The sequence below is a fragment of the Lutjanus erythropterus genome, chromosome 3 (assembly GCF_056507025.1).
Source record: "Lutjanus erythropterus isolate fLutEry1 chromosome 3, fLutEry1.hap2, whole genome shotgun sequence".
Lineage (NCBI taxonomy): Eukaryota > Metazoa > Chordata > Actinopteri > Lutjaniformes > Lutjanidae > Lutjanus > Lutjanus erythropterus.
The window spans coordinates 7,779,202-7,840,149 of NC_139319.1; the positions used below are offsets into that span (position 1 = coordinate 7,779,202).

General features: G+C 39.9%; 2 protein-coding genes across 2 annotated transcripts; both read right to left on the reverse strand.

Moving 5' to 3' along the window:
* Positions 1-33,564: 33,564 nt before the first annotated feature.
* LOC146329583 (beta-1,3-galactosyltransferase 2-like) lies at positions 33,565-38,918 on the reverse strand. The gene is made up of 2 exons (XM_084714850.1): positions 38,550-38,918; positions 33,565-34,602 (listed from the first exon to the last, which is right to left on the reverse strand). The coding sequence occupies exon 2, from the start codon at positions 34,595-34,597 to the stop codon at positions 33,617-33,619; it is 981 nt and encodes a 326-aa protein (XP_084570976.1). The 5' UTR covers positions 34,598-34,602; positions 38,550-38,918; the 3' UTR covers positions 33,565-33,616.
* Positions 38,919-47,069: 8,151 nt separating this feature from the next.
* On the reverse strand, positions 47,070-48,324 carry LOC146329584 (beta-1,3-galactosyltransferase 2-like). The gene has a single exon (XM_084712374.1). The coding sequence runs from the start codon at positions 48,188-48,190 to the stop codon at positions 47,393-47,395; it is 798 nt and encodes a 265-aa protein (XP_084568500.1). The 5' UTR covers positions 48,191-48,324; the 3' UTR covers positions 47,070-47,392.
* Between the last annotated feature and the right edge of the window lie 12,624 nt (positions 48,325-60,948).

The window sequence follows — 60,948 nt, forward strand, 5'->3', positions numbered from 1 at the left end:
TGAAACAAACTTGAATAAATATGATTTATGAAGAGGAAATGAACAAACAAGAGTTTGCGGCTCAACTTTTGAATCCATTTTTATGAGTTGCTTCCCCTATTACTGTTAATAATTTGTAAAAATTGAAGGGTGGGGGTCCCAAAGCCAAACATGATGTCCTCAAATGTCTTGTTTTGTCCAAAACTCAAAACGATTAATAGCAAAATTGTTGCAGATTAATTTAATAATCGATAAATAACCAATTAATTGTTTCAGCTCTGTCATTATGATCCTCAGAGAAACAAAGAAACAGAAGCAGTGCGACCAGAAATGACAGCAAAATGTCTCTCAGCATTTTTTTTTTTCTGTTCATTCAGATTCTGGCATCATGTTGGCTAAACTCTTTTCAAACAAATTTAGCTCAGCTTTAACCTACTGACCTTGACGTCTATCATCGATTTGTTCTAATTATGTCCATGTTTATCATATTACTTATTTATTTGAACAGTGTCCATGCACAAAAAAAACACTAACCTTATATAAAAACTGGAGTTATGTAACAGAGTTTTAGCAAACTGCTTTTTTTTTTCTGCCTATAAGCCCTGGGCAGATAAAACAATAAAGCAGTAAGAAAATTAGACATTAAACGAAGACATTAATCATCATTAACATCACTACAAATGTACAATTTTAAGCATTCGACAAACAGACGTGTTGCTGCACAGAAGCAGGGTTTTTTTCATGTCAACTGTACAACAAAAGGAGACTAACAGGGAACATGATACATGTGCACCTGAATGCAGACACACACATATAAGCACAAAACACATTCCCCTTTAACTTTCACCCGAGGGCAACTGTAGCTCAGTTATCTTTCACACGTCCTGACACACGAGCGTGGACTGCCGCGCACGCGTCCACGGAAACCAACACTGCCGGCTACCTTCTGTTCGTCAAACGGCGTCTCTCCCCACCTGTTGTACCTTCGACTCGTTCAGATCATCACAGATCCAGACCCCCACCCTTTGAAGTGCTTTGTGAGGCCCCTGCAGGCCCCAGGCCACCGTCTACTGCCAGTCTGTGTGTGTGTGTGTCAGTACAACCAGACCATGTGCCCTCAGGGAAAACAGGAGAGAGAGGGGCTCAGAAAAAGGGGCCTGTAAGGTGGGGTTCCCCTAATCAGCCACACCTCCCCCTCCCACACACACACACACACACACACACACACACCTTCGCCCGCCCTCAGGTGGTGGTATGACTGCTGTCAGAGGAAGGAGGCAGAGGGATGCGTTATCTTAAAGACCTCAGACAGATTAGGTGTCAAGCCAGAGTATAAAAGCTTTCTGTATATACAGTCTCTGCTTCTCACACAGCAAGAGGAATGTGTTTCATATACACGTTTGTTTTTAGAAAATGAATTCTCTACATGATTTGTTTTATTCAACTGCAGGTTTTAATTTGTTTTATTCAGTTGCACGTCTTGATGCAAACTAATGAAATAAAGTGCAAAAGATTTGACCATGTCCTCTTCCTTGAGCCCAAAACAAGACTTTAGACACGTGCTGGTTTGGCTTGACTCAGTTTGACTCAGTGTGTCAACTCAGCGCAGCGTGGATTTGCATCTCCATTACAACAGGGCTAGACAGTCAAAGGTGTGTCTTTTAATTAGTTGTGGATAAACACGTTTCATTTCCTCTAAATTTTTCACAATAAAAGTGCCCCTTTTGTTTTTTATCTGAAAGAAACGCAGGAGTCAAACTAAACTTCAAAGCACAGACATTCAGTTAGAAGCTGCAAAAGCACTGAGAGCTGAACACACAAAAACTCTGCTCTCCTGCACCAACATGAGTTGAGTCTCCAAACACACCCTCGTGTGAGGGGGAGAAGGAGGTCGTAATGGGTCGGTGAGACGTTACCGCAACCGGCTTGGAAGTGGGTCTGGACTGCTTTGGCCTGACTCTGGAGACGGTACATCTCAGGCGCTAGTCGGCACAGCTCAGCTCATTATAAGTGGTATGCCAAATGCAAATCAACACAGCAGGGTGCGACTGGGCGTGGCCAAAAGTGACAATGGAAAAGCCATAAATGTTGAAAGTAGGCCTCAGTGCTACACTGCCTTTTAGTTTTTGCACCATTTGCATGTATTTTTTTGAATATGCATGACAGTGAGAGTCATGCAAGTAGTGCACGTCTTGATTATTGTTGCACAAATGTAAAAAAAAAAGATTAAAACTGTTGAATGTAGATAAACTTTGATAAAAGGTTGGGTTTTTTCAGCATTATGTGTGATTTTTTTTTACATCAAAACAACTGCTTTTCTCTTCTGGTTGTAGTCAGCAGTTGTGTTCACACCACAGCATGTGTTTAAGATAAATCCAACTTACCACATCTGGTCTAAATATATATCCTGCAAAAGATGCGTGCTTCTTTTATGAACTGAGGAACAAACTTCTAATATCAGGTTATCAAAATGTTGATCTTTGTCATAATCTCAGCCTGGTGTTTCTGCATTAGGCAATCTGACCACAGACCTGCCGTCAGAGGCATCTTTCTGTCCTGGTGCCTCCTGGTACCACACAGGAATGTTACGAGGAGTCTATATGTGTCACGCTTTTTACCTTCCTACTGAACCACCGTGTTTATACAACACACCGCGAGGATGAGGGGGGAAGGTACTTAGAGACACGCTTCATGGGTTAGTAAAGGAGTAGCAACCCCTAAACCCTCCCCGGGGGTGGAGGAGGGGGGGTCGAGTTCTAGGAAAGTAGAGGTTCCCCTCTGCTGAGCATGTTAAGTCTGAGCCTGTTGTGGGCTTGAGTCTTGAATTCCTCTGGTGTCAGGAAACCTTGTAAAGGTGTAATGTGAGTCTTTTCATGTCGCTGAAAACAGAAACCAAAGTTAGCAAAATCTCAGCAATAACTGCCATCATTTAAATAATAATGTAATCAGCGAGTTTGTGTTTAAATTGCTTTAGGCAAGATTTGGATAAATGTATGTGAAGCTGCAACAGAAAAGAAACTGTAACCTAAACAGGGTTTGACAAATATTGATGCAATTTGCTGTAAGTGGCCAGTGTCAGTAGAATATACTCTGACTGACACCTCTACTGCTAAAGTCACTTGGCTATGGCTAAAATCCTCTAACATGGTTTTATATCACAGTAATGATAAATATCGCGATACAGTGACTTCAGTCAAGAAATGGTTTAAAATTACCGTACTGTACTTCATCACATCTGATTACTTTCTTCGTTCTCATCTTGGTTTGGTTAGGATGTGTCATGCTCTATAAATTTATAGCTTCACTCAACTGCTCGCTCTCGCTCTCTGTAGTGAAGCTTAAAAAAAAAATCATAGCTTCAGTAAAAATCAAATAAATGCCGGTGAAGCTTCAAAGCACAAAAAAAAAGTTTGCAAGGCAGCTGGATTTCTGAGATCACGTGAGAATCCAGCCCTGATTTACTACTTAGCCTAAAATTAGTGGTCAACTATTTTAATAATTGATTAATTGTTTCAATCATTTTGTCAAACGTGCTGGTTACAGCTTCTTAAATTTGAGGATTTGCTGCCTGTCGTTGCCATTTATGACAGTAAGTGCTCAGTCTTTGGGTTTTGGACGCTTGGTTGGACAAAACACACTAATTGAAGATGCTCTGGAATTTTTGGGGGGGACATTTTATAGATTAAACAGTAAATCACCCCCCAAACTCACAATTATTATTGATCATTAACAATAACTTGGAATGCAACTGATTAAAAAAAAGGATTTAAGTTGAATATTTGTGAAATAAAGGTTAGCAAACCCCTGTTAGTTTATTTCCTCTATATAAAGCATATTAGTTTTACTTTGTTTCATTCTACATTTCTCCTCTGTCATCCACGACCCCCCTGCAGTGGCTCTGCGCCCCTCAGGGGGCCTCGTCCTTCAGTTTGAGAACCACTGCTTTAAGCAATCATTAGTTGCAGCCCTACCCTGAATATATATATTAGAGATGCTAAGGAACAGCATATCACCAAAGCCTCCTTTATATCATTGCATGCTGACTGTCTTTGGGCTTTGGAGTGTTGGTTGGAGAAAACAAACAAATGAAAGATGTCACCTCAGGGTCTGAGGACATTTTGGGGCCTCAACAAGAGATTAATCACTGAGGAAAGTGTCCATATTTGCGCATCTAAAAAAGGTTAGTTCTACTGGATAATTTGGAAAAATGCATTTGCCAAATGCTTCAGGAAAAATGGAGCAACCGTGAAGGGAAATGAACCATCGTCAGCAGAAACCAGAGCAGCTTGTTACTGTAAATGGTTTCAGTATGGTCGCAGAGCTCCAGGTAGGCCTGTTCATGAGGAGGAAATCAGCCCGGAGCAGCGTAATGACTGAACCGAGCACAGTGATTTATCAACAGTCAGGAGGCTTGATGCTGAACGTCCGCTCCATCTGCGTGGTCGCCGCTTCCTTAAACGCTCCCAAATGAGCTGACAAGCTGCTCGGCCCACCCCACCTGCGGCCTGCATCTGCACAGCAGCAGGAGGAGGGAAAGTCCAAGATTTCTTCCACTTGTTTTTAAGTGCAGTTTGACTCTAACCGACGGAAACGACAGAAATAAAAAGCAAATGTTTTTAAGCATATCTGAAGTTGAAAAATGGTGTATTTGATAAAGAAAAAAAAACACAAAGTGATAGAGGAAATTCTTTTCTTCTTCTTTTGTTTAAAGCTGCTCTTTGTAGATTTTTTTCTTGATAGCCTCTTTCCCTAATTTTTTGTTGATAGTAAAATGAAACAATCGCTGTGACAACTGGTGCAGCTTCAGCTCATTCTCACGGCTTGGCTGTCTACTACAGTATCATTCTTGATGCTACCACCAGGTGGCACCAAAGTAAGAAATTTTCCACATGAACAAATTCTGCACATAGTGGCTTTAAATAATGTTGAACCAGCTTCTGCATCTTGTTCTTGTTTATTTCCATTATACTGTCCTCTGTGACATGCCTCTACTTTCAATAAGAGTGGATTTAGTGACGACTTAGCCCTGCTCCTTTTGATTATGTGATGTTATTGCTTCCTCTTCACGGTAATCACAAAACAGCTGATGGAAACGCTGACATATGATGTTTCTTTAGCCTTATTTTTTTTGGCAATTTGCTGAAAGTCTGAGTAATATTTGGAAGGAAACACTGAGGAAGACAGGGAGAAAAAAGGGCAATAAAAGAGAGGAAATCATGATAAAGACCTGATATAACCCACTGTCTTTAGGAATTACATTCATGTTAGCACATTATTCAGCGCCTGATTAACATTCGACGCAATGCAGGAAGTAATGTGACCTTTAGGGAAACATAAAGTAGGGATGGATGAGCGTATGGTTTGTCTGACGTTAATACTGGTTCCAACCGTGCAACTAGCGGTCCTTTAGTAGCTGACTCTGCCATGACTGCTCCAAGCTCAGAGGACAGGAGCACGAGGAGGAGGAGGTTTAATAAAGTTTTATTTAAGCTTTTAAACTTGGTTAGCTCCATGGCTAACTGAGCTAACTAGCTAACAGCAGCTACAGTTGTTAGCAGTTAGCGGTTACTTTAGCAACAAGTAAATCTATCTGTCCATCAAGAAGCGTAGACGGAAAACAAGACAAAATTTCCACCATAAAATATGATCAAGTTTCACCAAAATTAGCAAATAAAGTTTTAAAGTTGGATTTCCATACAACTATCAGAGAAATACTCCACTCTGGCAACATCTATCATTTTTCCCAACTTAATTTTTGTCTCATTTGTGGTCTGATAAATTTAAGTTGCCTCACCCTAATCATACGTTTTCCATACCCATGATCTTTCCCTGACTTTAACCACATTGTTGTGATGTGAATACTGTAGAAAGACATGTTTTAAAAACATTTGAATTGGACACTGAAAAACGATACCATGCGAATGTAACCTAGAGTCCAAAATCAATGTTGTGTCTGGTAATGGGGTTGGATATTGCAGGGATTTAAGCGAGAACGAGTGTGACACTCTGTTTTCCACATAAAAAGAGAAATCCGGAGAAAATATTAAGCTAACAGCAGAAAAACCGAGATGGAAAACAGATTGAACAGACACCAGAACAAGAGAGCAGAGGGGTGAGGCTGGAAACGAGCCTCTCTGCAGTGGTAAAAATGTCACATCTGCACATGTCAAACACAGACGGTCAAGACATGAGCTTCAGCGGGGAGGGAGAGAGAAAAACGTCAACACTCCTTTGAAAGTAGAGAAAGTTTAAAATAGCAACGTGTTTCAGGAAAAAAAGTGTCAGAAAATAACAACAGTTGTGTCATTGACTTTATATCCCTGTAAACATCCACCCAACCAGTGTTACAGTGACCGAAGTGTGACCCAGAGGGAGGGTGTGTGTGTGTGTGTGTGTGTGTGTGTGTGTGTGTGTGTGTGTGTGTGTGTGTGTGTGTACATCAGAGCACCACAGGGCACACTTAAACCCCACTAAGAGGAGGGGCTTTAAGTTGGTGTGGCTGATAACAACTAAAATCTCATCTATACACACACATACACACACACTATAGTCCATCCTCGTCACCTTGTACCTCTTAACTTCCTTCATGGGGTTATTAACTCCCTGATTGGAGAGCTTTCCTCCGGGTTTGCCTCTATTTAGTTGTCATGGTGGTATGACCCGAACACTTATTAGCTGACCCTTGGGATTAGTCCAAGCTGGAAACGGGGGGGAGGCAGGGTTAAGCCTTCACCTCGAGGTGCTCGCTGCAGCATCTCACAAAAACCTTAATTAAATTGCTGAGACACCGAGTCAGGAATGTTTGCTTTGCTCTCGCTCTCTCCCGGTACCTACTGCGGTCCGTCCCTCTTTACTCCACCTTTCTTTGCTTTTCCCATACTCATACTCCACGCTGGGTTTGTTTTTCTGCCTGCTCAGCGACCAGTATTAATCTGGAGAGCTGTTATTGTACTCAAACTCCTCGTGGAGCAGATTTCAATGTGCAAAGACGGCGGCTCATGGTTGGTATATCGCTGTTTCTCTGCACAGCTCAGCTGCACATTAGAAAACATACTGCTCACGCATTACCATTGTATAATGTAACATCACTTAGATGTACTTTCAATCTTCTTTTCTACATATAATGTCATCTGAAACATGATTTTCTAACTACACCATTCACCACTGTCAACAGCAATAAAAGATCTTATCTCTGAACAACGGCTGGATGTGCACACAAATATCACAGCTGCAGGCGAAACTCATTTTCATAACACGGATTTTCATTAAAAATTACTCTCTCAAGTATTTTTCAGATTAATCAATCAATTGTTTGTTCTTTAAAATGACAGAAAACTGTGAAAGATGCCCATCCCAGCTTCCCCGGGCCGAGTGACGCCTTCAGTTATCCTTGTTTTCCAAATTCAAAACCAGATGAACAACTATTCCTCACATTTGATTTGCTGAAACTGGCAAATATTTGGCATTTCATTCTTGATTAACCAATAGATTAATCATTTAATTGTCTAATAATTTCAGCAGCAATCACAATTTAGACTCTGCCTCTGTTGTAATAGGTACTTGTAGGGAAATAGAAGTACAGGGCTTCAACTCACTGTTATTTTTACGGCTGATTAATTTGGCAATAATTTTGTCAATCAATTAAGATAAAATGAGGCTGTAACTAACAATTATATAATTGATTAATCAGTGGATCATTTTCTTGATTAATCATTTAGTTGTCCATAAAATATCAGAAAATGGTGTAAAATGTTTATCACTGTTTCACAAAGTCTGTGGCGACATTGATTTGTCAACAACCCAAAGATATTCAGTTTACTGCACAGAGAACTTACAAAACCAGAAAATATTGACATCTGAGGAGCTCAAATCATAAAATTTTGACAAAGTATTAATCAATTAATCAATTAATGAAATATAATGATCACAAAATGAAAACCAAAGTTGCAGCTCTCATATAAAATGTCAGAAAACAGTACAAAAAAAAAAAGCCTATTTTCCAAAATAGTGTGACACTGTGACATTTTCAGGTACTTTTATTGACCAAAAGTCATATTGGGATTATTCTGACAGATGATTAGATTAAATTATGATCATTTTTGCATTGCAATTTTCATTTTCACTGGAATAAATCATGATGATGTGACATTTTTTGGGGTGTCTACCAAACTCACATCTGTACAGTGAGATTTGTAGACCAGGACATCTTTGTCACACATTTTTTCTTCAGCAAAAAGAAAAGTGCACCTTCTGTAATTTGGACATTGCACTTCCTATGAGTCTGATAATATTTACTGTAATTCTGCAGCCCTAATTAAATTTACAGATGCACAACAAAGGCAAGAAATCCTTGTGCTTTATGAGCTGAAAACAGAAGTTGATCAGTTTTAATCAATTTGCAAAATGTTTCTGCATTGATTTTCTCTCTCTTGGCTAATCAACTATTTCTTCAAGCCCCAAAAATAAAGTTTTACATCACAGTTCAACCACAATAAATAACTTTTACAGCATAAATAAAAGAGCGGAGTGTATACAGTACATAAAAGTGCACACAACAACACTTGCAGAGGCAAAACTGCACCATAAAGTAACCGCATTAAAGCCACTTTATGTCCCAGTGGGGACAACTTGATTTGTCTCTGGGGATCAGCAGCCAATCACACAGATTAAAGTCTCTCATCTGAGGTGAAAACAAACAGCCAGGAGTGAGAGAAACCATGCAGGGCCAGATAACGAACCATAATCCGATACATTGGACACAAACACGGTCTGGAGCGACGACAGCGATAAGAGTTAATCCTGTTTCCACGTCTCTCTGCGGGAAACACTCCTCTCAGTGTCTCTCTGTCCGTGCGCACCTCTGAGCGCGTCTGACCGGCAGATCCTGACCCGAGATAGAGACCCGTGCGCCGGGGAGAGGAATGCGAGTCACCGGCGGCCACAAGGGAAGCCTTTCACATGTGAAGCAAAGAAGCTGAGGCTGGATCGATTATCACAGCCTCTCTGAGTGTCAGAGTTTACAGAAAAACCGATTAACTGAGAGGTTTTAATCGATAACACAGCATCTGAGGAGACTTGAAACACGAGGGGGGTTTCTCTGACAGAAAAGGCAGCAAAAACTCACCTCACTGAGTTAATTTTCTATTCAGTCATGCACACTGCGCACAAAAACGCACTTCTGCATTTCACTGCGAGGTTAAAAAATCACGTTAGAGTGAGAGGAGCGCAGGAGATCTTACCTTGGTAAAGTAATCCACAGTCCGCGGGAATGCGCTTCCACTTCTCCAAACTTTTTATCCACTTTGTCAGCAGCGTGTCTCTCTGTGCGAAGCGAAAAAAAAAAAGACAACTGTCCGAAAACTTTTCCCTGCGGAGTTCGAGTCCGCACGGAGCTCCAACCTGAAGGTGTCTCACCGCAGCGCGCTCACTCCGCTCCGTCCGTCTGTCAGAGTTTGGAGAGAGACTCGGGTCCGCCGGCGTTCAGAGCGCACAGACTTTTCAACAATAGCGCTCATTGAAGTGGAGGAGGCAGGCACTTAAACAAGCTGCAGAAGTGGGAGGTACCGAGTGAAGCCGGAGCGCGCGGTCGTGCGCGTCCCCGAGGCGGGCTGCACCTGCAAAAAGTGTCTTCAGCAGCAGAGAAACAGTTTATCCTCCTCCTTCAGACAGATGTGAAGGACATGCAGCTGCAGATTACACAAACATCTACACAAATACAATTGATACGTTTATGTCATTTAATTAAAATACTATTACTGGTACTGTTACTATTATTACTGTGCTGTATTGATTTTGCAATCTTTAAATTTCCCTAAATCGGTTATACATTATATTTGTCTGTTTATAGATGGCGTGGTAGTCCATATAACGGTATTTAAAAGGCTGAGTACAAATACTTTTATGATACTGTTTGGAATTGCTTCAGTTGGCCAACTATTAAGTATTAAAAATGCCTTGTAATTCGAAATCAAGTTTTGACATTTATATTTTTAGGCCAGAGCCATACTGATTTTCCATCAGTTTCTTCATTTCATCCAGATTAAGTACAGTTCTCTGGGTGGAAACAGTTTCTCCTGCAGTGTACAGGTCTTTCTTCCTTTAAAGAGACTTGTTGTACTGTGACATGTAATATAATTTTCTTTTATTGGTATCTAAAAAAGTCTCAAAGGTTGTCAAAGTTATCCAGCTGTTTGTATGACTCATTCTAAAGTTTTGACTTGAATTGAGTTACTTAAAGGTGCAATATATCACTTTAAAATATACACAAATTAACTAAAATTATCAATGGACTGCGAGGAAAAAACAGTTCTGACTTTACGTCAAAGATGTCTGTGTGTTTTGTCCTTCAAGAGGTGACAGACCCCCACTGCCAATGCTCAACTATTCTTGCTCCTGTCTTCTTCACACCTGCCGTGTCTTCATTATCCCCGGAGTCAGAGTCCTGGCCAGAGCCGCTTTAATTCACCTGAGTACTGTATTCCCTGTCATCAAACTGGCCTCCGTCAATCTCAGAGCTCCACAGTTCTGATCTGTCCTCTGCACGTCTGCAAGCCTCACCAGCAGCGTTTCAGAAGCATTTCAGCGGCAGAGTGTTTTACCTGCCTGATTATGTTTACTTGCCCAGATTTTGTTGAATAAGTTGTCTTTTCTTGCTCTTTGTGCTTCTATCATGGATAAGCAGGCCACATGGTTAAATAGTTTCTTTTCTGTCTGTCTTTATGATCATGACTCTGCATGGGGTCTTTTATTTAGAAAATGAACTTTACTCTCTTTGCCTTTTCTGTGTCTGACTCCCTGCACAATTCAATCTGCTCTGTGCTAATTGACGCGGAGCGGAGGGCCGCTTCTGGGACGCACCGCAGTGCTTCTGGTGAAATCACAAGCATTGTGTAGAATGGCTGTGATCAGCTGCGGCTAACATGGCGCAGCCATAACGTAGTCGCGTCAGGTGGAATTTAGCCGTGACACTCCGAGCTCTCAGTCCAGACCAGCCAACAGCAGCTACAGTTAGCAGCAGTTAGCTGTTACTCTGTTGATATGCTGCCCCTGAATTGCTTGGAGCGTGGATTCAACAGATGACCAGTTCTTACATGGTTTATCTTTAAAGCTCTGGAGCAAATCTCCTTCGAGCTGCATCAACTGATTTCTTTTGGCCACTTTGGGGCAGTGTTTCAAACTGTAAACCCAACGCCTTATAGAGTTCATACGGCATACTTTTTAGTTAACAATTTACACATCAAATAGATAAGGACCAACATTAGCTTTTATTTAGCGATGTGTTTTTTCCCTTTCATTTGCTGTCTACCAACTCCTGAGGGAAATATCTGACTGTTTAGCTCCTAAATGCTCCACCACTATGATCACCAGCTAGCTGCTAACTTTGCCTACAGTAAATGTTTGTTTAGTGATGGGCTGAAACGATACACTGGGTTTATCAGAGCTTTTTTGCTGGAGATAACTACCTGCTAAATCTTTGTAGTCATGTGATATATTGTTAATATAAAACATTTATCAGAAGAGCTTTAGATTAGGTTTGTTTTGCCAGGTGAGAATACAGCTATTTAAAGTCAAATGGTACCAGATGAATGATGCCTGAAAATACAGTTGTCTGTTTCCCTCCAAGCTCACTGTAGAGAGATTTGTTAGAAGTGAGAATTCCTAATCAACTACAGGAAATGACCTTATAACACCAGGGTTTATGGGTATGAGGAGACGGATGTTGAGGGTTGAAAGCCAGCAGTTCCATTACACTTGGAAACCTGAGCAGACAGAGATGAAGCTTCATTCTTCTTCATTCGTAACCAACATCTGTGTTTAGGATAACAAGGAGAGGACCCAGTTTTGTGTAGAAACAAATTCAGTACACCAAATAATCTACTATCTACTAATCCTATTTACTGGTAAATAGCCACAACAACATTAAATCAACCAAATCCAGCAAACTTAATTAAATGTGAGGAAAATTTAGTTAATTCTGTAGGCCTGATCCTAAAAGGAACTAAAATAAGTATCTTTTTATTTCTCTGTGTTATTATAAAGTTTTAACAAGCCACAGGTTCAGTCTCCATAAAGAGTCAGACTGGGTTGAAATAACATTAACTGATGGCTCAACTTAAAATTGTGTTGCACCAAATATCCTCAAATTAAGAAAGATTACATCAAAACCTCTCTAGACCTCAGTTTAAATTTTAGTCCAAATCTAGATTAAATTAATTATTTTTCCTGCAAATTTCAGATGGCTTCATTTCTGAGATGAAGTGAACAACTGCCAGGTAGTCCTTAACTATGCTGGTGTCCATGTTCAATCTTCTATTATTGGACCATTTTGCTCCATTAATTCACCCAAGTTTTTCTCAAATGTGGAGAAATTCAAGCTTCTCTGCTGAGCTATCATAAGTTTTGTAACGTTTCAGTAACTTTTTAGCTAGCTAGCAAACATTTTTACATTTTGCTATACAGACCAGCTAAAAGTTAACAATTTCCCTCCCTCTTTGTCCTGAAAGTGCAAAATTGTATTCATTTATTCATTCAATCAGTCAGTCCTTTATTTTAATTTAGGTAAGCAAGCATTTCCATATTACTTAAACTCTTAATTAAATTCAATTCAATAAGCTTTATTGACATGAATGTTTTGTAAACAATATTGCCAGAGTGTTTACTCAGAACTAATCGTAGATTAAATTAATCTTTGTCAGTGCAGCTCATTCTCATGTTGTTCTAAAATTACTTGTGCATTTAACAGTTTTTAACTAACAAGCCACATACAATCATCAACATTCAGGAGAATGTACCATGCAAATCCTTTTCACCAGCTTTGCTCTTTTAAAAATGTCCATGCCGACTTTGTCACGAAAGTTCAGCCACCCAGCGCATTTCTTTTTATTTACAGTTCAGTCTTCAAGTTTGCAATTCCATTTTAAGCCTGTGTATTTATACACAGGCTTGGGAAAGTTCCTGCAGGTGCACCACTAACCAAATACTTCCGCTCATCACCTCAGCTGTAAATGAGCTGTGGACGGAGACACTAAATTCAACTGCCGGGCCGTGCTGTAACCTGAAACTCTCATCGTTTTCACCTGCACTCAGCCCCGCAAAATGGCTTTAACAGCATCACTGACAGTCAGGACTGGTCACTCTCTCTCACACACACTCACACACACACACACACACACACACACACACACACACACACACACTGATAGAGAAAGAACAAGATGAAGATAAGATGAGATAAATACAGTATTTGAATACATACTATGTGCAGCCACACCACCACATTCTCAGATGCCGACACACACACATAAACACTGTGACACATCTGAGAGTCTAAAATGAGATGGTCAGTTGGACAAGTCAGGACAAGCATGAGCACCGTCCAGATGAAATCTTGTTTCCATCTGTATGACTCACACAATAAAAACACAAAGGGAACGGGCTCACAGTTATTCAAAGGTCATGTGTCTGATTTTGTAGAAAATGCTTTAAAGGACCGGTGCGTAGGATTTAGTGGCCCACAGCTTTCAAATCACAGACAGTCTGCACACCCTCCACTTCAAAACGTGCAGGAGGATCTATGGTGGCGGTGAAACTTGCAAAAAATGTGAAAGGCTGAATCCAGAGCCAGCGTTTGGTTTGTCTGTTTTGGGCTACCGTGGCAATTCCATATGGCGTCCTCTGTTAGACATAAACAACTGACTCTGAGGTAACAAAGACACAATGATTTTAATTTTCAGGTGATTATACAATAATGAAAACTTACTCAGGAATTTCTTGTTGCATTTCTGCCATATTCTGCCAATAATATCCTTTCTTTTAAAACATACCTTTAAAAGATCTGTTTTAACAAAACTTAAACTGGACTTGAACCCAGAAGAACAAAGCCAGATCTTTTGCTCTGTCTGGACTGCAACATTATAAGAAATCAAATCAGCAAATTAAGTCATTTATAGCAATACTATCATGATTTATTGTGTGTTTATACCAGGAAGTTTATATCGAGAAGTACTTCTTTCCTTTCCTGAGAATCACAGAGAACCAGTCATGCAACAAACATCTCCCCCTTGGTAAGAAATACATTTGAAAAATTCAAAACCAGCGTCTGTTTACGAAAATAATGACCTGGGTTTTTTTTTTTTTTTTAATAATCCACAAACCTTGTTGTGAGTAGTTGTGGAGCTACCTTCTCTCTAACAGAAGGATCAATTCTTTTGCAGAAATAAAGCACTTCTTACATGGAACTGCTCACAACAATGATTTCTGCAAAGAGACATTGGAGTTAAGTTTTTCAAAAGTTTTTTTTTTTGTTGTTGTTGTTGTTGCTCTGAGCACCACAGGACTGGTGCCATTTTGTTTGAAAATTTCTATTAGGATTTTATTTGTCTCCTCTATGGTTAAGGTCTGGTTGTGGGCAACTGAAATGGACGTTTTGCCCCAACTGTGTGAAGTGAACTCCTGCACAACTCAAGTTTCTGTTACTATTATTAGTATTATTATATTATATACACACAACCTTATATAACCTCCATTTCTCATCTACTGTATGTAGCTGGTATCAGTGGCCTCAACTCCCTGAACTGCTGTGGGATCAAGCCCCATTAAAGAGCTGCTTTGTGTTGTGTGTGTGTGTGTGTGTGTGTGTGTGTGTGTGTGTGTGTGTGTGTGTGTGTGTGTGTGTGTGTGTGTTTGTGGGAGTGTGCTTGCAAGGTTGAGAAAGAGGAACAGATTTTGACGGGAGTGCGAGAAAACAAACACAACAACCTGGATCCTCCTCACTCGTGTTTGAGCTGCTGCTTTACAACGAATCACTAAAGTGGGATTTTCTCACGGGAAGAAATCAATACAACAGATTGATGGCCTTTGATTTCAGATTAGAGAGATTAATGGTTTCATTGACTGTATTTATTCATTTATATCATTCATATTTTCAAAGTATCAAACCCTTTACAAAAAAATCTGATAAATAAAAAAGAAATAAAAGGGTTGGTTGGAGATTTTTTTAATGCTATTTTTATGCTACTAAATTCAGTGTGGGCTTCTAGCCATGCCGTTGATCAGGTTGTCCACCTCTGTGGTCCAGATGAAAATATCTCAGCATCTACAGGATTACCATGAAATCTGGTACAGATGTTCATTATGAATCCCACTGACTTCCCGTGACTTTTCCTCTTGCGCCACCATCAGGTCAAAATTTTTCCAGTGGGGCAAGGCGCCCCTATAGCTCAGTTAGTAGAGCGTGTGCCTCGTGTACCGAGGCAACCTGTCCGCTGCAGCACCTGCCGGCTCAACTCCCACCTGCAGCCCATTCACTGGACGTCTTACCCTCTTTCCTGTCATATTTTCGCCTGTCACTCTCAAAAATAAAGGTAAAGCCCCCCAAAAAAATCTTTTAAAAAATGATCCAGTGCTTTGGTTTATGACAAAAAAAAGACACTTCTTCGCAGAAACTAAGTTAGTGTGGCAGACTTTGAGACAGGTCACCCAGCCAGACGAGCCTGACTGCTGGGATAAGAGCTAAGATAACTCAGCTAAGACCTGAGACGACGAGCCAGAGAGAGATGCATCATTGTTGACCCACTTTGATTCTGCATCAGCCCACATCATCCTTCTCAAACCCCCAGAGAACAAGTACAGATGCAGTGGTGTCTAACAAGTTTGACTGGAGGTAAAGTTACTGCTGCTAGTAAGCTAGTGTTAGGTAGCCAGACATGCTAACGTTTGCAGCTTATGTTAGAGCAGCTGAAGACAGAGTTTAATCCATTCACCACTCATGTGCTCTTTTGTTTCATGTTTTTCAGAGACTACTGAAAAGACGTCACCATGCAGACTCATGAAAAAGTTACAGTTGCTAAGCTATGATTGGACAGCAAAGGGTCAGTTAGCTTCCCTGTGTATTTAGTCTTGTGTCTTTCCCTTCTTAGTTGCCAGTTCATTTTTTTTATTTGCGTCCTTGTATAATATCCTGTGATTCCTCGTGGTTTTCAGACTGTCTTTGGATTTCTTGGACTTTGTTTGCACTTTTGGGTTTGTTTGCCTTTGAATTATTCTATGTAAGCTTTTATTTTTCTGCCTTTGTGTCTTAGTTCTGATATTAAAGCACTTTGAACTGCACCGGTCTGCCTTGTCTGCATTTTGGGTCCATTTATTTGTTGCTCCTGGATACCCGACTGGACAACAATGTGACAAAGACTTAAGAAAGTCTTAAGAACTGGTGCCATGGAGTTTGAAAAATGAGGGTATTTACTAAACTTATACTTGTACTTTCCATCCACTTCTACATCCATAAAAGTCCAAGATATTTCTAGCAGGACTTCACTGTCACCAGACAGTCGAAACTAATTGTACAGTACAAAGTGGTGTGTGGCTCCTGCAGCGTGAGCGTCGGAGGAGGGCTGCAGTCCGGTACGAAGTGGGAGTGTTTCAGCCTTGAGTGTTTATGTGATTCACACAGTCGGGGCTGGGGAAGGCTTGACCCTTCACAGACCTCCCCAACACAGCGGAAATGACTTCTGTCAGTGTAAGACCCTCGCTTTTCTCCTTCAGCCCCCCCACCCCAAACTCCCAAACTGCTCAACTTGTTGCTTTACAGGAATGTAAATAAGACAGAAAAACAAAGAGGGAGTGTTACACTTTATACGTGCGCGTGTACTGCAGGCTGCACGTGTTGATGTGTTTGCACGCGAGCCTGTCTGCATGCACTTGTCAAGATGCCTGTACAGTGAGTTTTACAGCATTGCAGACGATGGCAGAGCTCCTTTAATGAGGGCTGCTGTACAGGACTGCGTTTCAGGGAGAAACTGCTGTGGTGGAGAGGAAAACATGAAATAACACAAAGGAATTCAAGCCTGGAGTTACTCTCCCCAGGGGAGGCAGTCAGACTCGCTGTTTGGTCCGGAGCCAGGAGCACTAAAGGAAGACGAGAACAGTGTCCACGTCTTTTTTTATTCCCGTTTCCCTGTCTTTTTAACTGCTCTTTGTGTCTGCCTCGCTCAGCCTTGAGGGAAATTCCCAACAATGTGTCTAAGTATAATGATATTTTTCCTCTTTATTTTTTCTTTCTCCGTGTCTCTGTGTCATCTTACCTCTGTGTGTGTGTGTGTCTGTGCGTGTGTGTTGGTGTTCCTCTCAGACTCTGGTATATTAATAGAACTTTTCTCTGCTGATGATGAAGTTGCCACCTGCACCCTGACACAGCCACACACACAAATAACCAGGCAGTAAAGCTGGTAACATACACACCAGGCCACAGAGGGCACACACAGCGTGGTAATGTGTGTATACGTGCAGTATGGGAGTGGCAGCTCTCCAGTAATATTGCCTAGGGAGAACTTCAGGTCATGCAAAACAACCATTTCATTTCATTTCTCTCAGAAGTAGTAACAGTGGTATTAGAGCTGAAAAGCTTCTTTTTTTTTTAATGAATCCATAAAAGCCACACAGTGAGATTTATTCTATTTTTACATCTTTGTGTTTTTCCGCCACCCAAAACTTTTTTGATTCTTTCCATTCTAGTACTTCAGTTAAGAAAACTAAAGTGCTTTACAATTTGCCACGAGTTGTTTCACTAGTGGCAGATGAGCGAATCGAACAAGGTTACTTAAAAGAACTGATCTTCTCGTCACTTATCACAAATGTCAGTTTGAGACATAATTTATGTTGCTAAAATGAATCAATGATTTTTGTGTCGCTGAAATTCACATTTTCAGATCGTGACAAAAAATGACAGAACTGCAAAATTGCATTTTGTGGAAAACTTTTAACTCAAAGTCCAGCTGTGTTTTGTGGATCAAAAAAGTAAACCCGATCTTCAGTGGGCATGAGAATGACTAGATGATGACTGAATTTTCATTTTTGGGTGAACTATTCCTTTAAGTTATAGTTGGGGAAAGCTTGTGGTTAGATGGTACTCTAAATAAAGAAATAATAAAATAACAGGTCCTGTCACATGATTCAGATCACCTTTAACAATGTTTTATGAAAACAACGTTTAGTCAGGTGTTCTGAGCAAGAACTTTTACTTTGATTTTTCTGCACTGTTTTTTTTAAAGATTTTAAAGGACAGTGCTTGTCTGTAATGTGTTTTTTTTTTAATATAAATCTATGCAAATCACACTGTAACACAGAAGCCCTTGAAAAAAATGTGTTGCGCAGGCACACATTTTCCTCTGACCTCTTTTTCTTTTTTTTTCCTTGCCTCCTCTGTGGGGAGACCAGACTTCACCCTTAGCTACAGAGGGGTCCGTTGGGAAATCTGTGTCATTTTCATGAGCACTTCAGCGGGACAGATGCTTGCTGACGTTGAGGTCTGGGCCGTAACATTGAAGGAAACCCAACTGCTCCACTGTCCCTCTTCTTATCACTTACTGAGAGAGAGGAGTGATGCTTTGAGAGAGACAAAAAAGAAAAGCAGGAAAGAAAAGAGGCAAAGGGAGTGAGGATGGGAGGAAGAAGAGATGATAAAAATAAAGAGAGGGTGAGAAAAATCGGGAGAACATAGACAGACAGAAAGCAAAGAGGAAGACAGTGGGAAAGTGAAAAGAACAAAGGAAGAGAAGGTGAGATTTAATAATGGACAGTGAGCGAGAAGAAGGGAGGAAGAAAAACAGCAGGGAAGAGGAGGCGTGACAGCGGGAGGAGGAGGAGGAGGAGGAGGGAGGGGGATGACACAGCCATGGGAACCCATGTTTGGTCCACGCTCCAGACCCTGCAGTTGTTAGCCTCGTCAGTGTTGTTGTTTTGTTTTCACATGGCCTTCAACCTCGCAGCGTGGACCACAAACAGATGTTAATGACGTTTCTCACAGCAGTTTCTGCTCGGAGTCGTCAGCGCTGCTAATGAGCTGCGGTCAGACGCCATCGCAAAAGTTACAAAAACTGTAAGAAAACAGAAATAATACTGTAACTACATGAGAGGGAGCGCTGAATAAAAGTATAACATATGTCAACGCTAAAACATGCACACAATAATTTTTAATGATCAATTATACTTTCAACCCAGGAGGGATCTTTGTCAGATCAAATGTTTTTAAAATAGTTACCACACCCATATAAAAGTCATAGCTGATAGCTCATGCACCAACACGTGGGGTTTAATTCCATTAAACCTGTCTATGGTGATGATTATCTTAAAAACATATGATTAACTGCAACTAAACCTTGCAGTACAAGTATATTACGTTCTAATTACATATGGGTGGCACATTAAAGAAAAATCTATCATCGAGTGTCTCAGTGAGGAGCCAAATAACTTACGTAATTTTATGTAATTTTACTGCAGTAAAGTAGAGAGACTCCATTCTTCCAAAGGACATTCCTCCATCTGATGTTTACATGATGGACGCAGAGACAGTGTCTGACATTCGACTGATCTGGTGACTTTCAAGTTTATAGCACATGATTTGTCCATCATTTAAACCGAGACAATATTTTTTTAAAACACAGATGTGTGTGTAAAGTGTGGATCTCTGCCAGGCAACCTGAAAAGAATACTTGGATGTAATATGTAATATGAATATTACATGTAACTAGTTACATGTAAATGTGAGATATCACATTCACAAGAATGGCGCAGGCATGAGGTCACAATGACCTTGACCTTTGACTTTTGACCACCAAAATTTGATCAGTTCATTCTCGAGTCCAAGAGGTCGTTTGTGCCAAGTTGAAAGAAATTCCCTCAGGGAGTGGGATGACCCAAAAACATAACGGCCGTGGTTACGGCTGTCCCTGCATGTTGCCAGCATGCAAAAAAAAGATTTTTTAAGGTGTTTTCAAAAATTGTAACTCATAGAGGCCCTTCAACATACAGATGTGAATGTGCACCAAAATGATGCGCTAATGATGTTCCAGTACACAAGATAAGATGTGGACAAGAGGCTTCGGCAAGAGATTAATCTGATTGGGTGAAGTTAGCCTGTGCTAAATGCGATAGACAGATGGTTCATCCAATCACCTGCCAAGTGTTTCTTGAAAGTGCCTGCCCATTTCCAAACAGTTTCTAAGGATGACTTCCCAGATGGTTCTGTGTAACAAACTATCTGGCTGGTTACCACACTGAGTTACAGAAACCCTCCCAAAAATCTTCCTCTTTCCACAGCGAACCTTATGCTCACAAAGATCCTTTTCATGATTACTTGGCAATAGATGAGGCAAACCTTCACAGGATTGTAAAGTTAATAAATGAAATATATAAACACAATAAACAGTGAAACCATTCCAACACCTGAGGCACCAACACACAAGCATAAATCCACCTTTACTACCTCTACTGCTGCAGTTACTCTCACTGCTACTTACACTATTTCTACAACTGTTGTTACTTCTCTGCTGTTTCTGTAAAAACACCAAAACCGTGACTACAAATATTTTCACTACTGCTGCTAGAGTTACCTCTACCTTTAGACAACTGTTAATACTACCTTGCAGCAACAACTAGCCTGCTCTTAGTGCACATGTCACCACTTCTGCAACTACTTGATAATGATACACTGTCAAAAATAACTCAACGCAAATTCAGATTGCATAAGTTATGTGTGTGATAATGAATGCAAAGCACATTCAGGCCTAACTGAGTATTTTTTTATCATCTACAGCAGAGCAGCCTCAGCAGCTGTGTTTGTTTTAAGAGAGGAGAGGAGAGAAAGCTGGAGGAGGAGGAGGAGGAGGAGGACGTGTGCGCTACTATGTCCGCTTGTTTGATTCTGTATATATACAACATACGTCGACTTGTGACATGTTTGTGTGTGTGTTTTTGTTTGTGTCTGCGCGCGCGCGTCGAGGGAGTGGACCACAGCATGAGGCCTCCAGCAGCCGGGGGCCACCGGTGGTTCTCACAGCCCACAGAGTGACTCTCCGACAGGGATCGTGAGAACCGGAGTGGCAGGGGTGCTCGTGGTCGAGAGGAATTTGACAAAATGTAAAGAGAAGAAAAACACTGATGTCAACACCACAACACAGCGAGAGGAAGACATCCGATGAGGCTGCCACTATTCTCAGATCAAGGAAGGATGAAAGGAATCCATGTTGCAACAAACCTGTCACACCTACACACACATCTTTTCACTGCTTTCTAATAGACTCATTGTCAGTGGAGCAACAAAAGCATATAAACAGGAAAATGCACTTAAATGTTCCCATGAAGTGGCCAGTGCAGTGTTTATTTCTTACGTCTTCCCTTTAAAACAAGCAGCAAGGGACGGACTTGTTGCAGACATTGACTGTGTTTACAATTGCCAATAGCGCTGTACGTCACGCCGCCCGCCACACAGCTAAAGCAGTCCATAGATGCAATGCTAAAAGAGAGAGTGGTCCTTTTATCTGACTTCTCCTGGACTGAGAGCTCACAGCGAACACAGCTGAACCAGAATCAAAACAGCCTGCAGGACCAGCAGAGGCCAGTTCAATGACAGGGAAGAGACTGCAGTAGTGAGGTGGATTTCTTGCTGGGTTTGACTCCCAGAAACCCGGGGTTGAGTCACGGCTAACTGAGCTAACAGCAGTTAGTGGTTAGCTAACTTACTTTGGCAACAAGTACAGCTCACTTTTAACTTTGTACATGACTGTAACTAATGATTATTTTCACTATGGATTAATAATTCCATCAACGATTCTTTGGTTTGTAAATATTCTGAAAATAGTGAGAAATGCCATCACAATTACGCAGACGCCATAATGAAACCTTCACAATGTTGGTTTTGTCCAACTAACAGTTCAAACCTCAGAATTCTTACAAATTAATAAAAAAAAATGTGAGCTAGAACCGTTAAATGTTTTGCATGAAACATGACTTAAACAATTATCACTTTAGCTTGCAATTCATTTTCTGTCAATAGACTAATTGATTAACTAATCCAGAGATTCTCAGTGCTTCCTGTGGGCCACTGGTGGCCCTCAGAAACATTTTGTTTTCAATAGCCTATAAACAGTACTCAGCTGCAGTGTCAAACTGTACCCGCCTGACAAGAATCTGTCAGGTCAGGAATGACAGCTTGTTTCGGTGGACAACTCTGCAGTTGTAGTAGTGAGACAGAAAAGTCACCACAGAAAAAAAAAAATACTAGATTTTTGAGATGAAGGAGGCATTTCTGATCAGCTTTTACTTTGTTAGACATTGGGGGACAGATAAAATGATCTGTCTTATCTGTAAACAGCTGAATTCAATGCACAAATAAATTAATGTTCAATTGATCGATTAACAATCGATTCAGCTGCTGTATACTGCAAACTGTTGGGTACTTTAATTCATGACAAAACACTGTTTTATAAGATCTTTGTACGTATTTGTAAAGAGACATGTAACTGAAGATGTGAGATGAAGTCAAGTGGAGTAAAAGGTACAATATTTCCCTCTGAAGTGCAGTGGTGTAGAAGAAGAAGAAAGTGGCATGAAAAGACAATACTCAAGTAAAGTACAAGTACCTCAAATTTGTACTTGAGTAAATGTACTGTTACATTACATCACTGACAAAAGTATGGGATTCAAAAATGCATTCTCCTATGATTTTTCTCCACATGTTGCTCTCAGTCTCTCCTGTCTGCTGTGCAAGTCGATCAATTTTTTTGCCATCAGGAACCAGATTTTAACCAGAACTGGAACCATCGGGACCCTCGCCTCAGACCTGTCTTCCTTCTCTCATCTCTCTGCTCTCTTGCTCTCTCTGTTCATCATCTCCTCTCCCTCTTTCTCCCTCTGTCCTTCAGCTCAGTCTGCAGCTTCGCTCGTGTCGACGTGAGGCTGCAAGATGATTTATGGACTGATGAATGGAGAGAGATAGTATGAGACCCAGAGCGTGGCCTCTACCCTTCCACTGTCTGCTACCCTTAAATCACCACTGAGTCTGGCTTACTTTCACATTAATGGCTCGTTCGTGGCTCTGCATGTGTGTGTGTGTGTGTGTGTGTGTGTGTGTGTGTGTGTGTGACAAAGACAGAGAGACAGAAAGAACAAAACTAAATGCCATGGACATATGTTAAAGGACAAGTGCATAGGATTTAGTGGAATATAGAAGTGAGTTTGCAGATTGCAACAAAGTGAATGCCGATCGTGTCACCATGTGTACAAGAAACTACAGAGGCCACAAAACTTGTGAGGCTACTGTAGAAACATGGCGGTGCAACATGGCAGCCTCTGTAAAAGAGGACTCGTGTTCTCTGACAATATAAACGGTTCATTTTAAGGCAACAAAAACATTATTGATTATTATTGCCAGTTCTCCAGAGCAGGAGCAACTGTTAGAGATTGAAAAATGTGATGACCTCCATCATCCCACTGTTTAAGGTAAATACAGTTTTCAGCATGAAGTCTCATGGATCCTGGCAGGGAGGCACTGACCTCCATCACCAGTCTGTCTGGGATGTTGAATGACCTAATGTCCATTTTCTGCTCCAAAGCATCAAGAGATCCCTTGGAGAGAGAGAGAGAGAGAGAGAGAGAGAGAGAGAGAGAGAGAGAGAGAGAGAAAGCAAAACTGTTACGACACTATGGACGTGTGTTACTGAAGTCTGATGTTTTTGACTGAAGAAAGAGAGGACCTTTTCTGTTTTTCTCGAGTTTCATGGCCGTTGTAGTTTCTCCTACATGTTTGGAAGGAGAGGGTGAGGTGAGCACTTGATGCCACTAAATCCTGCACACAGGACCTGTAATATAAAAACACAGATTATAGGCCTAATGCAATAACATTTTCCTATTCTTATCTTAATTGTCTCATACTTTTTTTTTTTGTAGGGCTCATATGAAATGCTATCAGAATTACCCAGAGCCCAAAGCGACATTTTCACAATGTTGTGTTTGTTTTGTCCGACCAACAGTTCGGACCTCAAAGTTATTACAAATAAAGTTAAAAATGTAAATCCTCACAGTTGTTTAGCAATTTCGGCAAATGCTTGTAACTTCAGATAACTGTGTAAATGATCAACCTGTGTGTATTTGAGTGCATGACACTTGTTAATTAGCATAATTAACACCCCAATATTACCATATAAGGCTACGCTTCCTGCCCCATATGTCAGGAAGTGTTCATTCATGAAAATGCTATCAAAGAGTAAAAAGAGGAACTTTACGAGTTTCAAAATTGAAGTCCTGCTTTCAGAGCTCCATAAAGGAAAACCTTTCATTTTAACAGCATCAGCGGTGGAATTAAGGGCCTCACTAAAGCAAAGAAATGGGAAAAACAGCACCTGAGGCACATACTGTCACTGAAATAAAGAAGAAATGGTTCAATATGAAAATGGCTTAAAAAAAAAAAAATGTCTTGCCACTGCAAGCCAATCAGTGATTGGAACGGGAGAAGGGCTTGAGGCCGAGTCTGCATCACAGAGAGGACAAAACACGTGTCCTAATACAGCAGATGATTTTCACTATTAAGCATTAAAACTGAGGATGTTCCTGTGGACAGCAACTTCATAAACCTGCATGAGAAAATTCGTCCAGTTCCCCCATCAATAAATTAATGAGAACAGAATTTATGTGTAAATTTTAAATGATATTATAATTGAAAAATGAAGTCAAACAGGATAATATTGACAGAATTATGAAGTGTAATTTAGTTTTCAAACTAATGAAATATAAAATTATTAATGAAAAACTGATGTTTGGATAACGGCGGACTAACTGCACATAAGTACAACAGGCCTGGACCATTCGTTCGTATTTTCGAACGTAAGATTCACAAGAAAATTTAAAATACAAGAAAACTGATGACTGTGGCAACTTCTCCTAAATCATTCATATAAACCACTTAAAAATGAACCAATTCATTTCAGTCATGGTTTTTCCACGACGCCCATTAATAATCGATATTTTAGCTTTGAAGATGTTCATCCAAACAAATGCTTTGCTTCACTCAACCACTGTGATTATTTCTGCCTTTAGAGGAGCCACAGTGTATTTACAAGAAATCGGCTTTTATTGCCCCAATTATAACAGCAGTAAAATTAGCCGCTCTGGTGTTTTGAGTTTATGTAGAGACCTGGATTCTTGTTGGGACGTTGGTGTAGATGAAGACCCCTGTTCCAGTCTTCAGGGGATATATATGTGTGTGTGTGTTTGTGTGTGTCTGCCTATGGCCAAAACAGGACCAGCTGAAGTTTATGACCCTGCAGTGCTCTCTGTTTTCTCAGGGTGACAGAGAGGACAGCCGGTCTGCAGGGGGCTGACGAGGAGGAGGAGGAGGAGGAGGAGGAGGGGGCAGTTACATTACAGCAACACCTGGTCTGCAAGTACAACTGGAGAATACTGAGGGGGTGGATGGTAAACCTTCAGTGCAGTATGGGTAATTTTGGCTAGAATTTGGATTTAAGTTCAAAAGAAAATGGAGCTATAGGCCAAGGTTAACAAAAAATTATAATGAAACAAGAACATGTACCTGCCTTCCTGTGCTGCTGCTTATCTTAATTGTATCGGTCTTTCTTACTTTCTTTTTGCGCATCAAACTGGTTCTTATTAACATCTGTTCCAGCCCTGTAATACAGACGTTGCCTCCAAATCAGTGAGAAAATCCTTTGTTTTAAGAAATGGAAAGAAACATAAATAACAGCCCATATTCAACCTGCTGCACACATACACACAGAGATATATTACATACAATAAATATTACAGGAATCCATCAACTCAATCCCTGTCTGAGCACTTCAAAGGAAGAGAAGAAGATGAGCAATTTCCTCTGGAGCTGTGGGTGTGGGTGTGTGTGCGTGTACAAATTGGAGCGTCTGTGTTATCTCTGCGAGTTTTGTGTTTATACCTGAAATAGCAAGACAATAAATGACTAACATTAGTAATGAAGAGGCAGCAGACGCACACTCAAACAAACTGTCTGGTGGGTACAGACAGGAAGTGGAGGAGGAATATATATGTCTGAAAAGAAAACTTGGTGGCTCAGCAGAGGTATTAGGGATGAGTATCAAGAACTGGAACTGGTTCCTGACTGGTCAGCGCTGAACAAACTCTAGTTCTATCAGTATTCATGCGATGTTACGTAAACAGCTGTCAAGACAAAACTTTTAAAAGTGTGGGCTGCTTTAATAAATTTAATAAAAAAAAGCTGAATTAATTAATTTAGGAAACTTTTTTCTTTTCACTCGCTGCAATGACAGTTTAGCAAACTTGGTTCCTTGATCACCTTTCTACTTTCCTGTTTCCTGTACTTAGCTATGCTATATGCTAGGTTTATCTATGAAAACTAAATTTTAAAGATGGTTGCAAGGCCTGTATAACATCTTACGTTAGCTAAAGTTAGCAAAACACTAGCTAACTAGCTACCTTATCTACATCAATCATTAGCTAGCTAGTTAGCTGGAGTTTAGCTAACATTAGGTAACTTAAGATGTGACCCTAGAGACTCTTTAGTGCAGATGTCATGATTTGGTCGCAATGTTAGCTGGAGGCAAAACAAAGGAAAATCTGGAGGCAAACATGAATCACTCCAGAGCGGTGGGTCACATAACCAAGAGAAAAGTGTTTTCTTGTTGTGTTCTTGGCTGCCAGAATCAAAGTTAATGGCTCAAAATTTAAGGTTTATCGCACATCAGCTGCCATGGGTAAACGCAATAAGAAGAAAGCTGGGAGATGTCTGTGAACCACGACAAAATAAACAAAAACAACTCACAATATGTCAAGACAGGAAATATTCCCACACTTTTTTCCTTATTAAAGAGAAAAATACAACTGATCACCCTCTGAATTCAGGTTTCCCTCTTTTACTGAACTAAGACAAACTTTAATTGCCTTAACTATGTAAAACATGCTTCATTTAAACTCGACAGACAGAAAAACTGAATAAAACTCACCAAAACCCTCTTTTCCAGGCTTGCACACTGTTATAACAATCACCAACTCTGGCTTGGTTGAAATAAATCCTTAATTTACCGTGTTAGATGTGATGACAGTCTAGCTGTACAAGCTGATTTCCTCTCACTCGTCCTCTGGCTCAGTGGGTGTGTCCTGTGCGCCCGTCATTAAATTAGCTAAATAAAACCAAAAAACAACTTCTGATTGGCAGTTGCCGATATATTCATCCAATTAGCCAGCAAGAAAAGCTGGTCCGTTGAGTGAGTGTGTTCGGGTCGGCCAGTCTGGTTCACCCACAAAACTTACCAACTGTTAGCTAACATATTTAGGGAACTGTTTTTCCTCCACCTAGGCTCCACCCACACAAAAAGTCTTAATGTTTAGAAAAGGGGTCTTTATCCTGCTTTCACGAGAAAAAGGGAAAATTAACTGATGTACCAAGTTTACTCGACAGTTATAGGAGCACTGGGAAGAAAAGCAATAATAAAATAACTGATAAAATTTTTCATATTTTTCCATGTCATGTATTTATTTTTTGTACCAAATTATGGCGAGTAGTATCAGTAAAAGTATCAATAATCTGTACTGATAAGAAGAATCAATATCACTAAGCGGAAATAATTGTGGCTTTTTAGAATTCTGGGATGAATTATAAGTGCCCAACAATGGTGGTGATGGGTTTAGTCAGTTCCTGTTTTATTTTGGTAAGTCTTTGTTGTCTTTACTGCTTGTCTTTGTCTGTTTTCCCACCCATGTGATTTCCGATTGTTTTCACCTGCCCCTGGTTGTTTCCACCTGCACTTTATTAGCCATTTGTGTGTTTAGTGAGTGTGTGTTGTCACTTTCAGTTGTAGGATCATCTGCATCTATTTCCAGTCTTGCGTCTGTCCTAGTGTTCCTCACTGTTCCTCATGTTCCTGTTTTGTTCCTGGTTTTCTTTTGGATATTTTTTGTTGTTTTGTGGGCACTCTTTCATTTAGATTTATCTTTATATTTTATCTTCCCAGCTGCCCTTTGTTCTGTGTGAGTAAGTTTATTTCTTTTTGTTCATTCACTCCCGTCTCCTGTGTCTTTTGAAAACAACACAAGTGTGCTAAAACAAGGCACCAAACTCCAAACAGTGCATTCCAGGTGTAAAATAATACTCTTTTCACAGTGGATGGTGCCAACTGTGATTTAGGATCTTTGACGGCAACAAAACAATGAATAATGTGCGGATACGGGGTTTGGATTTTCAGCATCTGTGTGATGATTTATACGGGCTGCAGTCGGCAGGAAAAGGGAGAGCGGGGCCTTTGACTGTAGGGATCCTCCCTTATCTGACAGAAGGAGAACAGATCATAGACAGCTGGAGATGAATGAGAACACATGGGAGAGGATGAGACAGTCCATGACAGAGAGGAAGAGACAGAGAGCCAAGGTGACTGTCACTGTCTTCCATCTTTTCTGAGTTAAGGTGAGGAGAGACGGACCAAACTGTATGTTTGAGCCTGGTGTGCTCAGTCTTTTCCCATCTTAAATGATACACTGATTTTGTAGTGATTGACTCTGTTTTTCCAGCAACGCCAAGTATTTGCATCCCTTAGAGAAAAAGGCAATCACTTTATAATAAACTAGACAAAGTAGAGAGTACAGATCCTCTCCTAGAAACAGACGGTGAAGCACCTATTGCAATGTCACCACGACTGCCAGATGCAACCAGCGGAGATTTTCAAATGTCCGCCAACATTCCCCCGACATGCGCTGTCCCGGGCTGAAATAAGATTTCAAACCGAAGCAGTTGTTGATCATTTGCAGCCCCCCGGCAGCTGGTTAAGAAGAGTGAGAAGTCAGCTGTCGCATAAAACGGAGCAGTCAAAAAATAGAAATACCGCCTCGCAGTCGTATGACTGAACCAACCAGCCAAGTTTACATCCATGTTTTGTCCAGACTCAGATAATGTATTCAGGGAAGACTTTGAAGAAGTTCATGAGGGATTTACCACGATACTGACCTGTAGCTTTGCAGGAATTTAATAAAAGGTATTAAGTTTTGTTTTTCTGGCAAAATGGAAGTTCTCACTATACATGTGTGATTCCAGTGAATTGTTTCCAGTGAGAGACAAGAGGAGGACAGAGGACTGATAGAAAGCTGAAAACAGTGAAGTTAGCATATGAAATCTTGAGTTATGGCCAAGTATATGGTCACTGATGTCACCGTGACCTTCACCTTTGACCACCAAAATCTAATCAATTCGTCTTTGAGCCCAAGTGAACATTTGTGCGAAGTTTGAGGAAATTCCCTCGAGGCGTTTTTGAAATATTGTGTTCACAAAAATGGGATAATCTGAAAACAGAAGGCCTGTGACCATGGCCGTCGCCCACGTGGAGCCATAAAAAAGATATTTCACAAATGCTGGAAAAACATCTAGGCTGATCGGTCCAGTAGTATTCGAGACGAGCTTCAGGTCCACTGATCATGCACACACACACACACAGACACATGCAGACAATCATCAATCAAATCAATCAACATAAATGATCCCCTCCAGACTTACACCTGGATAACGAAAATCACAAACACACTGATAAAACAACATGCATGTCACATTTATTGACAATAAAAATTCAGTGCAGTGTACAGACACAGGTTTGCAGTGACACTTATGAAAAGTTAAAAACAATTTCTGAGGCAAAGTCTGTTTTCATATTAAAACTATTATTACAAAATATTGTCAACAACTAAGTCTGATAAAGCTACACAGCAGGAAATAAAGCAATTAAAAATAGCGGCACCATTACCAGATCCAACATTAAAGTTATACATGTATTAATTTATCAAATCATAAATCATAGATAAATAATATAAAATATATCGTTAAGTGCCACAGAGTCTGTGTAGTGCTGTGTTCTCCTGTGCCCAGGTTCTGCCCCTCCCCCCTTGCAGATTGCAGTGATTGGCATCAGGTGCAGCTGCTCTGCAATCAGGACCTGGTGCTTAAAAACCTGGAGAGTGCAGCCATTCAGGGCCAGTGGGCCATTCGTTGGACAATAGTCCACATATCAGTGGCAGAGGGCCATTCGGCAGACACAGTCTGCATTTCGGGGCCAGTGGGCCATTCAGCAGATGGAGGTCTGCATTTGGTTGTCTTTGTCTTTGTCCATGTGTCTTTGTCGGCCAGTTTGGCTAGCATGGACACTTGTTGTCTTGTATGTATTTGTTGTTTGATTTAGTAGTTTAAGTTAACCATTTTGTTATTTAATGTGTTAACTTCATTTTACATAATTTGTTAATAAACAAACCTTTTGTTTACATCTTTGTCTCAGTTTTCCTTCCTTCCTTTTCCCCCGGTTATACTTATTTAATGTTGGACCCCTCATCCCCTAGCCCAACTTGGGGTCGTAACAATATGTTAGAGCCATTTATGTATGTTCATGTGTATGGGTGTATATATGGAAATATGTGGACACTTGTCATGCACAGCAGGTGGTATGTGGAGTGTAGGAATGTATTAGTAGTAGTAGGAAGTAATCACTTCAGTAGATGCTGCTCATCGGTGAAACACACGTTTTTTTTACCATCAGGTGTGGCGTTGACGACAACTGAGCCTTTGTTTTGTACGCAAGTTATTGATGAATATAAGTACATGTAGATCAACTTACGCTTACTGTGATGGACCAGAAGATGTATAAATAAACACGTTAGAGTACTGCTGCATGGACACTTGTGAATGGGGATTTATTGACCCGTTGCACAAAGGAGACGCGTCAATCAGTCAAATACCAGTAAAGCAGCCCCTCATTGGCTTATAGATTTCTTTGTTTTGTCAAGTCAAGTCACTACAATAAATTTTCTGAAACTGACTATTTTGCATAATGAGTACTTTTATTTTTGGTTTTTTAAGTTTATTTGATGCTGTATTTCACCTGAGTAAATTTCTGAATTAATTAAATTCAAATTAAGTATCTCTACACTGTGGTGCGGCTATTTTTACTTGAGTAACTGATCTGAGTACCTGAGTAACCACTACTGAAAGTGCAGTCAATATAGTAAATATAAACACAGTAAAAACTGAAGCAGCATAAGTACGGTAACAGTGTGATTACATCTGTGTCAGTGTGAATTTACACATTATACATACAGGATCTAAAACATAAACTTTTTTAACATTTTTTAAAATTGTTTTTAAAACACATGGAAAACTTTCCCTGAGAAATCCTGAGAAGTTGATCCAGTGGATTTTATTTGGTGTTAGCCTGCCCCCTGCTGGTGGTAAACGAGTCTTGAATTACCAGCTGGGGCCACAGTCTTTTTTCTTCTTCTTTATCTGTTGTGCATGTGGACAGCACGGTGCTGCAGTGGTTAACACTGTCACCTTAAAGCAAAAAGGCTCTGAGGTTCTACCTGCCAGCCGGCTGGGGCCTCTCTGTGTGGAGCTTGTGTGTTACTGGGTTAACTGGTGACTCCATGTGTCAGCCCAGTGGGGAACTTGCGACCTGTCGAGGCTGTACTCCACCTCTCGCCCAATCTCAGCTGGGACTGGCTCCTACCCCCCGCAATCCTGCAAAAGATAAGATGTTACAGATAAAGGATGGATGTATATTATGTATTTGTAGACTCATATCAGTTATTACGGTTGGACAATACGAGGTCAAAGCAAAACATTGTACTAGACTGATAATAAGTTTTAGTTCACCCGCTTTTTATTTTAATATGGCATGAAAGTGTTGAAAGATGTTCATTATTGGTGTCGATATCATGTTAATATACACATGATAATATTGTGTAAATAATCTAAAACACACAATAAACAAAGTTGAAGAAGTATCTGACTGACAGCATTCACCCCCCCCCCACACACACAATTTACCATAGATATTGCAATAATATTTTTGTGAATCCTCTTTGCCACAAAAACTGTGTAGTGAAAATCTGATACTGTGACAGCCCGAATGTACATCAATCAATAACTGCAAGTTTGAAATGTATATCGGACTCACAGCTGACAAAATGAAGTAAACATAAAAACTGATTCTCTACATCACAATTTTATTCTGCATTTCTGTTATTATAATTTAGGACCCAGCAGATGTTTACAGCTCAGGAAGGCCTCAGAGCTCAGCTGCCTGACAGTAGGGCTGCAGCAGTATGAAAACTGACAGTTATACCGTAATCGTGTTATATTAAAAACCACCGCATTGTACCATATTGGTTATTTTGTGAAATAATGATGAAGTGTTTGTTCAATCAAAAAAGAAACTTATCATTCCTTTAAGGGTCATTGTAACTGATGATGAGAGGAAGAAGAAGAAGAAGAAGAAGAGTATACCATTTTTTCTAAAGCTTGGAAAATTCAGCAAGCTAGACCAAATAATGCACACATACAATGAGATAAGATTATTTGATGTTTGTAAGCCTGTTTGGGCAAGATACCACACTGATATCATAATACATCTATATCTGTGTCCATTTTTGTTGTTGGACACAACTATTTCGTTATATTTTCCAGTGTAACTTTATCATGGTCTATTTGAGAATTTCAACAGAACAGTCAGGTTTGTTCAAAGGGAATATTTGCACATCCAACTGTCAAACGCAGGTGTGTAAGAAAATGTCAACACAGTCTTGTGAAAAGAAAAGAAAATCCACATACAGACGACTCTATGCAATCTGTGACATTGTGCTCCACAGAGAAGAAAAGCTGTCTAAAAAAAAAAGTTTTCTTTCATCAGATGTGTATTTTCTGTAAATAATAAACTCCCACAGGAGAAAGAATGTACAACACTTGTGCACACAGAGTGGGTGAAGCATCATCTATTTAAGATAAGAGTTGAATAAACCGTTTGAAACATTCTCGACAAAGGTCCAGTGGGACTGAAACACTAATCTGAAAAATAAATTGTAACGCTGAGCATGAGCAGTGTGCAGGATTGTTTTTTTCTCTTTTCAGATAAACAGTCAGGAAAAAGTGTTTTGGAAATCTGCAGGGAAGTTTGCAAGTCACAGCTGCAGTCATGCCAGCATTAGTAGGAGCCAAAATCTCAGTGTAAATTGATGATCACAAAAAAAAAAAAAATTACAAAGATAATCTCTGCTTGAAGTCTCCTGTAGGTTTAACCATGGGGTTAAAGCAAAGATAAGGTTAATGAACACCTTTTTAGGTTACTGTTTTGCTAGTTTATCCAAGAGGTGACATAACGACCCAGTGTGAGCCAACAAGACCAAGCATGAGGCATTCAACACTCTGTGTGTCGCACTGCCCCCTGGTGAAATACCAAGTTTTGGGGGAGCCTCGTTAAACCGTGTACCATGAGACTGAGATATTTTTTACTTTCTGGTTACTGTGCCGTGAAAATCTCATATCGTTGCAACCACCACATTTTTTTGGTAATTTTTCCGCGTATCTCTGTCTTTCAAATCCTTGCTGGGTGGGGCTAAGACGCACAGGGAGGAAGAGAGTGGAGGAGACGAGGAGACTAATTTACCGAACGAAAAGCACTCTCTGAAGCGACCACAGACACACAGGAAACTGCTTTGAAAGAACCGGCCTTTAAAGGGAAAGTGGACACTTTATGTTGGACTGCTGCTGGGACGTTTTAAGTTGGAGCTTTGACCTTGATTTTGATTTGAAGAGTTATTTTTTGATATCCTGCAAAATGAAACTCAATCTTTGTTTGAACCTGATATTTTACATGTTTTCTTCCAGTTCCTTTGCCCTGCCCCACCCTTGCCTGCCCGGATAACCTCTCATGACATTACCGTATTTTAAATTATATAAGATATTTGTCTGATTCAGGTTGCTTAGAAACTTTTTCTAGTATCAATACAGAGGAAAAGGTTACCTCACCTCAAAATTCAGTTGTGGAAGATCTGATGAAGTTCAGCATTTAGTGTCTGGCTGTCTGCTCCTCTGCCAGTAACCTGTCATCTGTTGGATGCTCGTCGTCATCACGGCGATCACTTTTGAAAGGCTGCAGTCGCTCAGAGGATGTTGTGGGTCGACGATAAACATGTTTTTTTCAGGAGGATCGGTGGGGGAAATGCCCAGGCGCTTCAGGCACATACCCAGGTAGACGTCTTCGATGTACACAGGTTTAATCTGAGGAGAGACTCCCAGGATCTTCCCGGGCAGATCCAATGACATGACGTAGGACATGCCAAGAGGATACGGAGGATACTCCGACTCAGCGATAACATCCCTCGGCATGTAGAACTTGTTGAACGGGTTTCTTAAAACCGGGCTGTGCCACCACACCAAACCTGTCATGTAGTTTTGCTTGGCTGTGTTGGGATCCAGCAACAGTTTGACCAGATTCTGGACGTGGAGCAACACGTCTGAGTCAATCTTCATGACATAGGAGGCCTTGACACAGTGTGCAGCTAGCCACTCCAGCATCATCATAGTCTTGATGGTCAGGTTGTGGTAGCTGTCCTGGAAGTTGCTCTGGATCAGGTCGTGGTGCTGCAGGTTCTCCTGTTCGAGCTTCTCCTGCTGCTGCTCGGCGTCAGCTCCTCCGGGCAAGCCCACGACGAAGAGAGTCTCGACCACCTGCCCCAGCACCAGTTTCTCATTTCCCCACGTCTTTCGGATAGTGTCCCGAGCTGCCGTGTCACCAGGAGCGACCGGAACCATCAGGACCAGGAAAGGAGTCGTGCTCTTACATGTCGGTGTGTCATCCATGATGAATTTGTAGTTTCGTGGATAGGCCACATGATACGGCTCCGGATCCCCCCACTGTGCTGACACTCTTCGGAGTCCTAGAGCGCCCCAGCTCCTTGAAATCACATCAAAGTGGTAAACAAAGAAGATGATCCCTGCTCCCAGGATGAAAAAAAGTAGGTTTCTCCTCCAGCTCTTCATTAAAACTGCACAGAAAAAAAGACTCATGTTATCACATGATAGCAGTTTTCTCAGCAAATATAATTCAGATAAAACAGCAACATGTAATTCAATAATTTATCATATTATCAGACCTTTCCATAAGAGTGGGCTGCCGTCCAAACAGATGACTAACCATTTATATTGATTTTTGTTTCTAATAAAACAGATATTTATAGGTTCAATAAATGAACAAATGAAAAAACTGGAAAACATTGGTGGCAGCGACCAGACAATTGCAGCATAAAAAAAAAAAGTGCTGCATTTTCCACATATGCCACACAGATATGTATGGGTTTAATGAATGAGTGGTGTGAACACACCGAAATAGTAACAGGCCTACATCTTATGAGGCCTGTTTCAGTACAACACTGCAGAAGCATTTCAGTTGATGACCAACAAAGTATTTTACTCAGTCCTGTCCTGCACATGTAAACCTAACAGGGCAAACCTGACATGACTGATCCAAATGCCGAGCTCCCTTGGACCATTACAACAAAATACAATAAAAACACATTCTGAAAGGCAATAACTGGAGCAACAAGCGAGCTTACATACTCTCACGAAAATCCCACGGGAGCCTTATTTAGAATCACATCAAGTATGTGATATTTTGACTTGAGTTAGCGACTGCTAAAATGTGTCTTCTTTCAGTCAAATAAAGAACATATTTTCATATTTCTTTATCTCATTCTAACTGCGAAACGTGGCTAATTAATGAGACATATGCCAAAGTGTGCTGAGTCATTCATGGTCAGCCCGCTACATGACTGACCTGTACAAATATTCTCTTCCTGTTCAGACAACAGAGTGCAGCTCAGACACACAAATCATTTATCTTCTCAGCACAGACTCGAGGGGGGTGGCTCAACCACTTTAACGGGATCTCGCTGAGCTCACTCAATCCACTAGCACAGGTCCCCCGATCACACAGAACCACGCTGAGGAAGAGATACACATCATAATATCACTTACATTTCAAAGCCATGGGAAGCACTGCCATGTCATCATTTCCTCAGTTTGAAGTGAAGAACGTACAGTAACGTGTCACCATGCCGCCAATTCTAAGGAAGTGCTCGCTCTGTACAGTTGCTGGAGACCTCTTCTATTTACTTTCACTTTCTAATTTCATACTCGCTGCACATTCTCCATACCGCACACATTAAGAGACTCACAAGGGACAAACTACGCATCACCAGTACTCCACACACCACAGAAGCTCTTCAAACAGGAAACAGGAAATTATGGCAATTACTGTTTGTATTTTAAAGCAGTCCCACTGTGGTGCTGCCTGTGCCCTCCCACTTGACTGAATGACGAAGCATGAACATGCTTTAGGTTTAGACACAGATCGACAGGCGCGTAGAAGAAGACCGTGGGTCGACAATACAAAACAAAAATATGTAGCTTGATTGTTAATCCTCTTTTTGTAAGTCGCTTTGGATAAAGGCGTCTGCTAAATGCATAAATGTAAATGTAAATGTAAAAAGGCTCCCACACTCTCTCTTCTTATTAAATCTGATTGCAAGTGAAGAAGACCATGTGCAGGAATCTATTTGTTCTGTATCGTCAATTTACCAGCTCAAAATTAACTTTGCGGATGAATTTTTCTGCTAATCTATTTGGCTAACTGAATAATCAACTAATTATTTGAGCTCTAATCATATGGTTCTTCCACAGGTTGATGAAATTCTCTAAAACTCTTCAGATCATGTCAAAAATACCACAACCTCGATTCCAAAATAGTTAGCAGCTGTGTGCTTCAATAACAGGGTTAACCTGTGGCTTTACATCACTAGTGATGTAGCTCATTGGTTTCCAACTCGGGGTCCAGACCCCCCTTAGGAGGCGCCAGAAATCACAGGGGGTCCTCAAGACTTAGTCTGCTATGACGTCCACAAAATCAGATTTGCATATGTCAACTAAAATCACACTTTTAGGGCTCATATATCTTTTCCAAAATGAAATTCAAGCTCCTTTCAAGCAATCTTCATTTTCAAGTTTTTCCAGCACCTTACAGTTGGTAAATGACATATTTACATACAGAATGATTATTTCACTTCTTCATCACATTAAACACAAAGTTAATCAGTTTGAAATCTTGTCTTTTGCACTGTTTTTTTTTTTTTTTACACAACATACTAACTTTTTTTAAATTGCGTTTGTAGCAACAGCAACTTTTTATTGAAATCATGAACCGGTTACCCAAGATAATCCACAGAACTTGGGAGCAGTTTCATATTCTACTGTAGAATCTATAAGAACTATTTTTTTCCTGCAGTAAAAAGTTCCTACATGAAACGTCTTGCAACATGTTGTGTGGATCATCTTGAATAACCAGGTCATGATTTCTGAGACACTTCCTTCAAATGTATTTTTGAGCATAACAAGCTGGCTGTCATCTAACTGACCTTTTGCTAAGCCCCACCTCCAAACAGCAACTGTCCAGTCATATCTTAGCAACTGTAACTAGAGCTGTCAAGCTTTGTTTTTCTCTCCATGTTGAAGGTGTGCAGGAGGCTCTGAGAAGATACTCAGCATTTCATGAGTCTGGACAGTGATGTCTTATCTGTTGTCTCTCAAAAACATGAAACAAGAGAGCACACTTGTGGTGAATGGATTAAACTGTCTTCAGCTGCAAACATCAGCATCCAGCTAACTGAGACTAGCTTACTAGCTGAAGTAACTTTACCTCCAGACAAACTTGTTAGATCCCACTGCATCTGCATTTGTTCTGTGGGGGTTTGAGGAGGAGGATGTGGGCTGATGCAGAATCAAAGTGGGTTAATGATGATGCATTTCACTCTGATTCGCTGTCTCAGTCTAGGCTGTTAGCTTAGCTCCTATCCTGGCTATCTTCCACGACTGCAGTACGGCTCGTCTGGCTGGGTGACCTGTCTCCAAGTCCACTGCACTAATCTAGTCCCTACACTTCCTTTTCCAACGTTACAGATTGTATTTCTGTCATCATGTAAACATACCTGCCATATTTCACCATCCAACCAATGTTTGCTGAGATGTAAGCTAGCTTTAGCCTCAGTCTTTTAGCAGTAACATCATACCAAGTGTGCAGCTGTCAAGTAACTTGACATTTACTTTCACAGGGTTCTTATTTTAAAAACTGTCAGATGTCAACATTAAGATGGACTTTTCAGCTGAGTCAAAAAGTTAGCAGTAGCTTTCATCAGCCAGCTACATTTATAAAATCTGCTTGTGAGTTATTATTTTAGCCGGAAAAATCCACCGTCGTCAGCTGGAAATGAGAAGCTGCTTTTGTTTACGTCTTTAAGGATTCAAAGACCTGGTGTTTCAATAATTTACCCCCAGCTTTAATATTATATCTGGCACTGTAAACTGCATAAATGCAGCGCAAGAATGGGAAGTTTGGCAGGCTTAGCAACAGTAACTAAGGAGGGTGGGGCTTAGCAACGGGTCTATCCCATTATACTGGAGAGAAAGCAGACATCTCTACAGGTGATATCTCCATAACTCTGCAACTCACACTAAAACCATCTACATGGATAAATATCACTACAAGTTAGAGGGAAAAATATGTATTGTTTGATTTGGGGGTGAATTATCCCTTTAATGACAATCTTAGCTGCTGAAAAGATGTTTAAAATGTCACGTGTGTCAGGACACTGTGCTTCATATCGTCCTCAGTCTGTAACTGATCTTCATAACATTAATAATAAATGATGCTGCTCTAAATTATTCTATTTTAATCCCTCTAACATGACACACCCACCCCTAACCCCCTGTCCTGAATGTCACCTCCTCTCATCTGCTCACCACTGTCCGTCTCCAGTCAACAACAGTGGGATTTGTAGTTCATCCACTTCATCAGCAAACGAAGAACGCCGTTGCTACTTCCGCAGTTGTAACCGGAGCTTTTCATTACTGTATTTCCCACAACTGACCCGAGCACACTTACCGGGAAATGAAGCGGCGCCGACTGAAGAAAAGTTAAATATTGACTTTTATCCTCTGAGGTTTGAGCAGGATACGGTGTCTGACCGAAACACGGAAGTCACGATGTGTCCGACTTGTTTCACTATTTATTTTCTCGTCGTTACCTTCGCTTACCTCCCTACTTAAACACACACTTCCTGTCTCCGTTGTCTTTTATTTTCTTTGGTAAAACTCCCGGTCAGTGAACGTAATAACGCAGGTATGATCCTGGGCGGACCCTATGGGCTTCAGGGTGACGCTCACTGTGCAACATACCTTCACCTGACAGTGAACGCAACACTACAAATACCACCAGCCTCGCTTCCCTGTTGCTCCTGGTTCCAACACCAGCTAAATCTGCCAGTCTGAACATGACACACCCCCTAAACTGGTTCAAACATGAAGCATTCAGATTCTGGAGACAGATCATTCAAGTACTGGGATAACATGATTATTTAGAACCAAAATAATAAATCAATCGATTAATCCACTGGTTCTGGTGGAAATATTTAAAACTGTAATATTATTTTTAGTATGTTTTATTGTCATATCCAATATTACTTTTACTATTATTACCATCATAACTATCACGCACATTATTACATGTAATATCAAGTGCAATATTATGTTCATTATCATACAAAATAAATATATATATTTTCTCTAACGTTTTATATCAAGTTTTAATGCCAAGTGCAATTACTTTTCAATAGCATGGACAATATTATGTATATTATCATATGCAATAGTATTACTATCCTAATTATTATAATCTACATTAATACTTTTAATATCAAGTGCAAAGATATGATATAAACTTTTTATTACTTCTCGATGCAACTTTCTCTATTTCAATTTATGTCTATATGTATATATATCTTTCCTGTATTGAAAATTCACATTTTTGCATGCATTATGCACTGCTCTAGGGCTGCGACTAGTGATTATTCTCATTGTGGATTAATCTGTAGATTGTTTTCTCAATTAATCAGTTAGTTGTTTGGTCTATAAAGTGTCAGAAAATTATGAAAAATGTCTTGTTTTGTCCACAACCCAAAGATATTCAGTTTACTATCAGAGAAAATAAACAAGAGAATATTCGCATTCAAGAAGCTAGAAATCAGAGAATTTGACTGATTTTTATTTTTAAAAATGTCTCAAACCGATTAATCAATTGGCGATTTATTTCATAATCAATTCATAATCAATTAATTGTTGCAGCTCTACACTGCTCTGACAAAAGCATTCTGGAAATTACCAGGAAATTTACCAGTTCAGCACATTTTACCCATAATTAGTGCTAAATTACACAGTATAAAAGCATAATTTAGGGCCATGTAGGTTTTAAAGGATCATATTTCATTCATGGGTGGATCCAAGCTCATCAACTGATCCCTAACAAATAAAATAATAATAAAATGACACCCAACTTTAGTGTAATAGGCTGTTTTCACCACTAGATGTCAGACTGTGTTCAGTCTGAACCAGTTTATCATCGTCACCAGATATTAGATATATTAAACAGATCATACAAGTCAAATCAGGGTTTTTTTGTTTTTCACTTTTTCACCCAAAGCAAAATAAAAAAGCCCAAATATATTTCTCAGTAAATATTTATTTAAAAAGCAGATCACAGTTCAAAGGTAAAGATATGTTGTGGTGTGCACCTGGACTACAGTCCTCTGTGGGTTTGAGAATATTCAATAAAGGCATAAAGGAAAAGATTTGTTTGTCTCTACCAATTAATTACTTAAATTAGACTTAGGATTAGTTAAAACACCATAAGAGTTATGTTCAATAATGTTTTAATGCAGATACCTGTAAGGTGAATCAAGCCAACAAATGTTAAAACAGTCCGATATATTAATCTTAATCCCAGACACATTTACAGATTAGACCAAGGACTCTTCTTTTTCTCCTTCTTCTTCTTTTTCTTCTTATTTTTTGGGGCTTTTGCCTTTATTCTGACAGTAATAGCTGAAGATATGACAGTAAAGAGGATAGAGAGAGAGAGATGACATGCAGCAAATGAGCCACAGGCTGGAGTCGAACCTGCAGAGGACAAGCTTCAGTGCACGTGGCACACGCTCCATTAACTGACCTACAGAGGCGTACAGGACTAAGGATTCTTGATCAAAAAAAAAAGAAAAAGAAAAGAATAAATGAATTTGAAATGCAGCATCCTACGTGGAACAACACCCTCACTGTACTAAAAAATGAAACTGGTTTTCCCACGTAATTAAATTGTCATGGTAGAAAGGTAACACTATCTACACAAGGAAGTGGGGCCAAACAGGACACATCACACCTGAAACGCAACTCGATATCCTGCCCATGAATGTCTCAGACAACAGAGGTGAAACAGCACGCCACGATGAATAGATAAACCCGATGAAAAAGTCATGGTGAAACATGTTACACATGCTAAATAAAGACTTTGGGAACACTTGAATTTTTAATGAATTGCTTGGCCTTTTAATGCAAACACGTGACAAATACGCACATGCTGTGTTGCAGCAGCATAAATGCAACATGTATTAAATGTATTGGACATATATTGACATGGTAGTTTAAGGGATAGTTTGGATTATTTGAAGTTGGGTTGTATGACGTACTTAACCAAAGTCAGTGTACCTACAGTAGGTGTATTTGTCTGGACAGGTTCAGCAGCAAAATGTATTTTAGCCACCTTAAAAAGGCCTACCTAAAAAAAAAAATCAATATCACTTAAAGTGTATGCTATATTTAGAATATTTTCACTGCTTTACTCTTTCCTACACCAGAACTCCTGCTGCTTCTCCAAACTGGGGGTGTGCAGGTAATCCACTAACTAGGGATTAGTGCAACCCCACTTCAAAAAATCCAAACTATCCCTTTAACCTCTAGACCAAAAGCTTCCAAACATAAAGTATGCCAAGTGTGAAGGACTCAGAGCCTTCATAGATTAAGATAAGACTGAGACCTTGTAGACATTCCAGACTCCCCTGATAATACTGAAAGAGAAACTACATTAAATCAGGGTTACTCACATTGTTTCACTTTCTCGCGTTTGGCGTGAATATACGTAAATGTTTCCCATGACCCAAAGTGACATATTCAAATTGCTTCTTCTGTCCAATCAACAGTCCAAAACCCAAAGATGCCTCGTTTACTGCCATAAATGACAAAGAAAAGCAGCAAATCCTCACATTTAAAGTTTCAGTGTGTAAAATTAACAGGCAGAAATAAGTACGTTGTCACTATCGTTATCTCATGACAATGAGAAGCCGCCACATTTCACCACCATGATTCAGACTTCTGCATTTTCCACAAGTTTCACAGCCACAGTCAGTTCTACAACATACACACTGGCTTTAAGAAGCTGAGACCAGTAAATGTTTGACACTTTTTCTTGAAAATTTACTGAACTAATGAATTGATTATCAAAATAGTAAAAAACTACATTTCTTTCAGTCGACTAAACAGCTAAATAATCAATCACTTGCACCTCTACAGTTTGTATACGCACAATATAAAAGTAAAGAACAAACTTGAAAATTTGATAAACATTCTGAAAGTTGGATTTTATTGCCCTGCTTGCAAGCACCTTGTTGCAAATTCACCAAATGAAGAACAAACAAACCCCCCATCCCTTTTCAGTTTCATTCAGACAGTTTACAAAGTCATACACCAACGGTAGTATTATTGTAATCAAAAGTTGTGACATGCCCCTCTTTACGCAACAGAAATAAAAAAAAAATACTTCCTTTTACTGTAGGAGAAAAATATTAAGTTTATCCAGCATTGGTTCTCACATGTTTTGGTTTAAAAGGATTGAATAAAACAAAAAGAAACAAAAACTGAGAGGAAGATAAATAATGAGCAAACCAAGAGCTGTTTGTAAGGTGATTAGATTTGAGTGATAACGCATTTCTCACTAAATGTGCAGTCAATCAGGAAGGTAAAAACATTTATTCTCACTCTCCTGCCGCAGTGATCGGCTCAGAATGTACCTTTCTAGGGGGTGTGTCACAACCAAAGTCTATTGGCTGCAAGGGGTCACCTCGTCTATACTTTGAAGACAGGTTAGACCGGTTCTCGAGCCCTTGAGCACACAAAACAGTGACATGCCATTCTCACAGTCCCACCAGCTCTACATCTACAGTACAACAAACTCCCCGAGAAAGTGATCACATCAGAGAAATGTCTCTGAAAGAGTCAGAAGTCTGTGATGATCTGCTCTGAAACTGCTCAAGTTTTTATCATGAAAGGGATGAAAGAAAAAGTTCTGCATACCTGTGTGGCCTGTGTCCTGTTCCAGCTAGAAGTGATTCATCAGAAGACACACCTTTCCCTAAGAAACTGTGGCTGCCATAAATATGAAGAAGACCCCACCCAGGTCACACATCTACTGTGTGACAGTGTAGACAGAGACACAGAGAAACAAGCCTCTGTGGAGGAAAACACTCTTCCTGAGATTATTATTTCGACTTATTTTCCTTTTTGTTTGGTGAGGCGTGTACACTAAGAAAACACAAAAAGTTGAAAAAACTTCAAGGCAACTTACTTCAATAAATTTGTTGAGCCCAACTCTAGCTCCCCTTCAACTCATATCTGATGCATCGTTCTTCACAGATCTAAAGCTCACAAAGCACCGTCCCTTTGCTTTGCATGAGTCCCACAGCATTTGTTCTCAAAGCAGACTGAACTATAGGTCAGACCTGTGAGCGGCAGACGAGGCTTCCAGACAGAAAAAAAAGGTTTTTAGTGGAATCCAACACAGGTAATGTAGGTATGTTATTTACTACACTACAAGGATTCATATTTGTAATAGTTTATCCTCATAAATGCTTATATGTACATTAGAGGAGTTCATGCTGGCCATGAAAATATCCCTCCTCAGCATGACTTCAATATAAAAAAATAACAACAAAACCTTCATTCTGTACAAAAAATACATTCTTAAGTGAACAATTTTGAAAAAAAATATCGAATCACAATTATTCTGACAGATATTGCAATTGCGATATGATTTGCAATATTAGAAGAAATTATCGTTTTTACACCTTTAATCTCATTTTAATTGAAAAACATATTAAAATGATTATGGTGCAATTTTTACACGGATCTGTACCAGACAAAGATGTTTTCTTAAGTCTGTAGAACAAGATTCATAGGTTGGGACATCACTGCTGATATTTTGACACATTTTACTTTCAACAAAAACTGCCCCTCCTGTGATTTGGAAATTGCACTCAGCCACATAAAATTTTTGTTGATTATTAAGTTTGAGTGCATAAGCGCACATAAGTTCCCATTATTTTTAAAATGGAGTTCTATGAGTTGTTTATCCATAGTCAGTGTATTGAGTCACTCAATATCAGATTAAGACTATGCTATATTTCCAGTGGGAAACCGCTGTTATACAATCTAAATCTCATTCACCAGCCAGACTCCTTTAGCAAAAACAGTAGTTTTATCCTGTTGAGTTGCTGGTCTTCTGCTGCCTGGAGCCATTAGTTTGTTTGCCTTATTGTTTGACTTTGATGAATCCAAACTTTTTAAAATATCAAAGTCACACAATAAAACAAAAAAAGCAGCAGCAGTAGATAAACAGCTCCTGTGTCCTGCAAGGTAAAATAACTGTTTTTGGAGTCTGGTAGTTTTGGTAAAGCGATATTTGGCTTACATGATAGCAGTTTCCTGCTGGAAAAGACTGTCTGAAAGCACGATAAAGGGATGAAAATATTCTAAATGTAGCACACACTTAGCCCAATTAGGTGGACCTCTTTATTTAGGTGGCTAAAATACATTTTGCTACTGACCCTGTCCACAGCAGTATATACTTCCACTTCAAATAATCCAAACCATCTCTTTGAATGCACTTACTGGCATAAGACCAGGACCAAGACCAGAATCTATTCTTTAACAGGACTAGAAACCTCATAGATAAAAACCCCAATTAAAACTTAAAAAATTAAATTAAACTAAAATTAAATAAAAAAAAAAGTGCAATATGCAATGCATTTTCTATGAATATTAAAAAAGTGACATATTATACAAATTAGTTTCAGAGGTCTGTTCAATGGTTTGGCTTCCTCAGTAGTTTAATTTAAATTTTACATTTACATTCATCTGCAGAATAAACAATCATGTGTTTTACACCTTTCTGAGGTCAAAGGCCTTATTCCTTTGTTTTTAAACCTGCATGTGTCGCATGAGATTCAAGTGGGTTTTCTTTCCTTTTTAATTTGATTCATGCAGAACCCTGAGGTTAGCTAAATATATATCCAGGCATCCCGGTGTCCACGGCATGTACGTCTACCTTTGTAAACTTCCAGCATACAAAGAATATAAATGAACTTCTCATGAAAAACATTACTCCACAGTGCTGTTAGCAGTCAGACGCCCATCAGGGTACCTTTGGATCGGTCCATTTCCCTTTACCCCAATTTATTTAGCTGAATGTTGAAGTTCCCCTGAGTTGAGTGGGGTTTATTCAGAGCACCTGCTGTACAGGGTGTGGGGGCTGAACTCAGCTGATAATTGAAAGCAGCTTGGTGCATCCCTTCATGGCCTGTCAAGGTGGGATGACACTTTTTGGGAATTTGTGCATCCAGGTTCAGAAACTCTGGTCTTTAGGCCCCTTTTAGGTTTCCTTTGCTGTCTTTTACAGTGTGATTGAGGGTGATTTTAAGTGCTCTGAAACCCCTTTAGGCTACAACCACACTGCTTTGTTTTTCGTTTTTACACACATATGTTTTGCTCCCACCTGGTGTCCACACTACTTGGGCATTTTAAGACATGTAAAATTGAGATGTTTGGAAACACTGCTGGCCTTGTGTCAGTCTTAAAACTGCGGGGGTTGCATTTCACTCTGGACAGGCAGAAATAGCAACTTTGGAAATGATGATGCAGACACACACACGTGCTTCCTGACTGGGTCGTTTCAGCCACAACATGTCATTCCCTGATTTACAGCACCGCAAGCTTACCGACGCTGTGAGGCTTGTCACTGCTTGATCACTTTTATTTACTTTTACTTCCAATGCTCATTTAAAAGTCGATGTCTCTGGGTGTGTAGCTCGTAATTATTCTTTACCTGCCTTTTAATGTGTGCCTTGATTACCCCATTCACTGTCAATGGCCGCAGCAGCCCGGGAGCATTATATCTAATGTTACCATTGCTGGCGTTTTACTAAGAAAAGTGACGTTCATCCACTCTTTGGTAAAGGTGAACAAGTGGCAAACTGATCAGCAGTTTGGCATTACTCTTACTGAGTCTGATCCCAGCAGTTTTGAGCCACTGACAGCTGCTGTGTGGATGGTACAACACTGCTAATGGAGCAACAAAGTTATCATGCATGTAAGTAATGGGCCTAAGACTGGAAAACCACTAATGCATCTGGATTATCTCAACAAGTTGTGTCAGTTGCAGGCGCATGTCCCTGTGCAAGCAATGGAACTGTTTTGTTGTTATAGCATTTGAAAGCTGGCAACTGCATGTCAGCAGCTAACTTTATATAATCTATAAGAAATAGCATAGCATGGGAGGATTATGTGCCTCATTGTGTTCTTACCGTTATCCTGGCATCTGACTGCCCTCTGTGTACACAGACATGCACACGCCCAGTTTGTTATTTTGATGTAGTAATATCATGTTAGTATAGACGGAGATTATTCCTGAAACTGTGCCAGAACACCTATTTGCACAGTGATTGCTTTTGTTTCAAAATGCACTTTTTAAACAAAAATGTGTGGCTGTAACCTTAGATTTCAGCGGACCTTCAGCATTCAGCTAAAATGAGCTGAGGAAAACGAAAAACAATAGCGAGTACCGAGAAACAGGCAACTGACACACACACACAGACAGACACACAATAAACACTTTCACACACATCCTTCATACAGTTAATCACCTTAACACCATTTCACAAAAAAACCATAAATCATCCTCATAACCCATGTCACTGTCCATAAAGATGTTCATGAGAGCTTCTGCAGTCCGGTCTCATTCCAGCTCATCAGATACCACTGATCTGTCGCAGTCCCTCGGCAGCTCATAGAGATGTGGACGGTAAACATTCACGGCTGAAAGTGACTTCAACGTTAAGACCATCCGCGGCTGTACAAGATGCTCTGAGCTGCTGACGTAATATAAAGAGGGAAACGGTCTGCAAACAGAGACGGTGGTACAGATGGACGACTCAAACACACACAGGACTTTCACCCAGGAAACAGGGGTTCATGTCCCAAGTGAAACCAAAATGTTATTGAAAGAAGTAAGGCACATAAAGTCATTCAAGTTGCGAGTCACTTAAGTCAGAAGGAAAGGCACAAACCACTCATCACGCACCTGGGGACACTGTGGCCCGCGACAGAGCATCCAGGCATTGTTGCTGCATGCACTGCATGCTCTCAAAACACCCAAAGTCTCACTAAGGCAGGCTGGAAGGTAAAAAGCCCGGCCTTGTCATCACCAGCGAATGAGCACACCTGGCTTCAGACGTCGACCAGGAACCCAGTTATGCTCCTAATAGCTAATAATACTCATTCACATTCCCATTTCACCTCACATGTCAGGATGCACAAACATTCCCTTCATATTTTCTTTTTTTGCTGGCAATCCTTGGGAGTTTGAAATTCACATAAGTCAAAAAAAAAGTCTCATTTTCATGTTTTCTACAGTGCAGTTGCTCAGATACCTTTGTGATCTTTCCAAAATGGTAATCCCAATTCTCATGTCTGAAATGAGATGACAGTTCCACACCAGATTAAAAGAAATACATAAATAAGTTAAACTTAAAATTCCCTGCCACCCAAGTCATTTCTCAGTGCATCGTTGACCTAACAAGGTGGTTCAGGCTTTTTCAAGTCTGTCCAGTAATTGATCAACTCTTGCGAAGACCCAAGAATGTAGGTGATGATCTTGGAGTATTCACATCGATCGTATTTTGTGTTGTAGGCCTTGAACTGGGAGGCATCTGGTGGGGAGGTGGGTGCAAGTCCTAACTTTTTCATGCACATTCCAATATAAGCGTCCTCAATGTTGAAGGGTTTGATTGATTTTGAGATCTCCACAAATTGCTCTGGAAGATCGTTAGAGAAGATATATCCCATGCCCAGAGTGTAGGTCGGGTATGTGGGATCAGGGTACATCTCCTCGGGAACGTACCACTTGGAGTCCTTTGAGCGCACGACCGGTCTGTTCCACATCAGCATCCCCGTCAGGTATTTCTCCTTGGGGATGTCTGGCTTCTGTAGCATGATCACCAAGTTGTCAATATTCAGGAACATGTCCGAGTCCACCTTCATGGCGTACGCTGCTGTAGGGCAGCGTGTGGCCAGCCAGTCCATGATCACCATGGTTTTGATGGTCAGATTGAGGTAAGTGTCCATGAAGTCACTCTGGATCAGGTCGTGGTGCTGGAGATCCTCCTGTTTGAGCTTCTCCTGCATCTGCTCAAAGTCAGCTCCTCCAGACAGGCCCAGCATGAACAGCGTCAGCACAACCTCGCCCTGAACCCGGCTGCTATTGCCCCATGTCTGCCGGATGGCGTTCCGAGCTTCCACATTATGTGGTGCCACAGGAACCATCAGGACCAGGAAAGGGGTCGTAGTCTTGCACACCTCTGTGTTATCCATGATAAAGTGGTAATTGCGTGCGTATGCTTGGTGGTACTGAGTCCCTATAGTTACTACAGTAGATGGTAAAGTAGTTGTTGTGGTAGTTGGTTCAGTAGTTGGTACAGTAGTTGGTAAAGTAGTTGGTTCAGTAGTTGGTACAGTAGTTGGTTCAGTAGTTGGTACAGTAGTTGGTTCAGTAGTTGGTACAGCAGGGCTTTCTGTGGTTTCAAGAATTTCTGTTGCTTCAACTCCGGGTATTGGATGGACATGATGAGTAGCACGCTGGTTGCTCCCAGAGAGAAACCTCTGGTAGTGCTTCTTGATTGAAAGGCTTGTAAACCACGGCAGAGAGCTGTTGGACAGAGTGTAACACAGGACGGAGACCACAAGAGAGAACACGAGCAGGTACCGGAACCAGGACTGATAGAAAGACTTCTTCTGACTAGAGCTCTGGACATGGCACCTGAAAAGGACAAGAAAGGCAAAGGTAAAACTGGTGAGAACATGGTGGGCAGGGGTTGTACTTAAGTATTCATTAATCTACTTAGTTACTTTTAAAAATCAGTACTGATTACAATTTTAATTAATATCCAACCCTTTCATCTACATTTTTGCAGCCAATAAGGTGATCTGATCACAACCTGACCAATGAAAACCATATACGGACACAAGGATGAAAAATAAAACAAAACAAAACAAAAAAAAGGATGATAACGATTGATCATTAATTGATTTTGCTGTTAAGGGTTAAACCAGTTAAAAATGTACTCATGGATATTTAGTCAATAGTCGTGGCAGTAACTGCACCTCATCTAACTTTGTTTTGCCTGGTGGAGACATTTGTTGCATGAGGAAATAATAACTTAAAATGAGAAAAAAAGACAAAAAAAAACAATCAAAATGAGGGGGAAAAACACTTGTTTTGTATCTTATCAATTTTTATGATTAATTGATTACCATTTTAACTATTGGTAAAGAAAAACACACAAATCTGCAGCCCGAGTTTGGAGAGGTGACTGCAGCATCAGCGGTTAAAAGTAACTAATACTCTTAGTAGTTTTTGTGCCGAATACTTTGTACTGAAGTATTTTCCTAACACCAGTACTTTTACTTGTAATTGAGTAATATTTTAGCAGTGTAACACTACTTGTGTTTGAGTCCAGATTTTCAGTACTTTTTCCATCACTGATAGTGGGGGAGGTGAACAGGAAGGGTAATGTTTTAATAGGATGCATGAAAACAAATACAAAGCTTTACTCCTAGTGCTGAGAAAAGTGAAAGAAGAGACTGTCTCAAGACAGAAGCTGCTACTGAATCATAAAAGGGGTGTAGGTAATATAAAATATAACTCAAACAGTGCAAACCTCTACCAAGGCCTTATCTGGCAATGTAAACAAAAGGGAAGATTGGATCTGATTCAAAATTTAACAGGTTCTTCCTTGGCCCGTGCTACACTCTTCCACCATCCAGCCATCCATTAGGTTATCTATAACACTTATCCATTGCAGCGGTGCATGGAGCTGGAGCCTGTTCCAGCTGTCACTGGGAGAGAGGCACAGCCTGGACAGGTCTAGAGTCAGTGAAAAGAATTAGCTGACAACTATTATTATAACTGATTAATCATTAAATGATACAGAGATGCTGCATTGAGACGATATATTGCAGTACGCGCCACGCACTAGCAGAGGTCTGTCTCTCTGCTGGTGGACAATAATGCAACTGAGCTGAGAAACATGGTGTTCGGGGGGGGAAAGTTACAGGACAAACTAGAAAAAAATGCCTCTGCCCATAAAATATTTTGGATTTAGCAAAATGATAAATGTAAGATAACAAACACTGCAGGCTTCCGATGTACAGTATGTACAGTACAGGTTTGAGTTTGTCAGTGAATAATGGCTGCTCTCTGTGTGTGTGTGTGTGTTTTAAAACTGCAGGATTAGCAATGCTACAGCGATTAGCTCCACCTACGCTGAGGAAGTAGCCTACTATCTCCAGTGGAGTACAGTTGAGCTCAGCCGTTTCACACAAATACCACCCCACAACAACAACGACTAGTACGATTATAATAATAATTATTATAACAATTGCAATAATTATAATTCTAATCATGATATAATATTTATTTCTATTGCTCTTTTCAGGACCAGTTACAAGGTGCCCCACAAAATGATCCAGAGATATAAAACTACGTCATGCACAGAAAAAATAATAAAAATGGAGACAGAAAAACAAATGATAAAAACATTAATTATATAATATTATACAAATGCCAGTCTGTACAAGTAGGTTTTTAGAATTTTTTTTTTTTTTTTTTTTTTTTTTTTTTATCAGTTAAGTATTGATTCAGCTGCTCTGATATCAAGAGGGAGTTTCTTCCACAGTGTCAATGTCAGGAAGTTGTTAAGTTATGAAAAAATAGATAATGCACCATGGTATTGTGGTGAACTCTCAGAGACAGATCAAATCTGGCCAAATTAAACAAGTTAGTTTTCCTGTAATTCATGCGAACTAACAATTCAAATACAAAGGATTAAAAGTTCAGGATGTTATGTTAGAAACTGTCTTGATTTTGGAGGCTGGTGTGGACAAAAGGAGTCATGTTTCCACCACCATAACCACACAATATATCATCAAAAATAGAATTTTCTGATTGAAAATCTCCTCATGATTCCTTTAAACTGGCGAACATACTACTCACTGTGACTTTGACTGGGAAAATGTAAACACAGACTTGTTTCATCGTCTGATTTCACAGAGAATCTGACCCGGTGTCATCCATTAAGATTATGTATTTAGATGGTTATTTATAGCCAGTCTTCTTTCTGATGGTCTCGTTTACTTAAGTAGGTCATAAACAGGCATCCGTATTAAACTGTGGCTGTTTCATAACCAGATAAACTCCTTGTAGTGCATTTATCTTTAAGCTGTTTTAATTAATTGTGCACTGTAATTAAGAACCGAGGAATAAAGTAAGCCATTACAAAAGCCCGCTGAGTTCAAATATTCTTATGATGCTTATCTGAAGTATGTGGAGAAAAAAATGTAAATGACTGTGAGGACGTGTCGTGTTTACATCCTTACAGCTAATACACCGTATCTAACGCCCAAACTCAAGTCTATATACAAACATAAATGAATTACTGAATGGAACCACTGGGCACAGATCCAGGCCTCCCAAAGACAGGAGCCAAGAGCCATGAAGTAATCATGTTGTTCTGCTTCTGATCCTTTGATTTTGAGCGACAACCGATATCGATCTATGCTTTTCATACACAATATAGAGCCACAGTGCATTCTTTGGCTTCCCAAAACCTTCATTAAAGCGACTGAAGCTTTTTAAATATGTATGTGATAGTAGAATGGTTCTGCTGCAATGATGAAGAGATGAAACATCAGCAATACTTATTATTCCTCTTACCTGTAGTTCTATTTAATGGCAGATGGAGATTTCTGAACTATTTTTTTCTGCCAACCATATTACCACACAGAAGGAAGCGTCCTTCAGCAAAGAAAACACTTCTGCATGAAACTGCAGAAAGGTATGCAGATTATCTTGAAGAACAAGATCATGATTTCTGGGAGGAGATAATGCTGTCGGCTTTTTGTTTTTTGCCACTTTGGACCCTACAAACCGAGTGCCACCTAGTTCCATTATATTCCAGAGATATCAGGCATCTCCACAGCTGATATCTCCAAAGCTCTGCAACTCACGGGTGAGGAGGTGAACTGTCCCTTTAAGTGATTCGTAAAGTAAGTGAATACTTTCTGCAGTCTGCATTGTTGTCTCATGTTGTCTAAACCATAAAGTAGATATACTTAAAGATAGTTCAAGATAGATAAACTTCATTGATCCCACACAGGGAGATGTACCAGCAGCACCTGCACAGGTTTATTGTGATGGTTTCTCTTATAATACTTTAGTTTGTTATTGTCAACAAAATCCCAAGACCTCTACATAACTACTTCAAAAAGAAGGAAGCAGCATGATAAGACCAATTCTATATATCCAGCATAACAGCCCACAGACAGACAGTAAAACTCTGCCCCGCATATCGTGCCTGGACACCTGCTGCCTGCCAACAGACACCTGCAGCCAGCGGCCTCAGAGCTCGCACGGATGTGAAGCAGTGATTCCCTTCACCTCGGCAAAGAAGAACCCCAAGAGTCGCTGTGATCCCGGCGGAGACCGGTGGACAGCAAAGACAAGAGGACTGATGACGAATGACGAGAAGCGCCTGTTCGCTTAAACAGACCACCACATGAGGTGGGCTGTGTTTGTACAAGAAGTAGAGTATGTTTATTAAAGGGCCATTTAATGAAACAAACCTGACATAATTTAATTCATGTCAGTTAGTATCAATTTCAAATAAACCTGTTAAATTTACTGTAACTAGAGACTGGCTCATACTGGATTTGAGGTCAATATCAATACGAGGGAGGGAAAAAAATTGTTTCAACATTTTGGCTTTTTGAACTTTCACTGGTATTTTTGATAATTATAAATAACTTTAAATGGGAAAAAACACAAATAAAACATTTGAATTAAGAAAACAGGTGAACTATATGTAAAATGTTTCCTGTAAAACTATTAATTACTAATATAGTTAAGTAGTATTATAGTATTATAGTATTAATATACTAATATGACATAGCTGTGCTAGGCCAATATTGAACTGATAATTTGGTGACAAATAAATCTGCTAAAAAGTGTCACTTTAAACTGGAACAGACTGGGTGACATGTTAGTAGGGGCCAATACCAAGAGGGAGTAAGAAACTTCCAATCACAATAGATCTTTATACATAATCTTATTTACAGGATATATATATATAATATATACATTAACACATTTTTCTTTGCAATGATCTCTTAAATAAAAAAAAAATACAGAGCAAAACGTATGTGCATATTAAACCTGAATTAAGAGGGATCTTATATACATTTCATAGCATTGTTAAATGCTCAATTCTGATTGGTCAGTTATAGCATTCTAAGGTCTATTATTTCTGTATAGCAGACCGTTGCTATGAAGAACAGACTGTTGCTATGGACACAGTTGTTAAACCATTAAAATGAATATTTTGTGTCAAATTATTGATTTTTCTTTGGGGGGGGGGTACAAACCATGTAACAATATTTTATTTTTATATATTTTTTGGTAAGTAACGATGTAATAAACAGGATAATGTATTGTGAGCTGGTCATTATAGTGAAATAAACCCCTTCAGGATAATTTAAGACCTGCATCATCCTGTCGGGATTTATTTCACAATAACAGCCTGCTCACTGTACGTTATCCCTTTCATATAGGCGCGTTTAGGACAACATATATGCCAATTCCAATACACACTCTACATGTTGGTGATGAACTGTTTAATGAGTATCACTGTGTCTTTTCTATTGACACAGCGAGGTAAAAAGGCAGTCGTTATTACGGTTTCCAGACTGTCAGTCAAAGTGTAGATGTTGCGAAGCTTGTCAGTCATTTACTAATCACACTGAACCTGAACCTCAGCAGGTTATACCGCGCACATACACACAGCCGACACAAAGAGCATATTAGTTTTTTCCTCACATAGCTGAAGGTATCATAAATCTGGGGGCCTATTCAAACAGCCCGTCTAAAGTCCTGTAGATAAACTGAGGCCATTAATACTTATTGAAAATGTATCGTGGTGGTGCGATTCGTGGGTCATTTTCAAAGGGAACTTCTTGGTTGTTCATTAGCTTATTTCTCAGTAGGACTTTAAGGTCTCTATTATTGACACGAATGACTAAGCTCTGACTATGTGGCACTAAAATGTGGTTACGTTAATTCAGTCATGTCATCAGGGAGGATGTTTGCTGTTGTTCCTGTTAGTTTGAAGAGCAAATTAGTTTAAAGCCTTGCGTGCGTAGCCTGTTCAATCAACACACAATAGCCTGTGTGGTGCAATGTCTTTATTATCAATTGGGCTTCCATTATAGTAACAGCAGCCTAATATAACAGGCAGTTGTGTCTTAAAATGTCCCATATGTAAAACAAACGGTCGGCGTGCTTAAGGCTGATTCATAAAACTTACTGAGCATAAAAACTTAACTTAAGCATGTTCTGTGAGGAAAGTTTCTGCACTTCTGCACTTCTGCACCTGTGATCTGTACATGTCATATTAGCTTAAAATTGACGGCGGCTGCCTTACAATCACCAGACATGTGTATTATAATATTTTGGGAGCTTTTTTTATGCCTTTATCGTGATAGAACAGATGAAGATGTAGATGAGGAGAATGGGGAGGGGGTGACCTGCAGCAAAGAGCCGCAGGCAGGAGTCGAACCCACAGCTGCTTGTGAGGATACGTAGCCTCTGTACGTATGGCAGGTGCTCTATCGACTGAGCTACCAGGCCACAGAGTGTGGTGCTATTAATTCCTGGCACCTTTTAATCATAACTCCTCTCACAGTGTCCATAAACCTAATGCAAACCTAATGTTCACCACAGGCTTGGTGCACATATTATACCCAAACTGTAATACCACATACACACGTAACCAGCTTACATCAAGTCTAGACTTTGCTTAGAGATTAGATCACTTTCGTGTCCAAGTAAGGTTTTATAAATGTTTACTTGGTTTTCTGTTCTACTTAAGATCAAATTAGATCTCAAGTACAGTAGAGTGGGCAACCACTCCAGGGGCCTCATTTATCAAAATGTTCTTAGATACATAACTGATAGACCCAGATAGAACTAATCTCCAATGATGTGCTTAAGTTTGATTCATAAAAGCTACTGAGCATAAAAAAAACTCACTTACGCAGGTCCTGAGACAAAAAAATATGTAATTTGAGCATCTGTGATCTATAACTCAACTCATGCAGCACAAATTGAAAGAAATATTCATGGAGCAAAGGAGAAAAGCAAACTTTTTGGAAGATCACGGGAGGGGAGATCAAAGCCAGGAGACTCATACGATTCACTAGGTGACAAACAAAGACAAACATGTTGCTTGTGAGTGTGTTGCTATTAATTCCTCACGCCCTTAACTAAGATCTCCTGCCACATTTTTCACATTGTTAAAGCTAATGAAATGTTCACCGCAGGTTTTGGCAAAACTGCAATACTGTTACATAACCAGCAGGAACTTCACTTGCAGGGACACTTCGCCCCAAAATAAAACAAAGCAAAACAAAACAAAACACATTTCTCCTCTGACCTTTGCTATTTATCCATCTATGCTGTTTTGGCGTGAGTTGCAAGTTTTGGAGGTCACTGCCATAAAGATGTCTGCCTCCTCTCCAGCATTATGGGACTAAATGGCACTCGGCTTGTGATGCTCCGATCACCACAAAATAAATTTGAAAAAATTACAACTAGCATCTCTTGCCAAAAATCATGACCTGCTTCCTCAATATAATCCACAGACCTTGTTGTGAGCAGTTTCATGTAGAAACTACTTTCTTTCTATAGAATCTACCGGAACTACTTTCTACTAGAGAAAAAGTAGTTCCTACATGAAACTGCTCACAGGTCTGTCGATTATCTTGGGAAACGGGGCATGATTTTTTTTTCTGTCATCAGTTTTATGAACAATTTGACATATGTTTGACTTTGCCAACTCACTATTTAGTCCCCCGAATAATACTTGTTGCCTGGCTTCTGAGTTTGCTGTTCTCTTTTGGCCCATGATTAAATCCTCGTTTATGCTGCAGCTTATGAGAGGAAACTGCTGTTTGCAGAGCGGGTTTTGTCAATTTTTTATTCAAATTTTAATTAAATTAGAGAGAGAGATTTATATATCAGTTTCCTCTCAGAACCTGTAAGAGTTTTTTATGCTCAGCAGCGTTTTATGAATTGAACTTTGGCACACATCGGAAATTGTCTTTAGACTAAGTTCAAGTACAAATCTAAGGACATTTTTATAAATGAGGCCCTCTGATTTGGAGGACGGCCCTGTGTAAAATTTTAGTAAACTTAAGTTAATTAACTAGATATATATTGAGCTCATATGGTGCATAATCATAAATAAAGTTGATGAAAGATGAAGCCTTTTTAAAGCCAACAGCAGATAAAACACGTGTGAGTTCCGGTGCTTGATGTTTGCAGTGTGCGCACTCGCAGGTGCATCAGGACTTGACAGAGGAACACCTTGTAACAGACGAGGGAAGTTTATCTTTATTGTTTCAGTGAGGCCTAAAGGTCGGATCGGTTATTTATTATCTGTTTTTCTTTCTCCAAAGTTAGAGCCGAATGATCCGATGTGCGCTGCAGTGCGAACACAGGCTGCGCACCTGATGAACCGGTTTTTAGAAACGATGCTCTGGTTAAAACTGGAAATTCTACTTTTTCTTTGGCGTTATCTGTGTCTTTCTTTGAGTAAAACTAGTTTAAACCTGTTGCTTATTCATAACTCACGCAGAAAGCCCGGCCATACAGTAAAAGTGATCCGTTTAATTTCATATAGTCAGTCTGATAATCTTATCACCTTATATGTGACATCTCTCCACTATCTTTGAATGTGCCTTTTTTTTCTTTTCTTTTTTTTAATATATTTGATACCTGGGCATTTGTGCGTCAAGGCGCGTGTTTCATCAAACCACAGGCTGAGGTGCGCAATGAAAACGGTTTAAATGAAAATGGAGTTATATCAGTTCTTACCTTTTCAGCCAGTTCCCACCTGAGCCGTTCTCAGGATCCCCCATGTCTGCCGCCACCGTCCCTTCTGATTTCCTTAATTCTTCCTTATCTTTTACTTCCTTATCTGCTGCACTTCCCTGTTGTCTTCTGTAACGCTTCAGCCATTAATTTGATTATTCAGGTAGGATGAGCTAATTGCTAAAAAAAAAAAAAAAACATAACTTCCACGCACCATTGATTGACTTCCCTTCTCTTCCTTGAAATAAGCTTTTAACAGCATTTACGCCCCTTGAGTGAGGCGCACAGAGAGAGGAGAGGGGAGGGGAGGAGAGAAAGGGCGGGGAGGGAGGTGGGTGTCTGTGTCACACAGTCTCACACCTTAAGTCAACTTTGTCATGTGTGGGAGGTTTGTGTTTTGCTGGGTTTTTTTTTTTTTTCTTTCAAGCTTTCACCTGGGTTTACACCCGCACACAAAAGAAGGAACACAAAGGAAACAAGAAAAGAGAAAATCCCGCTCTGTGTTTTTAACATTTAAATTAAAACCAGCTCATCCTTCCACCACTATCTATAGGACGGGCTCATGTGGTCTCATGAAGTGAGAGAGAGTGCCTGTGTGAAACAGGCGGGGGTCTTTACCACAATGAAGCGGTGGAGACACTTTCCTGTTGATGTGTAAGCTGAAAACATCACATCGTTATCTGTCCTCTTACAAGGTGTTCAGTGCAAAACTGTTGTTACAAAACCAAGGTTGCAACTGTAGATTGATTATTGATTGAAGTTAAACTTGTGCACTAAAAAGAAAATGAGCTGCCTGTCATCTGTCACACTGACATGAAAGAAAAATCTTTATTGCAGGCCGTTTATTTACTCATTGCATGACTGCATGACACAGTTTTCTACCTTTTAGTGACAGTAAAAGTAATAAAAAGTCAAAAGTACCAGTGCAAACACAGTAGCTTCAAGTAGACGTGCACTACCAAAAGTAAAACTTTTGGTGCATTTTAGCACATCACGTTTTACTTTTGCAGCTGAGATATTATCATATAGGCATACTGCTGGGTAGCATAATCAATAGTAATAGCATGGAGGAGAAACAGTGACCACAAAACTCGTGAAAACACGAAAGGCATTAATCTGGTTTGTTTGGTTTGTTTGTTCTGAGCTACAGTAGAAACATGGTGCAACTAAGGTAACCTCTCTGAAAGAGGATCCACGCCTTCTATACGCATAAACAGCTTTGCAAGCATTTTAAGGTAACAAAATCACAGTGATTCTTATTTTCAGGTGTTTATACACTAAACTTACTCAGGATTATTATATTCTCTGCAAAAAAGGGACATTGATTTAACTTTATGGCCAGGCTGCCTTAAAATTTTAAGTTGACTGAAACTGAAAAGACAAGTTGAGGTAATGTCTTAATGAATCATCAACTTCATGCACTTGCTTCCTCTCCAACCTGTTTTATCTGATCAAAATCAATGACGACATTCTTTAAGTTTCTGTTTCCCATCATCAAAGCTGTGAAGACGGAGGAAGAGAAACTAATTAACAAAGTTGAGAAGTGACACCTTGCAGCAGCCTAGGGGTTTGGAACTAAAATGTCATCATCAGCTTGTTAGCATGCTGATTTTAGCATATAGCTCAAAATGTCGCTCGATGGCATCATGAAGGTGCCAGCATGGCATGAAATGACAGGTGCCTGTATTTTCCTGTCTGTGTAAGTATGTTATTACCATCAACAAGATGGACGTCTTTAAATGGGCGACAGAGGCTCACACCCATCGAGTTTACTTTAACCTCTCTGTCAGAGGGGTACTATGTGTAGCCCCTGATTTTCTGTTCCCTTTACAGTAAAACGGTAGTTGCAGTCAGGCAATCTGATTAGTCAATTATACGTGTAGAATTTGCTCAACTGCATGACAGCACACAGCACTTCTCACCACAAATGTTAGTCAGCCGAGAGGGTGTTTTTTTTTTTTTCACAGACCACAGTGGAAAAGTGATCTTGTGGCTGTTTAAGCAACAATTTTTTTAACAATTAAAACAACTTTTTTTTCCATTTGTTAGTCAGGCCCCATGTGTTCTTGTGTTTTCAGGGAAACAGAAATAACGCTAGCAAAAAGCTTTTTTTTTTTTGTTAGAGCTAATTGTCCCACAATATCAGTCCATTTTGATTATATCTTTTATTTTGTTGACTGCTGTATATTACACTTGAGGGTCAGCTTTAGCGTCATTATTAGCACTTCGGTGATGCAGTCAGGATCACTGAGGTCACTAACTCATGTAATATTGATTAATTGCGCATGAGCTTTCTCTCTTACCAGCGCTGCTAACACTTTAACTATTAGGCACCAAATACTTGCATCCATTGTAATTTAAATCTCGTGACAAAATTTATTTGCATGATGTGGCAAAAAAGCAGGCCGGATAGGAAAATCCCATGGTAGCCAAAACAGATGCTAGCATGTCCAGCAGGCTACCGACAGTCTACAAAGTTGTAAACTTTGCAGGTCTGCTTTGTGATTATTGTTCAGTGCATTTATGGTTTGAAGAGTCGAGAAGAGAGAACGTGTTAAATCAGGATCAACTATGCATCAAAGTAAGTGTAGCTTTAATGGTACCATGTGTAGTCTTTTAGATCACCTTTCATCTCATGTATGCTAGCTAGCAAATATATGCTGTAATGCAAAGGTTTGTTAGAACCTAAGGATGCAAACAATGGGTTTTTGGTGAGAAACTTTGGTGAGAACTTTAATACCTGGTATATACTACTTGGATAATACTGCAGGTCAAACTCTGTGTGCACCATCAGTTCCCTCAGTGAGACAGGTCTGCTAAAGATTCAGGTATAAAGCTTCTACCAAAGGAAGCCCCTCTGCAACTCACGGACCTGTTCAGAGGGTGTGGGGAGAACTAACATATGATGTGTGCGAGTTTTATCCTGTTGTGACAGAGAGTGTATTGCAGAAACAGGTAGAGAAGGAAGGGTTGAACAACATTTTAGTGCAACAATAGGAGGAATCTCTTCAGTTCACACTTTACTGGGGGAAGGGCCAGCACGTGTTAAACCTACAAGCTCAGTACTTCTTCTAACAACAGCAACTATAATTATCTCATGACAACCAAAGCAAACACCTATGTCAGGCCAGACTTCTAATTTATGGGAGCTTGATAATTAGACTGTGGTCTGGCAATGGTTATGACCAGTTATACTGCCTTCATTAACGACATGGCAAGAATCAAACATTTATAACCACTCCCTCATGTTGGTAGTTGTTTTGTTATTCTTATTCACAGCTCTTCCAATAAAGCATAACCTGTCAAACAATTCAACTTAAAGGAACCTGAAACTGTAGCCAAAATCTAGAACCACTGATTCACACCTCAGAGCCAGCTTACATGAAACTTTAACTAGAATTAAAATAAATAAATAAATAAATAAATAAATAAATAAATAAATAAGAAAGAAAGAAATACTGAAATTTCATACAAAACATTTGAAAAGATGGCACAGAATTTACAGATGAAATGAAGGGAAACAAAACCATTTCTGTTTCTATCTGCAGTAACATTACCACATTGTGTTAGATAATAATTTCATTTTTGGTTATGAATGAGGTTATTAATGAGCTTGTTTCCGCTATCCATCATATCTGTGTTGCATTTCACCATCCAACCAGTGTTTGCTGCGATGAAAGCCAACTTTAGCCTCAGTCTCTTGGCATTAATATTACATCATGTGCACAGCCATTAAGTAACTTTACATATTCAAATCTCTTGTATGGGGTTCTTGTTTTGAAATGTGTCAGATGGAAACATTAAAAAGTCAGCTGGAGATGGACTTCTCAGCTGAGTCAAGGGCTTTAAGCATTAGCATTAGCTTACATTAGCCCGCTACACTTATGAACTCTGCTAGCGAGAGTTTTAGCTGACAAAGTCCATGGTCGTCAGCTGGAGATGAGAAGATTTTATTTTATTTTTTTACTTCTTTATGGAATCAAAGGTTGTGTGTTTCAAAAATGACTGCCAGTATTGATGTTATCACAATAAACTGCACATGTGCAGTGCCAGAAGCCTGACAGACACAGCAACAGTAACTAATGTGGGCGGGGCTTAGTGAAGGGTCAAATATATCTGTGAGTTAATTTTTTCAAAGTTATACAGG

What these genes read in the sequence shown, in the direction of transcription:
- LOC146329583 (XM_084714850.1), bottom strand. Translation starts at nt 34,597, where the DNA reads ATGAAGAGCTGGAGGAGAAACCTACTTTTTTTCATCCTGGGAGCAGGG.
- LOC146329584 (XM_084712374.1), bottom strand. Translation starts at nt 48,190, where the DNA reads ATGGATAACACAGAGGTGTGCAAGACTACGACCCCTTTCCTGGTCCTG.